The 56505-nt window shown below is 35.1% G+C and overlaps 3 protein-coding genes across 5 annotated transcripts in view; 2 read left to right on the forward strand and 1 right to left on the reverse strand.

Moving 5' to 3' along the window:
• Positions 1-35037: 35037 nt before the first annotated feature.
• Positions 35038-41212, reverse strand: LOC117321383. The gene is made up of 5 exons (XM_033875823.1): positions 40862-41212; positions 39163-40371; positions 38440-38642; positions 37554-37776; positions 35038-37080 (listed from the first exon to the last, which is right to left on the reverse strand). Exons 1-5 carry the CDS (start codon positions 41064-41066, stop codon positions 36959-36961), a joined length of 1962 nt encoding a protein of 653 aa, XP_033731714.1. The 5' UTR covers positions 41067-41212; the 3' UTR covers positions 35038-36958.
• A 54-nt stretch (positions 41213-41266) lies between these two features.
• On the forward strand, positions 41267-45258 carry LOC117321382. Its single transcript, XM_033875822.1, has 2 exons — positions 41267-41519; positions 42222-45258. Exons 1-2 carry the CDS (start codon positions 41457-41459, stop codon positions 45039-45041), a joined length of 2883 nt encoding a protein of 960 aa, XP_033731713.1. The 5' UTR covers positions 41267-41456; the 3' UTR covers positions 45042-45258.
• Positions 45259-53492: 8234 nt separating this feature from the next.
• Positions 53493-56505, forward strand: part of LOC117321384 — a 37624-nt gene continuing 34611 nt past the window's right edge. For 2 of the 3 annotated variants that reach the window (XM_033875825.1, XM_033875826.1), the window contains exons 1-2: positions 53493-53600; positions 54797-54940. In XM_033875825.1, coding sequence (XP_033731716.1) covers positions 53498-53600; positions 54797-54940 — 247 coding nt within the window. In that variant the 5' untranslated portion in view covers positions 53493-53497. Of the gene's footprint in view, positions 53601-54796; positions 54941-56505 lie in introns of those variants that run through there. The other variant, XM_033875827.1, reaches the window with a different exon arrangement.

A 56505-nucleotide genomic window follows, 5' to 3' on the forward strand; every position in this document is an offset into this window, starting at 1 on the left:
CATTCTGTAACTATGAACAGTTATGTCTGGTGAATCTGATGTATGGAGGCTGACTGGGGTATTCTGTAATCATGAACAGATAATCCCGTTAAATGTGATGTATGGAGGAGGATTGGGATATTGTTTTATTATGAACAGTTATGTCTGGTGAATCTGATGTATGGAGGATGATTGGGGTATTTTTTTTTATTATGAACAGATAATACCGTTAAATGTGATGTATGGAGGAGGATTGGGGTATTTTTTTTTATTGTGAACAGTTATGTCTGGTGAATCTGATGTATGGAGGCTGACTGGTACATTCTGCAATTATGAACAGATAATACCGTTAAATGTGATGTATGGGAGGAGGATTGGGATATTGTTTTATTATGAACAGTTATGTCTGGTGAATCTGATGTATGGAGGATGATTGGGGTATTTTTTTTATTATGAACAGATAATACCGTTAAATGTGATGTATGGAGGAGGATTGGGGTATTTTTTTTTATTGTGAACAGTTATGTCTGGTGAATCTGATGTATGGAGGAGGATTGGGATATCTTTTTTTATTATGAACAGTTATGTCTGGTGAATCTGATGTATGGAGGCTGACTGGGGTATTCTGCAATTATGAACAGATAATACCGTTAAATGTGATGTATGAAGGAGGATTGGGATATTGTTTTATTATGAACAGTTATGTCTGGTGAATCTGATGTATGGAGGATGATTGGGGTATTTTTTTTACTGTGAACAGTTATGTCTGGTGAATCTGATGTATGGAGGCTGACTGGGACATTCTGTAACTATGAACAGGTTAGCCCGATAAGGCTGACGTATGCAGCTGATTGGGACATTCTGTAATTATGCACTGTTAAGCCAGTAAATATGTGATGTATTGCCAGTAAGGTTATAGAGGTATTCTGTAAAGATAAATAATACGAAGATTTTTGGATGGGAATACATAAAATAACACTGGAAACAGTAGCTGTTACTAACTAACAATAACAATGGAAACAGTAGCTGTTACTAACTAACAATAACCCTGTAAACAGTAGCTGTTTCTCATTAACAATAACCCTGTAAACAGTAGCTGTTACCAACTAACAATAACCCAGTAAACAGTACATGTTACTAACTAACAATAACCCAGTAAACAGCAGGTGTAACTAACTAACAATAACCCAGTAAACAGAAGCTGTAACTCACTAACAATAACCCAGTAAACAGAAGCTGTAACTCACTAACAATAACCCAGTAAACAGTAGCTGTTACTAACTAACATATCCCTGTAAACAGTAGCTGTTACTAACTAACATATCCCTGTAAACAGTAGCTGTTACTAACTAACAATAACCCAGTAAACAGTAGCTGTTACAAACTAACAATAACCCAGTAAACAGTAGCTGTTACTAACTAACAATAACCCAGTAAACAGTAGCTGTTACCAACTAACAATAACCCAGTAAACAGTAGCTGTTACCAACTAACAATAACCCAGTAAACAGTAGCTGTTACCAACTAACAATAACCCAGTAAACAGTAGCTGTTACCAACTAACAAGAACCCAGTAAACAGTAGCCGTTACTCACTAACAATAACCCAGTAAACAGTAGCTGTTACCAACTAACAATAACCCAGTAAACAGTAGCTGTTACCAACTAACAATACCCCAGTAAACAGTAGCCGTTACTCATTAACAATAACCCTGTAAACAGTAGCTGTTACCAACTAACAATAACCCAGTAAACAGAAGCTGTAACTAACTAACAATAACCCAGTAAACAGTAGCTGTAACTCACTAACAATAACCCAGTCAACATTACATGTTACTAACTAACAATAACCCAGTAAACAGCAGGTGTAACTAACTAACAATAACCCAGTAAACAGAAGCTGTAACTCACTAACAATAACCCAGTAAACAGATGCTGTTACTCACTAACATTAACCCAGTAAACAGTAGATGTTACTAACTAACAATAACCCAGTAAACAGTAGCTGTAACTCACTAACAATAACCCTGTAAACAGAAGCCGTTACTCACTAACATTAACCCAGTAAACAGTAGCTGTTACTAACTAACAATAACCCAGTTAACAGTAGCTGTAACTCACTAACAATAACCCTGTAAACAGTAGCTGTTCCTCACTAACAATAACCCCGTAAACAGTTGCTGTAACGCACTAACAATAACCCTGTAAATAGTAGCTGCAACTAACTAACAATAACCCTGTAAACTGTAGCTGTTCCTCACGAACAATAACCCAGTAAACAGTAGCTGCTTCTCACTAACAATAACCCAGTAAACAGTAGCTGTACCTCACTAACAATAACCCAGTAAACAGTAGCTGCTTCTTACTAACAATAACCCTGTAAACAGTAGCTGTTACTCACTAACAATAACCCCGTAAACAGTAGCTGTTCCTCACTAACAATAACCCTGTAAACAGTAGCTGTAATTCACTAACAATAACCCAGTAAACAGTAGCTGTAACTCAGTTACAATAACCCAGTAAACAGTAGCTGTAACTCACTAACAATAACCCCGTAAACAGTTGTTGTAACGCACTAACAATAACCCTGTAAATAGTAGCTGTAACTCACTAACAATAACCCTGTAAACAGTAGCTGTTACTAACTAACAATAACCCTGTAAACAGTAGCTGTTACTAACTAACAATAACCCTGTAAACAATAGCTGTTACTCACTAACAATAACCCAATACACAGTAGCTGCTACTCACTAACAATAACCCTGTAAACATTAGCTGTTCCTCACTAACAATAACCCTGTAAACAGTAGCTGTAACTCACTAACAATAACCCTGTAAACAGTAGCTGTTCCTCAGGAACAATAACCCAGTAAACAGTAGCTGCTTCTCACTAACAATAACCCAGTAAACAGTAGCTGTTACTCACTAACAATAACCCTGTAAACAGTAGCTATTCCTCACTAACAATAACCCAGTAACCAGTAGCTGTAACTCAATAACAATAACCCTGTAAACAGTAGCTGTAACTCACTAACAATAAACCTGTAAACAGTAGCTGTAACTCACTAACAATAACCCTGTAAACAGTAGCTGTTACTCACTAACAATAACCCTGTAAATAGTAGCTGTAACTCAATAACAATAACCCTGTAAACAGTAGCTGTAACTCACTCACAATAACTCTGTAAACAGTAGCTGTTACTAACTAACAATAACCCTGTAAACAGTAGCTGTAACTAACAATATCCCTGTAAACAGTAGCCGTTCCTCACTAACAATAACCCAGTAAACAGTAGCTGTTACTCACTAACAATAACCTAGTAAACAGTAGCTGTAACTCACTAACAATAACCCAGTAAACAGTAGCTGTTACTGACTAACAATAACCCTGTAAACAGTAGCTGTAACTCACTAACAATAACCCAGTAAACAGTAGCTGTAACTCACTAACAATAACCCAGTAAACAGTAGCTGTAACTCAATAACAATAACCCAGTAAACAGCAGCTGTTACTCACTAACAATAACCCAGTAAATAGTAGCTGTAACTCACTAACAATAACCCAGTAAACAGTAGCTGTAACTCAATAACAATAACCCAGTAAACAGTAGCTGTTACTAACTAACAATAACCCAGTAAATAGTAGCTGTAACTCACTAACTATAACCCAGTAAACAGTAGCTGTAACTCACTAACAATAACCCAGTAAATAGTAGCTGTAACTCACTAACAATAACCCAGTAAACAGTAGCCGTTACTAACTAACAATAACCCAGTAAATAGTAGCTGTAACTCACTAACTATAACCCAGTAAATAGTAGCTGTAACTCACTAACTATAACCCAGTAAATAGTAGCTGTAACTCACTAACTATAACCCAGTAAATAGTAGCTGTTTCTCAATAACAACAACCCTGGAGACAGTTGCTGTTTTTCACTAACAATATTCCTGTAAATAGTATGCGTTACTCACTAACAATAACCATGGAAACAGTTTACAATTGTTTCATGCCTCATCAGTCAACAGTCAAAGCTGTTTTCACGAGGCATTGGTACTGTTTCCCGAGGCCGAAGGCTGAAAAAAAAAAAAAAAAACAGAAAAAAAAAGTTTAATGATTTTTCAGAGTTGTATTAAAATTGCAAAAGTTGTATAGATTATAAGTAAATATACTAAGAGGCTACGTATACATATCTAAAACACGCACCGTATTTTTTTCAGAATTTGGCATATGTATTGTACACTGCAACATGTACCTCGAAATTATTCTTTAAAAAATGAACTTAATCATGATTGATTTAGCTTCATGTTCATTCATATTGCTCAAACTTGATAAACACCTTAATTGTTATAGTTGATGTAACAGGGGAGGTAACTCGCTAATCAGCTCATTTTAAGGGTTGTTGATTAAGCATGATGTTAATGAATCAGTGTTAATTAATAAAATATTTTATGTTTCATAACAAACCCAAAATAAATTTGTTGGTATATTACAATCCATATGAATGAATTCCGGTTTATATAAACCTGATTTATAACTCCGTATCCATGGAACCTATTACTGTAAGTGTTATTTTTGCCAGTTTTGGTGAAACCATTATTTTCATTTTTTTGATTGTAATAACACGCAATTTTTAGTCCTTTCTTACAAGGAACAAGTATTGGAAGACCGTTGACATTATGCTTACATTTTGCGATGTCTCCATATATCGTTACGACGTCATCATTCAGGATATTGGTGTAGAACCATCATGTTTCATCACTTCGTTGGGAAGTTTGTCATATCTTCTTTGGCAGTCATGGTTGTTGAGTAGAAAGATCCAGCTCACGTGACCGAGCCAAAAATAGCGAAGTCACGTACGACTGATTCGTTTACCTTGTGTATACGGAAAAGCCATATGCTATATATCCCTGCCTTATATACATGGTTTGACGGCTTCATGTTAGGGTACGTACTACGAAATCGATTAACAGGTTGTACATAAAATATATACACCGAGCTATTACCACTCGTATACAACACGAAATGTTTAAAACCCTGTTCATAAGAGTGGGGAAATTCATAAACACCTGAACGGGACAATGGGTGCTTTGGGATTGATGTCGGTCTTAACTTTTCTTCTTGGAGGTAAAATGACTGTATATCAATTTGTCGTAAGCGTTTAATGTATCGATGCTATTTTTTGTGTAATATATCACAATTGACTATCTTGATATCAAATCGAGTCTCCATCAATCGTGACACTTTAATTAATTGATGGCATGTCATCACTTTAAGCGTCGTGATGACTTCTGGTAGCAACTTGGTTCACCGACATCATCGTTACTTCAATGATATAAAAAATAAATGTAAATTTAACAAACAAGTGAAATCTATATAGTTCGTTCTCAGAAGCAACAAACATATGTAACATTTTCAGATTTTTTTTTATTTTAAGAGAAACAGTTAAATGTTAATTGAATTGTATTCATTAGAAGGTTGTATTACAGTGAAAACTAATTAAACTGAGTTGAATTATAAGAATGATAAGATGGCAAACGCATGACACCATACCACTAGCTGATTCGATCTGCCTGGATAGGGGTTGTATTGCATTTGTTTATTACAGATATTTTTGTTTATTTCACGTAGTCGCTTCTCTCTGAGAAAGCGTCAAGTGTTCTGCTAACGGAGTGTTCAGATCTGTTACACATAGCGTCTTCTCTGTCTCAAATTATGTTGCATTGCGACTAAATGTGTTTTTTTTTTAAAGTCGGGATGGTTTCTCCTCTGACCTCTACTCGGAGGACATTAGGGGACCAAGGAATACAGTCCGCTATATCATATTATATGTTGACCGTAGAAGAAAACTAAATATAGCGACTGCTGCAGAATCGTGGACGTTCTTTTTGGAAACAAAAAAATACCAATATAGAGCGACTGTCGGATTGACAGAAACTTTGGATATTTTGCTGTCGTTCTGTCTGTTTTTTCTTTATCACTTCAAAGTCATTGTTGGGGCCGGGGAGGCCGAGTGGCTGATGTGTCCCGATCATTCCTTCACCTGTTGGTTTAGAGTTCGAAATTGAGGTGGGGCAGTTGCTTTGTACTGACTGTAGGTCGTTTGTTTTTTCTCCTGGTTCTCCGGTTTTCCTCCACCTCCAAAACCAGGCACGTCTTTTAATGACCCAGGGTGTTAATGGGACGTTAAACCAAAACAAATTCAAAATGATTGTGCATCAGGTTATATTATGACGGCTGCAGAGAAGACAACAGAAGATGAAAATAAATAAAACAACAGGAAGAAGATAGTTATTGTTCATGCATAAAATGCAGTATTTGGGAGTGGGCGGCTGATTTGCCCATTGCCATATTAAAAGACCAAGTGCGTTATCCTGCTGGAGGTCTACGGCAGTATACTCCAGTGAGATAGCGCTGTAATGTAAGCGAGCCATATCATGACGAACATGAGAATGTCACGGCCTTCTGAAATAGGCATATACTCTCCACAGTCATACAGCTCAGAAACTCAGAAAAACGACCTTCATTGAACATAGCAGTTGATGGGATAATGAACAATACACGCAAAACCACCTGGAATAATGCAGGCCGCTGTTCTTACAATCAACCGAAATTTTAATGATATTGAAGTTCAATGTTGAGGGAGAGAAACCACCTATCCAACAATAAGCAAACATTTAGTACTCGCAGTTTCTGTAGATCATATCAAGAGATGGTATTGCATCTATGTAGGCTCAAGAGTTGTCGGTTGTTGTGCCCATATTGCTAATGTCTTCAGGGATTTTAGGGTTTCAGAGAGAGCAAGGAAGTATACTAAAATCTCCTAATATACCTGGTAGTTGTTCAAAAGCAGATTAGCTTCACACGTAATTAGTGAAAAAAGTCACTTCTCCTTTACTTCAAATCCCATGTGTGTTAATTCTTCACAATAGGCAGACATGAAGATACTGATGAGTGTTATAGCTTCAGAATTTTTTTGTCAAATAAGTTTTAGCCTAAAATACTTAAACTTTAGTTTAATTATCACAATCAGAGGATTACAAACGTCTGACGCAAAACCATGTTTTTCGATCTGTCTGAAGAATCGAGAAATGGCGATGGACATGGGAAATATAACCACTTTTTACATGAGCTAAAAAGATCACAAAGTGATTTGTAAAAACTGTTAATTTCACTTTTACCGATTCCCAACTACGGAATGAGTATAGAAGGGATATAACTATTAAGAGTACATTTTTTGGAAAATTTTAAGTGGGATATATTTCACAATGTTATGAGACATTTGATTACGTTTGATGGGATATTTTCTCAAAACACAACCAAATCGTTACCTATTGACGGGGGAAGAGTGGCATGAGATGCCTATGTCTTCATATTTCATCTTTTTTAAGCGAGATTAGGAATATACAAAATATATTAAACTAGAGATATTGTTTTATTTTAATTACCAGAATGTCAGAAGGCGTCATGTGATTGAGTAACATTTTGTACAGAACTGATACCCGTGCAGGACGGGGAAAATGTGCCTCCTGTATCTCACTATATGTATACGTTTCCAGTGCCCATTAAAATATAAACCTATACCAATATTTTATCTTTGTTTAATCGATTTGATGTTTTAATCATGTTTTCGTTTTCAAATCGGCATCATTCAGGGTTTAATAGGGAGATAACACTTTAAGATAAGCAATATAAACTTGATGTATTGCACCTGTCGCTATGCCAAATTATCATGGCACCATTTTGCACGATGTTTTGAGAACACAAATGTTAATATCTCTCTGTGCGCCCCCGATAACATCCCACACTCGTCACGTACATGTGACTTTAATATTAAAGACTTTACTGCCAACCGAATCCAGAGGAGAGTTGTATTCACAAGTGTCACTATGTATAACATTTAAATTTACACTCGAGTATATTGCGTTTGTTTATTACCGATTAATTAATTATCGGCGTCACTTGTCGGAGAAAGCGCCATGTGTTAAATTTACGGTCTGCCCAGGTCTATTGCACATCCAGGAGAGTCTGCTATGTCTCAAATAGTACCGAAAGGCCACTAATTGTGGATCTTCTGTAGTGTCGGGATGATATTTCCTTTTACATCTACTCAGACGACATCTGGGAAACCTGGAATAAAGCCCACTATATCCAGCTTCCTATTACTTGTAAATGGCGACTCAATTTTGGACAGCAGCAACACATGGATTTTCTTATATCTTCTATTAGGGTACATTAAAGACCCACATTGATCAGCTGTCGGGATTGTAACACTTGTGAGATTTCTTATTTATTTATTGTGTCTCTCAAGGATAGGGTTAGGGATAGGGTTTGTTATTCATTCAAGGTACAAAATAAGAGAAATTATTTAAAGTTGAATGTATGGTAACAAAGAACATTAGTTCCTAATAGCTTGTAATTCAATAAACAAAATAGTAATACCCCCCCCCCCCCACCACCATCGTTTAGTGATGAAAAAGACAAAAAAAATTATCAACGGTAACCCCACTTGCAAAACAATACCAGATACTTATACTTATTACTTATGTGAAAATATTGAAAATAAATAAATAAATAAATAGAGAAATAAATCAATCAATAAGTAAACAAAATCATAATTAATAGTTATCGAAATATTATTTCATGGTATGACTATACAATTATACGTAATTACTTCAACCAATTATTTTTTTCATCACCGGACCCGATAATAATTACCAATCACTTGATTGTATTGGTCTTTCATTATGGCGGTTATGGATACTTCACGCAATCCGGGCTAGGTAGAACATCGACCACGTAAACAGACATCATTTAACATTGACTTATGTTTGCAAATCGGGCAGCTCGTTGTAGTTCCAAAATTATTGATTCGCTTAAAGATAATTGTTTGGAAGTTATGTTGAAGTTAGTAGCTTTTGGTATTTACTAAGAAAGCATTGTTTTCAATCGATGATAAAATTGATTATTGTATATGTGTTGCATCTTTAATTGACAGGTACGTGTCAGTTACTTTTAATGGCGGTTCGTATGTGGTTATTTTTTTTAGCGGGACAGTCTCTGTTCATAGACCTGGTTTTGAGTCCGGAAAAAATTATATGGGACAAAGCAGAAGACTACTGCAAGAATAATAACGGCCGCCTTATCGTACTCGACAGTCAGGAAAAGTGGAACAACTTCACGGCACACGATCATTATCGGCAAAAAAACTTGTAAGTATTGTATATGATTTGTTATGGTTTTATATTTATATATCTCCCTTCTTCAGCTTAGTAAACTCTGACTGCGTTAAAATTAGCGTAAAGCAGTCAAAAAAAGGCTCAGCGAACTAATAAGCGCGGGAATCGGTAACATAATCATGACGTCCTTTAAACATAGATGAGTTAGCAGAGTTTGAAATAATGAAGCTTGAATATATCAAACACAATCTCTTTAACAGGATCGAGCGAACCAACCACAAATATACAAAGTACAACATCCTCTGATCCGTATACCACGACAACAGAAAATAAGGCAGCCATTTCCTCTGCAACACACACTACGTCATTGCCTGCTAGTCCGGCAGACCCTGCTGAAAAGCCAACTACAGTTCCTTTTACTACAACTAATGCACCGCAAACTGACGTGTCACCTTCTGTTCCAAACTCGACAACGACGGAACAAGAAGTTATCGAGGAGACGACCCCAGTCACTTCCAAAGAAATTAAAGGGTGTGATCGATGCTGTCGATCAACACACGCTAGATGACCTCTGAGCCAACAGTTGACCGTGAACAAATCTAGCTTGTCTGTTTATACCCGTAAACGAATCAGCGTGTACGATTCCCGTTCCAGTAGTGTAGCCATGGGAAGTGTGGCTAGTGCCATCCTTGCGACAGTTGTCGGAGTTATCATTATCCCTGACATTATCACTCTGTTGAGATCCGTGAACAAACTACTTCAGAACCAACACAAAATTAGGCCAGGATAGTGAACACATCAGAACATTACGAATATAATAACAAGACTATCAACAGCCGTGCATCAGAAATACTTATACAGCGTATGGAGAGAAAACTGTAATAACAATGTAGTTTTCTATATTTCTTATCAGTCCCCACAGTATAGAGCATAACATTTTTTAGTGACTGTCGTTGAAAATAACAGTTGCCTTTAAAGAGAAGTTTCCAAAGCTAGAAAGTGTTTGCATGATTTTTCAATCAGAGACATTTTGCCTGTTAATGTTAATGCACTGTCCGTTGAGTTTCTTCTGTCGACGTGCCAACCTCGTTATTCTGCCTGCATCCCGGATTACTATGTCCGAGTTGATCACCCACTGACAACAATTGAAGTCTTTCAGAAACTCAATAGTGTTCTTCTTTATGATTCACATGCATATCCCTTTTTTCACAGAGAAACAAATTGGACTGTTTTATTACAGTCTACATATTACTCACATCATGATTAGTGCGTGTACTATTTCAATAGATTTTCATCATTCTGGAAAATTGAAATAATTGAGATGATGCTGCTGCTAACACCGTGATGCTCATACCCGTCTTATTAAGGGGTTGTAACTAGCTCAATACTTGTGAAATGTTTTCAGTTGTCGTGTCATATGCACTGATGACGAACCTGAGCTGGAACAATTGACACAGTGCGAATTTTCTTTCAACTGACTTTGTGATGTGGAAGGGTACATCTTACCAACAACGTTACATTTTTTCTCCATTCAGTTTAGTTGTGTATATGTTAAACTATAGCAGAAGTGGGTCTGAACTAATAATTAAAACTATGTTGTTTTCCTGTTTGAGACAAGAGTAAAGAGCGAGGTAGTTTTTATGGTTATTGCTATGTATACAGCAGAGAATAATCAAGCCTTCAATACATACATTATTTACAAAAATCAAACACAATTAAACATTCTTTTCGCCTTGAAATGACGTTATATTTGTCACCTTGTCTGTGCCATGCTTTTATTTGATATTGATTTTAATACAAACCTTTACATAGCTAGGTTATATAGTGACAGTGGCATGCATGACAAAGTATCAATCTCAATCAATATTGGTAACTAATAAAAAGGTCATAACTCTAGAAATATTTAATTGATTCTGTTTAATTAGTACAGTGCAAGATACATGTATATATCTATGAAAGATCATACAGTGATATATCACGCGCTGCCATGTGCTATTTTTGTTTGCCTTATAGATTTATCTAGGCACTTTTCATTTGAAACAACACCAGCAAAGTAGGTTAAACGACTGAATTGAAGAATAAGGACATTATGATAGTTTTGATGCAAATTTGAACATTTCATATATATATATATACAAAAAGCTGATGTTCCCCCGGCAGCATTTGGTTCATATTAGGTTAATAAAATTGCACTTTCAAGATGTACACCGAATATTTTTCAAGGTCAAAAGTAACATTAGATTAAATTACAAATTGTGCATTTTTATACATATTATGTACTATGTCATCATTTCACCTAAGCATTTCAATCAAAATACCATTAAAATGGGGAGCTTTGTTTTGGTACTCTCCCTTACAACACTTGCTAATTGGCTGAGCTGATTGGGTGATTTGCTTGCGTGAGACACTGAATGTGTTATACTGTATAAATGCATTTTATATGTCTGCCAAGGAACATAACTCTGTGTATTCTTTTTTTCTGCCCAGTGAAGGAGTTTAACGGGATGTATACATGTTAGATTTTATTCAGTAAACGTGTTATACTCAATGTATGTACATTATATTTCTGTCTCAGTAAACGTGTTATACTTCATGTATGTATATTATATTTCTGTCAGTGAACGTGTTATACTTCATGTATGTATATTATATTTCTGTCAGTGAACGTGTTATACTCCATGTATGTATATTAGATTTCTGTCAGTGAACGTGGTATACTCCATGTATGTATATTAGATTTCTGTCAGTAAACCTGTTATACTCCATGTATGTACATTATATTTCTGTCAGTAAACGTGTTATACTCCATGTATGTATATTATATTTCTGTCTGTGAACGTGTTATACTCCATGTATGTATATTATATTTCTGTCAGTGAACGTGGTATACTCCATGTATGTATATTATATTTCTGTCAATGAACGTGGTATACTCCATGTGCGTATATTATATATCTGTCAGTGAACGTGTTATACTTCATGTATGTATATTAGATTTCTGTCAGTAAACGTGTTATACTCCATGTATGTATATTATATTTCTGTCTGTGAACGTGTTTGCTCCATGTATGTATATTATATTTCTGTTAGTGGACGTGTTATACTCCATGTATGTATATTATATTTCTGTCTGTGGACGTGTTATACTCCATGTATGTATATTATATTTCTGTCTCAGTGAACTTGTTATACTCCATGTATGTATATTATATTTCTGTCTCAGTGAACGTGTTATACTCCATGTATGTATATTAGACTTCTGTCAGTAAACGTGTTATACTTCATGTATGTACTGTATATTAGATTTCTGTCAGTGAACGTGTTATACTCCATGTATGTATATTATATTTCTGTCTGTGAACGTGTTATACTCCATGTATGTACATTATATTTCTGTCAGTAAACGGGTTATACTCCATGTATGTATATTATATTTCTGTCTGTGAACGTGTTATACTCCATGTATGTATATTATATTTCTGTCAGTGAACGTGGTATACTCCATGTATGTATATTATATTTCTGTCAATGAACGTGGTATACTCCATGTACGTATATTATATATCTGTCAGTGAACGTGTTATACTTCATGTATGTATATTAGATTTCTGTCAGTAAACGTGTTATACTCCATGTATGTATATTATATTTCTGTCTGTGAACGTGTTTGCTCCATGTATGTATATTATATTTCTGTTAGTGGACGTGTTATACTCCATGTATGTATATTATATTTCTGTCTGTGGACGTGTTATACTCCATGTATGTATATTATATTTCTGTCTCAGTGAACTTGTTATACTCCATGTATGTATATTATATTTCTGTCTCAGTGAACGTGTTATACTCCATGTATGTATATTAGACTTCTGTCAGTAAACGTGTTATACTTCATGTATGTATATTATATTTTTGTCTGTGAACGTGTTATACTCCATGTATGTATATTATATTTCTGTCTCAGTAAACGTGTTATACTCCATGTATGTATATTAGACTTCTGTCAGTAAACGTGTTATACTTCATGTATGTATATTAGATTTCTGTCAGTAAACGTGTTATATCATCATGTAAATGATACTTCAGGGACTACCTGCACTTTCACTCTGTTCAACCATGGATATGTCGTTGCAAAACAGAAGGCTCTGTCATCTCTAACATCTTCACATGTCATGTTATGCTGTATTATTCATAATATATTTCAAGCATTTAATCTTAAAGATATATAACTACAATCACTCCATAATAATCATATTTTGTTTTAATTATTCAATTAACTGAAATGATTGTGAGTTACAAATGTAAACATATCATGATTTATGTTGTATCATTAATTTTTTGTCTGTGTCATATTAATTAATATTTTGATTTCAGATTTGTCTGCCTGTGTATATATCGTTTAGTCATATAAATGTCCAATTACTTTTGAAAGTTTAATTCCTTTTAATGTTTTGTGGACTACTTTATTGTATATAAAGATATATATCTGCTATTGATAATAATATATATCACAATAAATCATAATTAATTTTTATAGTTGCAGTATATGTATAAATATCTTTGTTTTTTTTTATCAATAAAAAGTGTTTAATAATGTCCGATCTGGTGTTGTTAACAGTGTCCGATCTGGTGTTGCTAACAGTGTCCGATCTGGTGTTGTTAACAGTGTCCGATCTGGTGTTGTTAACAGTGTCCGATCTGGTGTTGTTTAACAGTGTCCGATCTGGTGTTGTTAACAGTGTCCGATCTGGTGTTGTTAACAGTGTCCGATCTGGTGTTGTTAACAGTGTCCGATCTGGTGTTGTTAACAGTGTCCGATCTGGTGTTGTTAACAGTGTCCGATCTGGTGTTGTTAACAGTGTCCGATCTGGTGGTGTTAACAGTGTCCGATCTGGTGTTGTTAACAGTGTCCGATCTGGTGGTGTTAACAGTGTCCGATCTGGTGTTGTTAACAGTGTCCGATCTGGTGTTGTTAACAGTGTCCGATCTGGTGTTGTTAACAGTGTCCGATCTGGTGTTGTTAACAGTGTCCGATCTGGTGTTGTTAACAGTGTCCGATCTGGTGTTGTTAACAGTGTCCGATCTGGTGTTGTTAACAGTGTCCGATCTGGTGTTGTTAACAGTGTCCGATCTGGTGGTGTTAACAGTGTCCGATCTGGTGTTGTTAACAGTGTCCGATCTGGTGTTGTTTAACAGTGTCCGATCTGGTGTTGTTAACAGTGTCCGATCTGGTGTTGTTAACAGTGTCCGATCTGGTGTTGTTAACAGTGTCCGATCTGGTGTTGTTAACAGTGTCCGATCTGGTGTTGTTAACAGTGTCCGATCTGGTGTTGTTTAACAGTGTCCGATCTGGTGTTGTTTAACAGTGTCCGATCTGGTGTTGTTAACAGTGTCCGATCTGGTGTTGTTAACAGTGTCCGATCTGGTGTTGTTAACAGTGTCCGATCTGGTGTTGTTAACAGTGTCCGATCTGGTGTTGTTAACAGTGTCCGATCTGGTGTTGTTAACAGTGTCCGATCTGGTGTTGTTAACAGTGTCCGATCTGGTGTTGTTTAACAGTGTCCGATCTGGTGTTGTTAACAGTGTCCGATCTGGTGTTGTTAACAGTGTCCGATCTGGTGTTGTTAACAGTGTCCGATCTGGTGTTGTTAACAGTGTCCGATCTGGTGTTGTTAACAGTGTCCGATCTGGTGTTGTTAACAGTGTCCGATCTGGTGTTGTTTAACAGTGTCCGATCTGGTGTTGTTAACAGTGTCCGATCTGGTGTTGTTAACAGTGTCCGATCTGGTGTTGTTAACAGTGTCCGATCTGGTGTTGTTAACAATGTCCGATCTGGTTTTGATAACAGTGTCCGATCTGGTGTTGTTAACAGTGTCCGATCTGGTGTTGTTTAACAGTGTCCGATCTGGTGGTGTTAACAGTGTCCGATCTGGTGTTGTTAACAGTGTCCGATCTGGTGTTGTTAACAGTGTCCGATCTGGTGTTGTTTAACAGTGTCCGATCTGGTGTTGTTAACAGTGTCCGATCTGGTGTTGTTAACAGTGTCCGATCTGGTGTTGTTAACAGTGTCCGATCTGGTGTTGTTAACAGTGTCCGATCTGGTGTTGTTTAACAGTGTCCGATCTGGTGTTGTTAACAGTGTCCGATCTGGTGTTGTTTAACAGTGTCCGATCTGGTGTTGTTAACAGTGTCCGATCTGGTGTTGTTAACAGTGTCCGATCTGGTTTTGTTAACAGTGTCCGATCTGGTGTTGTTAACAGTGTCCGATCTGGTGTTGTTAACAGTGTCCGATCTGGTGTTGTTAACAGTGTCCGATCTGGTGGTGTTAACAGTGTCCGATCTGGTGTTGTTAACAGTGTCCGATCTGGTGTTGTTTAACAGTGTCCGATCTGGTGTTGTTAACAGTGTCCGATCTGGTGTTGTTAACAGTGTCCGATCTGGTGTTGTTAACAGTGTCCGATCTGGTGTTGTTAACAGTGTCCGATCTGGTGTTGTTAACAGTGTCCGATCTGGTGTTGTTAACAGTGTGCAATCTGGTGTTGTTAACAGTGTCCGATCTGGTGTTGTTAACAGTGTCCGATCTGGTGTTGTTAACAGTGTCCGATCTGGTGTTGTTAACACTGTTCGATCTGGTTTTGTTAACAGTGTCCGATCTGGTGTTGTTAACAGTGTCCGATCTGGTGTTGTTAACAGTGTCCGATCTGGTGTTGTTTAACAGTGTCCGATCTGGTGTTGTTAACAGTGACCGATCTGGTGTTGTTAACAGTGTCCGATCTGGTGTTGTTAATAGTGTCCGATCTGGTGTTGTTTAACAGTGTCCGATCTGGTGTTGTTAACAGTGTCCGATCTGGTGTTGTTTAACAGTGTCCGACCTGGTGTTGTTAACAGTGTCCGATCTGGTGTTGTTTAACAGTGTCCGATCTGGTGTTGTTAACAGTGTCCGATCTGGTGTTGTTAACAGTGTCCGATCTGGTGTTGTTAACAGTGTCCGATCTGGTGTTGTTAACAGTGTCCGATCTGGTGTTGTTAACAGTGTCCGATCTGGTGTTGTTAACAGTGTCCGATCTGGTGTTGTTAACAGTGTCCGATCTGGTGTTGTTTAACAGTGTCCGACCTGGTGTTGTTAACAGTGTCCGATCTGGTGTTGTTTAACAGTGTCCGATCTGGTGTTGTTAACAGTGTCCGATCTGGTGTTGTTAACAGTGTCCGATCTGGTGTTGTAAACAGTGTCCGATCTGGTGTTGTTAACAGTGTCCGATCTGGTGTTGTTTAACAGTGTCCGATCTGGTGTTGTTAACAGTGTCCGATCTGGTGTTGTTTAACAGTGTCCGATCTGGTGTTGTTAACAGTGTCCGATCTGGTGTTGTTAACAATGTCCGATCTGGTTTTGATAACAGTGTCCGATCTGGTGTTGTTAACAGTGACCGATCTGGTGTTGTTAACAGTGTCCGATCTGGTGTTGTTAACAGTGTCCGATCTGGTGTTGTTAACAGTGTCCCCTCTGGTGTTGTTAGCAGTGTCCGATCTGGTGTTGTTAACAGTGTCCGATCTGGTGTTGTTAACAGTGTCCGATCTGGTGTTGTTAACAGTGTCCGATCTGGTGTTGTTAACAGTGTCCGATCTGGTGTTGTTAACAGTGTCCGATCTGGTGTTGTTAACAGTGTCCGATCTGGTGTTGTTAACAGTGTCCGATCTGGTGTTGTTTAACAGTGTCCGATCTGGTGTTGTTAACAGTGTCCGATCTGGTGTTGTTAACAGTGTCCGATCTGGTGTTGTTAACAGTGTCCGATCTGGTGTTGTTTAACAGTGTCCGATCTGGTGTTGTTAACAGTGTCCGATCTGGTGTTGTTAACAGTGTCCGATCTGGTGTTGTTAACACTGTTCGATCTGGTTTTGTTAACAGTGTCCGATCTGGTGTTGTTAACAGTGTCCGATCTGGTGTTGTTTAACAGTGTCCGATCTGGTGTTGTTAACAGTGTCCGATCTGGTGTTGTTAACAGTGTCCGATCTTTGTTCATTTTGTAAATGTAAGGGCGATGCCCTTTAGAATACATAATTCACGTTTTGGTAAAAAAATAGTATTTTGATATGAAAAAGAAACAAAACACTGCGAAATAACACATTTATAAGCGATAAACACGTTTAATACCCATTCTAGTCATGTTTCATGTCTCTATGAGGACTCTGTAAGAGTTACTTCCCTTGAAATTGACCTGAAATCGCGATAGACAAAGATTGTCGATTTTCTTACCAAATACACATTTTTATTTATTGAAACTTTACCAGATCTATATCATGTATAATACACATACAATTTGGAAAATCCTTTGATTTTGCAGAAATATATATAACTCTTGCATTTTGCTATGGCGTGCATAAACACGATTGACGTATAGGGTGTGGTGTAAAGTGCTTCAAACTAGCTAGACAAATATGACCGATTTTCAAGTACACATTTTTTCGGCATAGCCGTATAATTTTCTTTTGGCCCCGGATATGACGCGGAAGGTGGCATTACTGGTCAATATGAAGAATGCAAAATACAGATATGCAGTTAAAGACGAAACAAAATTAAGATTGAATGCAAACTGAATAAGTGGATGTATCTATTCAAATGACACATTAATGAAATTATATTCCTGATTCAAATGCAGTCTTACTATCACCAAAAATGATTCAAACTGACATAATTTTGTTATCCGGGCTGAAACGCATTTATTAATTTAATTAGTTCGTTAATTTATTTCACTGTAAAAGATTTGGGTTTTGAACACTTACCCGTTGTACATAATACCATATTTACATCCTGTAAATCAGAGTGCGTGTTGTTTATACGGGGTATTCCGTTAACGTTGGGGAATCCCTTCCGGTTGTATTTGTCGACGTTTCTGATTGGCTAATGTTCGGGGTATGTGTTTATTTATAATCACCTTACATGTACAATACTCTACGCTCAGGTATCGGTCTATCTGAAGTCTTTGGACAAACTGCACGTGTATTTTGAGGCATACAATTAAATTTAGCTATATACCTGGGAATTTTATTATTATACGACAGTCTGGCAGAGGCTTACACTGGTCTCAGGAGTCGGAACTTTTACAGTAGTGCCGTAACTCATCAGAACTTTTACATCACAAACAGTTTTACATTATAACCACCAGCATTAAAACTATGCCGTTTATCTTTTTAAAAGATATTTCTTGTTTTAAATATAGCTTCATCAGAACCTGTAAAAGAGGCATAACAAGGAAAGAAAACAAGTTATTTTATGTACATATATCGATTACATTTTGCTATGACGTGCGAAAATCCCTATGGACTAAGACCACAATTAAGTAGTTCCGGGTTCAGGATGAGTCCTGATTTGACCTCTACCCCTGACCCGGATGTATATAATCCACGTTGGTGACACATTTTGACAGCTATTTCCAGAAAATGACCAACATGCTGGGTTGAAACCTTTATATTTTGCTTCTCAGATGTTGGTCTTGGCCAGGTGAGATGGAAAGTTGCATATGAGATGTTGGGAATTTATTATGAATTTTAATGTTACAATGAAACATATAGCGAAGCTAATTGTGGTCTTACTCCTATTATGATACAATGTAGGCCCTGAAATACATGTTTTTATTTGACAAATCCACATCCAAAATTTGAAATGCTTCTTGACAGTTTTATTTGTAATTAGTTAGTAAAGCTATTTTTCAAATTTAACATGAATTTATCTTCAAATTAAATTTTAAAATTATTTTTGACAAAAATAGTGTCCTATAACATTATGATAGGCCCTGAAATACATGTTTTTATTTGACAAATCCACATTTTTTGGCCGATTCTCTTAAAATTTGACATGCTTGTTGACAGTTATATTTGTGATTAGTTAGTAAAGCTATTTTTCAAATTTAACATGAATTTAACTTCAAATTAAATTTTAAAATTATTTTTTATGTTATTTTTTTAGAATTTTTTAATTATTTTTGTATTGTTTTTTATTTAAATATTTGACATGGTCATGTATTCTATAGGGACTGATTGTTAGATTTGAAAATTTAAAACATATTTATTTTATTTTTTTCAATTGATTTGAGGGTATTAGCTATTGTATCCAGAGACACAACATTCCCGACCACCGCCACGGGGAGGCTCCCTCTTTAGGTAGTCATATATATTTGTATATGTAACTTTTTTGTTTTTGTTACACATTTGTTTTTGAATTTTGAATTCAATGTCTTATTTTCAGATTTCCCACTGTATCTTAAACAGTTTGTTTTGGCTTCTCAACATAGATGATCCTGAAGCTGATTGTCTCCCCTGCATTTGCTGGATCTAGCTGTCCTCTCCTGTAGTTAGACTTCCGAGCAGACTTGGACCTCTCGCATGATCTTTGTGCTGTTCTACTAGTAGCGATAGAGTTCTCTTTTTCATTTCAGGTTTATACTTTGCTGTATAGTTCTTCTGAGCTCAGTTGAACCAGCTTATGCTTCACTTCCCTCCACCCCTCTTCTCTGCCTATGGCTGGACAGCATAACAGTAATTGTAAACAAGTGCTGGCTAGTGTGTCTATTGGTGGTAACTCACTGTGGTTGGTCACTGCAAGTCTTTATTGTTGCATTTAGATTATTTCATGTCCTTATGAGACCTGATTAATGCTTTGAAACAGTTATGATATCAGTCTGATAACAAAATTAGAATATTTTAAAGCAAAATTTCAAATTCTTTAAAAATTTAAGTTAAAATTTGAAATTGGGAGCAAACTATATATAGTTATATGCAAGGAATATTAAAGTTTCTAAAACAGTTTACAGAATTGAAATATCTCAATTATTGAAAAAACTGTTTCATTTTATCTATCACATGATATCAGAAATATACATAGTAGCTGTGTGTAGAATTGTGTCTTGATTTTCAGTGTCAATAAGGTGTTTTTAGATCTCTGTAATTCCTGTTTTATGTGTCATAGAGTAATTCTGTTTTCACAGCATGATTTCAAATAGCTCAAAGTTTATGAAAATAATTATCTTAAGTTTTTGACAAAAATAGTGTCCTATAACATTATGATAGGCCCTGAAATACATGTTTTTATTTGACAAATCCACATTTTTTGGCCGATTCTCTTAAAATTTGACATGCTTGTTGACATTTATATTTGTGATTAGTTAGTAAGCTATTTTTCAAATTTAACATGAATTTAACTTCAAATTAAATTTTAAAATTATTTTTTTATGTTATTTTTTTTAGAATTTTTTAATTATTTTTGTATTGTTTTTTATTAAAATATTTGACATGGTCATGTATTCTATAGGGACTGATTGTTAGATTTGAAAATTTAAAACATATTTATTTTATTTTTTTTAATTGATTTGAGGGTATTAGCTATTGTATCCAGAGACACAACATTCCCGACCACCGCCACGGGGAGGCTCCCTCTTTAGGTAGTCATATATATTTGTATATGTAACTTTTTTTGTTTTTGTTACACATTTGTTTTTGAATTTTGAATTCAATGTCTTATTTTCAGGTTTCCCACTGTATCTTAAACAGTTTGTTTTGGCTTCTCAACATAGATGATCCTGAAGCTGATTGTCTCCCCTGCATTTGCTGGATCTAGCTGTCCTCTCCTGTAGTTAGACTTCCGAGCAGACTTGGACCTCTCGCATGATCTTTGTGCTGTTCTACTAGTAGCGATAGAGTTCTCTTTTTCATTTCAGGTTTATACTTTGCTGTATAGTTCTTCTGAGCTCAGTTGAACCAGCTTATGCTTCACTTCCCTCCACCCCTCTTCTCTGCCTATGGCTGGACAGCATAACAGTAATTGTAAACAAGTGCTGGCTAGTGTGTCTATTGGTGGTAACTCACTGTGGTTGGTCACTGCAAGTCTTTATTGTTGCATTTAGATTATTTCATGTCCTTATGAGACCTGATTAATGCTTTGAAACAGTTATGATATCAGTCTGATAACAAAATTAGAATATTTTAAAGCAAAATTTCAAATTCTTTAAAAATTTAAGTTAAAATTTGAAATTGGGAGCAAACTATATATAGTTATATGCAGGGAATATCAAAGTTTCTAAAACAGTTTACAGAATTGAAATATCTCAATTATTGAAAAAACTGTTTCATTTTATCTATCACATGATATCAGAAATATACAAAGTAGCTGTATGTAGAATTGTGTCTTGATTTTCAGTGTCAATAAGGTGTTTTTAGATCTCTGTAATTCCTGTTTTATGTGTCATAGAGTAATTCTGTTTTCACAGCATGATTTCAAATAGCTCAAAGTTTATGAAAATAATTATTTTAAGTTTTTGACAAAAATAGTGTCCTATAATAGGACTAAGACCACAATTAAGTACGAATGAAGTCCCCTCAAAAATGTATGTATTTCAGGAAAACCAATCAAATGCCTCTTTGAACTTGATTTCTGTTGATGAATTTAATGTGGATTTATAGCAGAGATGTCAATCTGTGTTTTGTGATGTAAAATAATAATATTGATCATAATTTTTATGTGCTCCAGGACCCTGTGTGATGAGTCCTGATTTGACCTCTACCCCTGACCCGCAGCGCATGTATATAATCCACGTTGGTGACACATTTTGACAGCTATTTCCAGAAAATGATCAACATGCTGGGTTGAAACTTTTATATTTTGCTTCTCAGATGTTGGTCTTGGCCAGGTGAGATGGAAAGTTGCATATGAGATTTTGGGAATTTATTATGAATTTTAATGTTACAATGAAACATATAGCGAAGCTAATTGTGGTCTTAGTCCTATGGCGTACCGATGTATGGCATATTTTAGGGTCACCAATTTCTACACGTGGTCAGTCGTGGACGGGCCATCTCAAAACCATTCATACTCAGTTGTTGACGGGCCATCTCAAAAACTCTTAGCAAGCTGCTGGGGGCCATCTCAAAACTAATCTTACTCACACACAGTATAGATATTGAGTTGAGTAAGGAACATGAAGGGCATTTTGGAACTAGAGCACACTGGGGTATTATCGACCATTTGTCTTATTAAAGCTTGATCAAAGTCATAAGAAATGTTGTCTTGTCATTCAATCACTTCTATCACACATAATACTCCCTTCGGAATAACTAGAGGTTTTCCTTAGATTTCTTAGAGCCTTTAAATTCCTAATGGATGACCTTGTTGAAACTGGCTAGCGCGGGTCTTTCAAAACAGCGTAACGTTACGGGATAATTTAACTGGAAAGGGAAAATGAAAGTGTTTTTTTTTGTTTTAACTATGCACAAGCAGATAGTCTGTCAGTTTTTATTTTATGAATTGTATATGAATCGTTATTTTTAAGGTTTTTATGAAAAATGGGATAGTCGTGTCAGCTACAAGAAAAATGGGATGGTCGATAATACCCTGACGAAATTATAATCGCAGGGTATTATCGACCGCTGGCTAAATCGAAAAATAAAGGTGAGTTCCGCACGTATGATTTGACATTATACAGACTATATACATATTTGACTCATTAGTAAACTATTTGTACGGTAGTGTTACTGTTAAAAAAGAGAAAAATAAAGCGATGGTTCCACAAATTTGTTTTGCAATTGAATTTACGTGTTCAAATTCACTCACCGGCATGTATTTCTTTTTTTTCTGTTGTAATAACCAAAATAAACCGTACATATGAAAATAATTAGCACCTGGATACGTTTCGGATTGATGATAAATATCCGTTTATGGTAGTAGATTCCGTGCAGCAACGATCGATGCAACTCTCATAAACCTGAATCGGGATGCAGATATTCAGGCATACTGCAGGTTCCGGTGCGACTTCTGTTTGTAGGACCATATACATGTACAGTTGAGTGTAGACTAAAGGTTACACCCAAGTGCACTCCGAGTGCACTCCATTTGGACTTGGACTCCAGGTAAACTTGGAGTGCACACTTTACAAATTACTTTTGTTCTGTTAATATTACATTTAACATTTGTTTAGTCTACACGGAATATTTATTTTAATGTTAATACATGGTAATAATGCCTACATGTTCAATTTATATTTATTAAGATCCATAAAAGACAGTTATACAATTTATGCCATAATCAGGTTTCTATGAAAGTTGATTGCCTATCATTTCATATTTTATTAAGATGTAAGTAAATCGTATTTCATTTTATTAAGGAATTGGAAATTATTTCAATTAGAATATTTATAACAGTAACTGTACATATATCATGACTGTAAAGAAAGTTTAGATAATGTATCTATATTATGTTATTAAGACATTCTCTACATATATGTACAATTTACTCAGTTCAGGCAAGTAATCATAAAATAAACATAATCATTTCAGTTTATATAGGATTATATTTAAATGTATCATTAGAAATATATACATTTACAACTGTACATATTAACGAACATTACCTGGTTAAAATAATGTTCAGACATAATGTACACACATGTACAGGCATGTAGTTCTGGACTACCTGTAATGAATGATATTATCTGTTTAATTGCTATTGTTATTGGTCATGCACGACTGACTCTGGCCTGACACACCTGAGAACTGTGCCAGGTGAGTTTTAGGAGCCAGCCCCTTGGTTCACAAAAATACCTGTGTCAAATTTGTCACTCCATGGCTTCAAATGATGAAGCTGTGCAAAGCAGGGTGTGTTATAACCTCAGGCCAATTAACAGAACAGTAAGATTATCTCCTGACTTGAAGGAAAGGGTTAACGTTGTAGATCTCCATCTGAGAGGCCTTAATCAGACCAAAATGACATGTATAAACGAAATACCAGTGTAATTAAGGCGGAAAATAGGCTGTAAAACCATTAACAAATTGGTTAACAGGTTTAAGAAGACCAACTATTGAAATGAAGTCATTCTATACTGAAATTAGAAAGTAAAAATAAGCTGTTTCTTATTACATTGTAACCTGTATAAACCGTAAGTCATTGAGACCAAACGTATTGGCCGGTTTATGGAGGTGTCCGGTATGTAGAGGACCAGAGGTACAATGTTGAAGGATATAAAGTTCAGAAAAAAATAATACAAATCAAATTAAGAAATGATGCAGTTCTTATCTTGTAATATTCCAAAATATAAAGACATTGCTTTAAAAAATAATTGTAAAGAAAGAGATTAAAGTAAAAAAAAATATCAGTGTAATTCCGAATGGTCTAATAAGTGTAAATTCACCATTTCCCAGAACCAACCTACAGCCTTATACCCGTAATAAGTACACATTGTTCTCGTCCAGGAAATAAGATTATAGAGCCTGAGGTACAATTTGCCTCAGGGCAGTTGGACACAGCAACGTATGTACCATTTACCTGTAAAACTGACCTGTTGGAACTACATCGTTTTCGATTCCCTTTCAGTCAATATCTATCATAATATGTGTCACTCATGCTTTTTGTCATTACTTTGCACCTATAATTGTTTGTATTCTTATTTGTTCATGTAACTCTTCATTTATGGAGGAAATAAAGATATGAATGTACATAGCAGATACAAGTCATGAATGTACAATATCGGTTGTTCAAGTTAAATGTGCAAACTTAAAAAAAATGACATAAGGCCAGCTGCAGTTACATTATACAAGTCTCTGGTGTACAGAATGTTTGATAAGTATTTACTTAACTCAAACATGAAAATTATATTAATCTATGTTGATTTAATTCTTGACTTCTAATACTCTATACATACTTCAATTATGATATCAAAGACATAAAGTAATAGTACCAGTTTGAAATAAAATATCTTTTTTTTTTTTGTATCTTATTTAACTGTTAAAATAACTCCATGTATACGTATGACCTGGATTTAATGAGGCAGGTATAAGAAAAAAAAGGTTTACCAAATAGAAATATAAGTCGGTCTCATGTTAAACTGTAAATCAAAATTAGACATTAGATCCGGAATATGCTATCAAGGTGATAAAATAACCCTTTTTAATTGTATGTTAAGATAAATATAAACTGTTGGAAGAAAACAATTTGAAATATTAAAACCAGTAGCACTTCGAGTACAAGATATTTCCAGTACTCAATCAAACTCTACATTTTGAGAGACCACAAACAACTTGCCAAATACATTTTTGTTTATTACCAATTTCTATTCATCTAAGTTCGTAGCTTGTTAAAACTCTTCAAAACAAAGCAATGCTATCATACATTTTTCAACGAAGTGCCAGATCTCTTCTTTTTATATAGGGACAGGGTTTACTAATATTAGATGCTGTTAGTTAACCAACTAAAAATGAACCAACAAAATAATAAGATGATATATTATATACAAAGATAAAACAGTAACACATATCTTATTGTTACATGTTTAAGGAGTTTGAATGTATAAGAGTATACATCTTATACATGTACTTGTAGGTTACAGGTACATGTAATACATGTGGAACCAGGTAGGATTGGAGCCTGATAGTACTCCAGGTAAACTTGGAGTGCACTCGGAGTGCCCTTTGTGTAACCTTTAGTCTACACTCAACTGTAGCTTGAAACAACTTACATTTTGTATTTTGTTTCCATAGTTTGTTTTCTGCACCCTATACCTTATACATTTCTGTAGTTACACTTATGATTTTGAAAGAAGATTCGTTTATGACCGAGAAGTGTGTTATAGCTTGTTTGGATGAAAATATTGTCGATAATAAAAAAAAAAATTATACTACCAATTCTTTAAAAAGTTTTCTTACGGTCGGTAATACCCGGAAGTGGTCGATAATACCCAGCATATATTGTTGAATAACACTGAAGGTTATCTCAAGGTCATAAAACGTCTGTTCATCCAGTTGGTTAATAAATATGGCTCTTCAATGAGGCTATCGGATCATCGTTGTTTGAGCAGTATGTGACATAGAACGAATATCCATACCCTGCCTACACTGCTCTCAGACAGGGTATGAAGTCCCTCCCATTGTCAGCCCCGATGTGATTCACATCGGGCAGTATTAGCAGTGGTAAATTTTTTCTCGGATAAAAAAACACATGTAAATTGATGATTCTGGTATCTATTATGAATATTGAAGCAACAAACCTGCACATTACGTCAAATGTTTGACAATAAATAGTAAAATCCAAAACGAGCAAGACACACGGAGATATCAGTTCAAACATACCGTCATCTTTGATACAAGTGTAAAGGTCAATTTCCTTATAAGGAAATCAAAATAAATTGATGCTAATGAGGTTTTCCAGCGAGATTTCAACAGAAAAACAGATTCGGAGTAATATATCTCGGTTAGGAAGGTCAATTCCTTCTGAAATTATTTAATTACGCAAAGTAAGATTCGCTTTCTTCACAAGAGTTACAAAAGAGTGGTTAAATATCTCTGATTATGTATTTATTTATCGTAGTAGCTTCATCCATATATGGACCACGGGTTCCATATATTTAGAAAATATTAAGGTTTTAAGGAAAAAAATAAACCTTTAAAAGATTTTAATTTGTAAATATCTCCACAGAGCTTATGCAATTATACACTCTATATTAGTGATTGGGGAACTCCAATGTTTATTTATAAATATTATGAGTTGTGACGTAAGCAGGAGGAAGTTCACTACAAGACAAGACATGGCTTCAGGTACTCCTTTTATATATATTAGAATATCTATGGTGTCTTATTTGATCTGATTACAAAGTTTCCTGTCGTGTAAAGAAATGATACAATTTGTAATTATTGTAAAAGTTCTGACACCCGTGTATCGATCTTCGTATGGTGATTTAAGTTCGTCAACTCTGTGGTTCTGTTTTTATTTTTATGGCTGGCGACAGATCAATTAGCCCGAGTTTCCTATGACCACAGGGACACGGTACAATAGTAATGTATGTATAAAGTATATTGGGTGTCGATAGTGTTATGTTTATATCGACCCCCCATATCCCAGCAGGCATATGCGACGTCAGATTTACGTCAGATTTACGTCAAATTCAGGTCAGGACGTCAATGACCAGTATTTGACGTAAATACGACGTAAATATACAGACGTCACATTGACGTAAGACATTTACGGCTAATTAACGTAATAATTTGACAAAAAAATGACAAATATTGAAAATACAAATATTGTGTTCCAGTCATGATTTAAGGGAAATGAAATGATATGAAAGCGAGTTATAATTAATTTGTGAGACGATGGACCATGTCTATAGTGATATCTTCTTGTAGTGGGAAAAAAATTCCTCCTGCAGTGGACATGCATTCACAGAATTTTTTTTAATCAGAACCGATATTGGTATTATTGAATATTCAGACAGATTAAATTTACCAACAGCAGCATTCATTGATCTAAACCAAGACTAAATTGCCATATTCTATTGGAAGTATTTTCCAATTCGTCTGAATTATACTTGTTGTAACCTCCCTTGAATCGTACACCGTTAGAGGGCGCTTAAATGATACAAAATATTTAAACCTCTAAGTGTTTCATATGTTTTATCCACATAAATGATGTTATTTTAACTATATTTTCCTGTTCTTATCGCACTGGTCCAAAAAATGTAACGAATAATGCCTTCATAAAAAAATATTATAAAAAATGCTTCCGGCCGCGGCTATTTGAAAAGAAGCGAAGGCTGCAGAAGCATGTCACCATTTCAAGTAGACTTCTGTCTGTGTAGAGTACAAGATACCTGTAAGGTGAGTTTTGTTACTTTGTTTTGATTACCGATTATATCACGGACGTTTTCTGTGTTCATATTACAGTTCGATTCGGACTTGTGCACGTACGGTACGGACTAGCCCGAGTTTTCTCTGGCCCTGTTACCATGTCTGGTGTAGGGCCAGAGCGCACTACTATATATGAAAACGTGGAATTATCCGACACCGTTTGGTGTCGCTAAGAATTTGGTGGATATACAATAAAATCGGGTGTGACATAACACCTACCTTACATATATGGATAAATGAGATATTTATTTACCCTGGAACACCCATTTAGTACAATCTAGGTGGTTTATTCCGCCCGTATAGACCCTCGCTTTACGCTAGTCAAAATTTCGTACTGCTGACCCGCCATTTTGTAAGTGACAGTACGACTAACCACCCGAATCGGAACGCAATGGACCGAAAAGACCACGTATCATTTATTGTATTTTTCGTCTTACATTGTTTAAAATAAGAAAACTAAGCTTATTATTTCCCAAAACCTGTTATATCCAATTTAAAAATTCATTATTTATGAATTATAAGCGGTAAAATATATAAAAATAAATGTTGTATTTTTTTTCTTTTCGCTCCATCGCGCACTGATTAGGGTAATTAGGCCGACCGCGACCTACATGGTTAGCAATATGGCGCCGAGTCAAGTATGAAATTTTGGCTAGTGTACAACGAGGGTCTATACAGACGAAATAAAACACCTAAGTGGGACTAAAGGGGTGTTTTGGGGTAAATAGATATCTCATTTATCCATATATGTAAGGTAGGTGTTATGTCACACCCGATTTTATTGTATTTCACCAAATTCTTAGCGACACCAAACGGTGTCGGCTAATTCCATGTTTTCATATAGTAGTGCGCTCTGGCCCTACACCAGACATGGTAACAGGGCCAGAGAAAACTCGGGCTAGGTACGGACAGACTGAACACAAAGGCAATGGTTGAATGGTCACGATTCAAAATATACCAGTACACCTACAGTATATCTGGAACGTAACCATCTGATTATTTAACCCCATCCCTTCACTTTCGCGTCTATTTTATATTTCAGTTCATTATTTATTTTCCAACTGACATGGGTGTACAGTGATACACACGTAATCTAATTATCCAATTACGACTATTACGTTATGTTTATACGAGACGAACCTATATATAGCTGATAAGTTGTCTTGTTTACAGTACAATAGTTCATTACGGAGGTGAGTTACTCATCCATCTGTGATTCTATGATTCCTGACAATATCTTTTCTTATTAGTTATATAACATTTTTACATTTAAAAGAGTGCATGATTAATTAAATTTATATCACTGCCTCCACCAGGAATCCAGCCCAGGACCTTTGACTTACTAGTCTTACGCCAAACAGATCGAGCTAAAGAAAAGATCTCTCTAGCTAGCCGAGCGGTATATTGCGGCTAGTATTTACTAAGGTTACATACTCCCCCCTCCAGAAAAAAATTTGTCCTCGAGTTTCCAGGGGTAACAGCAATGTTTATTTTTCCCGAATCCCTACTTTTGTATACATGGGCGCCAATGTAACAGATCGGTGAGATCGCATGATTAATTAAATTTAAATTACTGCAGGGATTTCTGGGGCCATATTTGAAAACCAAATCTCCAAAATTTGCAGTTTACTCCTTTACAAATCTTTCCCAATTCACTAATTTTCTCTCCAAAATGAGAGAAAAAGGACCCTTCCCAAACCAGTGAGAAAAGACCCTGCACTGCCTCCGCTAGGGAGGGATCGGACCCGGGACCTCTGGCTTACATTGTACTAGCTATTGTCTTTCGCTTAACCAATCAAGCTAAAGAGGATATCTCTAGCCGAGCGGTATATTGGGAAAGTGTTTACCAGGGTTACATACATTAGCGTGTGCATTTCTGTATTGTATTTTTATCGTAATCTAGATATGGGATTATTGGAATTGTGATCATGACACCCCTCATAAATCTGTCAACTGTAGATTTCACCTACAGTTAGCACATAAAACCCTGTAGAATTTGTAATTTTCCAATTTAATGACTGATAATCATTGCACGTAATGTCTGTCCAAAATTCTCTCACAAAATACTGATATTGATTATATAATTTAGATCTATGAACATAAGTTTGAAAAATAAGTAACGAAAAGGATACTTAATTAAAATTTGTATTTTTGTTGTTGTAGGTACTGCATGGGATACAAATGTTGTACATAAAACATTGGGAGAAAAGTAAGCAACGAAAATGATAGAAACGAAGATGAAAATACACAACACACCAGTTGGTTTTCAGTTGAGTCGGGAAATAATGAAACAGAAAGTGAGATATGAGGAAAGTGACTCTGAAGATTCTAGTTTTAAACGGAAGTAAACAGGTGGGTCATTGTGAGAAAACATCTGTGATCTGATTTGAAATCAGTGAAAAAATATCAACAAAATGCATATGCAAGTTTACAGAAAAAAATGTTCTGAATTCAATTGTGATAATTTTTTAATCGTTAATTATATAATCATTTGAATTTGAAGGTGAAGAACTCTATTCTCTTTGTCTGAAAAACAAATGTTTGATTTAATATGCAATACATGTATACATAAATATTTCATTTTCAATGCAGAAACTGAGGATAGGACTGAAAAGGAGTATCTCCTGTTCGGAAACCTTCAGTGGCAGTAGATCTTCTACTAGCAATGGTATGTACGACTCACTTCTGAATGTTTCATATACCGTATATATACTGAACCATGTAAACTAGCATTAGATTCTATTGATTCTGCTTTTATCTTTTTCAATTCATTTTACAAAATTATCTTGTTTATCATGTCTTTTATATGGAATTATATTTCTTATATTCTTTTTTCTTTTTAATTTCAGAAGGAAGATCTGTTTACTGTCCAGTACCACAACCAAATTTCACCAACAGAAAGCCAAATCAAGGTCTAGAGAAAGATTAAGATCTCTTGATAGGTCAAAGTCTATGGAGAGATCACAGTCTAGACAAAGGTCAGGATCAAGGTCATGGTTTTGTCAAGACGAGACAGGTACTGATCAAGAGAAGAATTCTTTTCCCAAAGACCACTAAGGAGGCTGCTATTACCCACTGGCTGGAGTATAAGAATAGAGGCTACCAAAAAGATCAAGAGGGTCGCAGTTTTAGTGTTTAGTGATGGCTATTTTTAACAACACTAAACTTTTAATGGACACAAATTCAAAAAAAAAACTAAGAGTTGATTGTTGCAATTTGGCATGGCAAAATGTGTATGGATGAAGTGAGCACTGATAAAATATAGTGATCAGAAGTTTATTCATTTTATATAGATATTGATAATTGATTCAGCTGTTGTTATAGATCAAACTTTGTATCTTATTTTTAGCCAATGAACCAGTAATATTGTGGTACAATATCTTAAAAACTAGAAAGATTTAATTGTTATTTGGTATGGTGAATTATGATACAATTTGATGATCAGAAGTTAAATCTCTTGGAAGATATCGATAAATGAATCCACTATGATATCACAATATAACTTAGTTTCTTGGGAGTTCAGTTACAATGTTGTCATCTGCTAGGCTAATTGAGACGGTCTGATTCCCAGTTTGGTGATAAATATAGAGTTCATGTGTATTAATTACTGTTGATCTTAGATTATAGCACATGTACCTTTAAAGCATGTGTAATTGTTTATAAACCTCAAGTCTAATAAAAATGTGTTTGTATGTATAATTGTATGATAAAGAGTGTGATTGTCAAATAAATGAATGATTGATTTGAATATTGTAACTCTACCTTTAAGAAAAGTGTATTTATTGTGTTTGAAAAATGAATGATTGATTTGAATATTGTAGCTCTACCTTTAAGAAAAGTGTATACATTGTGCTTGAATGATCATATTGTATAAAGCGTAAAATAAACTATTTATTGAATTTTTCATTTAATTGATTTGACTAAATGAATGTACATTCAATTTGTTATAGTGCAGTAGAATATAATACATTTGAGTGATGTGTCACATGGAATTAAAATTTATCCTTTATCTGTGATGCTATTTGAACAAGTTGCCAGAGTCCAGGGCAAGTAGAAATTACATAGGGTTAGCGGAAACGGGTATTTTTATAATGTGTTTGAATTTGATAACGTTTATAAAATTAAGAAACATGTTTCTACATGAGTTTACCATTCTGTCCTATGCTGATAGATGATTATCAATTCTCATTATAAGTTCATATCCATTACTAATTTGTGAGAATGCAGATATTTTGAAAGAATGTTTCTTTTTAAAATCTTTCATGTGTAAAAATGTTATGTGTGATATTTGAATTAAATTTAATGAAACCTGTACTTTCTTTTTTCATCATTTGCAATCCAACAGCAATGACTAGATCCTGACGTCAATTTCTGACGTAAATCAGATGTCAATTTCTGACGTAAATCGGACGTCGGAAAATGACGTCAATGTGATTTTCACTTTTGACCATTATTTGACGTAATCCTGACGTCCATTTTTGACGTAAATCTGACGTAAAAATGACGTAAAATGCCTGCTGGGATATATATATTTTATACATACATTACTAGTGTAACGTGTCCCTGTGCTCTGGCCCTGACACCATGTCTGGCCTACACAAATCAATGAAATGACAACACAGTGTCAGTTTATAAAGTTAGATATTTTATATGTATAATAAAATGATGTAAAAATGAAATATGATGATAGATATATACAAATTCAGGAAATAATGCTAACACAATCTAATTATACAATGTATATCTGTGCGTCCAGTCTATATCTCATAATATGAAAACTATATCCACCCCATGGGTACCCCTGTCCCTCTCGACTATAACATATGCCTACATTGGGAAAAGACCACCCGAAATAACCGCATTCACTGACTAAGGCTTAAGAGTGACTAGATCATGCCTAAAACTTAGAGAAATAAAACCACCCAACCCTAGGTAATTTAGAGGTCTATATATATATAATGCCGATGTGGCGCAGTGGTATAGACTGCGGATATTTCTGGCTAGGCGATTGGGTGCCGTAGATCGTGAGTTCGAGGCCCGGTCAGGGCATGAGTCAAAAAGTTGTCTTCCTTCGTCATTTGTGTTGCTAAGTTATATATATATATATATACATACAATGTACGTGTATTGGGTCTAGTAAATAATAACGACTGTATACTGTACTGGATCCTAAGAAACAAATGGTGGATGCATATTATTTGATGTCTGTACTATCGTTATTATTACTTGACATATATATATATATACTGTATATACCTGACTCTATGAAAGGTCTAAAGATGATCCAGCCAGTTACATGTAAGCCTCTGCGCATGCTAGAATGTCTTATAAATTGAGGGATTTACTGGACGCAAGTTCCTGCGTATATTACTCCCAAAAAGGTTATAGGACTCTTATATAAAATACCTCTGTGTCCGATGAGAAGCATTTATTCATATTGGTTTCTTCCCCGATACATTAATGTCTTTGTTGGATTCGTACATACTATATTTGCATTAATTTAACATTGAAAAATTAGAGTGATAAATAGAATATCATACTTGCCAACTTTCCCGATTTAGTCGGGAATTTCCCGATTCCAGACTCCCTGCCCCGTCTCCCGATCGTATAGACAAAACATAGTGTATTCTCCCGATTTTGGAGAATATGTCTTGATAACCCCGTATGGAGCCCCTATTCATCTTGTTAGTTTGATTTAGGCCTATGACAGGTAACGCTTGCTGGCTAGTGAAAGACGTGTGGGGCATTGGTCAGTGAACTGACCTGCTTACAGACCGTAACGAAATTCTGACACTTCACTGACTGCAAGGGTGACAATACCCCGATAAATAAACAATTAATTAAAACCAATTAAGCTGAGGACGCGTGGTGATGGTTTTGTAGCAGGTCAGTCGTGGTTGATTAAACGCTTGTAAATGGCTTCGTATAATGCCTTTGATGTCAAGCGCATAAACGACCTCTACTTGACAGTATATCTCGGACAGAAAAAGTGAAAACAACATTGGCAATGTTATCAACGGAGTATCAAATTTGACAGATTACTTATTGAAATGTTAACTACATTTAAACATTGGCTGATCTTTAGATAATTAGCACAAGGAAATAAATTCACAATAACGACCATATAGACCGAAGGCCTGGTTGCCGGTAGGTAACGTCGTTTCAATCACGGTAGCATCAGCATACTTATAGTGTCAATTAGCAGAGACTTATTTTGGCTGAAACTTTCCCAATTCACATTTTGAAAGACAAAAACATGTCCACAAATACTCACTTTCTTAAACTAAATACTGTCATGTTAAAACTTTGAATTTAAGTATCAGTCCCCACCTACAAAGTACTGAGTTGTAAGCATATAGTGAATACAACTGCTGGTACAGCCCTTTTTTTTTTTTTTTTTTTTTTGTGTATTATTGTCTTTGTTGTAATCCAAAGGAAACATTTGAAATTTCATTCAGATATTATATTGTACTCTAGATATTTATCGTGACATTTTAGGTATTTTTTTTGAAGTTTACTGCTGGAGAGAAAGCTTGATAGAAAGTGATATCATTGTGATAATTTGCATTTAATTGACTGACATCTATCTTACAACATAATTTTCATAACACATCTAAGTAAATACTTTTATTTAGAGTGAACAGTGAGTTAAATCATATCCAGAAATAATTAAAAATGATGTACTCCCTTAGCAAAATGCAATGGCATTAAAATACCATTGAAATAGCATTACTTCAAAACCATTGATAAGCCATTGAAATACCATTTATTTAGGTTGATCAATGCTTCTCATGAAGAACCATTGAAACACCATTTGAACACCATTGAAACGCCATTGAAATGAGCCGAAATATTTAAATTAGTTTGCTAAATAAGGTATCATGAAACAATGGTATTTCAATGGTTTTTCAATGGTATTTAAATGGTATTTTAATGGTATTTTAATGGCATTTCAATGGTCTTGGAAATAAATTTCAATGGTATATCAATGGTTTTAAGAAAAAAACAATGGTAATTCAATGGCATTCCAAGACTCCGTCTATCTACATGTATCTGAACCCAGGAACCTAGAATAATCAAATCACTTCTATATTCATGGTGTGGTTTTCTAGTGTTCAATTTACGGTGTTCATCAAAATTATTAATAAAACTCGAAGGGTGGTAACTCTAAATATGACCTGGGTGTCCTAGGGTGGTGGTAGATTTTTTTACTGGACTATCCCTCAGACATTGTTTGATCTCCATCAGTCACTCCATTCATTAAGCAGTCAAGCAGATCTTTTCCCTTGAATCTTCTTGGTTTTGTTACATTATGCTGTATTGTGACTAACATTGATAGGTGAATTGAATAATAGCCCACAATGAATCTGATGATGGGCTAATAATTGAGAAAACATATCCAACTTTAAATAAAGATAACCTCAGAATATTGCTTCTTTTTCATTTGCATGTGTTTATTTTATTAATTTCTGGTATCCAAAAAGAAGTACATAGAGAAACATCACTGGTGACAATATGTGTTTCTTTCAAAATAGCTTTCACCTTTTTGGGCATACTCAAGTATTTGAGATACTCTACAGAAATGCCTAGCTTAAATTTCAGTTTAAAAAAAAAAGAGAAATCAATACGAAAGCATGGCACATATTTTTTAGATTTTCATATTTGGTAATTATCTTAGACCAATATCATAAGTCAGGACAACTGAAAAAAAAGTCACATTTTTGTTACCATTGCAACAGTTTCTGGCCATGGTACAACATGCATGTCCGTCCTAGGCCTGTTACAGACATTCTATTTTGTCAAAAATTTAATTTTACATGATATGAAACATTTCTGCATGGATAAATATCATAATGTTTTGTATTTTAATCTTTGAATAAATTTTTAAAATTTGGATTTCCGGAGTTGCGTTTTTCTTCTTATATGAATTTGAACAAAGAAACAATTTATACAAAGGAATATGCCATTTCTACAGGTAAGAACAATCCAAAGACATAATGTTTATAACAGAAAAAAAGGTTTCCTTAAATGCATAGTGGTCCTAAACCAGTATTAAATGTTAATTACAAGAGTGACAATTACATAACAGGAACCGATTTAACAAGATGGACATTTTTGCAACATGGTTTAACAGTGTTGTTCCGATGATCGATCATATTTGATATCTAATCGAAAGGCAACCAATTCTTATTAATTGATTATGAGGTTCACTTTCACTTCATGTACTACCTAGAAGAGAACGACAGTTCTGTATTAGATTAAATTACTACCAATCATGTTATTTAATATAACAAGTACTAATTGTAAGGACAACCGTTAAATTAATGTCCCCCAAACTACCCCAACGGTCGTAAATAATGATAATGGAAGAGTTTTCACCGAAATCAAACAATATCTAAATTTGGGGGAAAAAAAACCCAGAAACCTCAGACAATTTTGTAAGTAGTACCATTCTGATCAGCTTCCCTCAATCCCATATACCAATCTGTACCAAAATCAAACAATATCTAAATTTCGACCAATCAGAGGCCACGAAATGGCAGCCATTTTTGAGTTTTGTTCCAAGACATGCACGTTGCACACCTTCTGCCCCCCAAGCAATACTCATGTGAAGTTTCATAAGGATCTGTCCAATAGTTTAGGAGGAAACTGCCGGACAAGTTCACCATGAAAAGATAGAAGAAAGCTAAAGAAGAATTTAATAAGAAATGAAACAAACACAATATGGCCCCCCAACTTTGTTAGGGGGACATAATTAATTATAAAATATTAATGATAACTGTTCATCGGTGAAGACTGTAACTCTGAAATGGTATGAATGAAAGATAAGAAACTGCGAGTGAGCGGCAGCTAGACATAAGACAAAATGTCCAAAGAAAAATCCCATTTGTTAAGCATTATGTACGTACTAGTATGCCAACCGATTAATCCTTAAATTCATTGTAGAAACTGCTAGAAGGAATGAAATAAATGCAAATTATCAAAATATTTATAAATGTTTGTCCATCAATGTTGAAATATCAACTGATTCCCAACACTACTTCTTCAACATCTGGGGACACAAAGCGATACATTTCTGTCGAATTTCTCAAATACTTATAGTTTGTCGTCACCCTCAGACTTCTTTCTTCCTTTCTGCTCTGCTCCCCTTACTTGCAACTCTTTCGTTTTGATAACCTATGGTTCCCAATCTTGTTCTGGATAGCAGTGATGTACTTCTTCTGGGATAGTTCTTGAAAGTTTAATGCACTGCATCTTGTATGGAGATATTCTGAAAGAATAGTACAATTATTAAGGCATTAATGTCCATTCTTTTAAAGTCGGTATCAAACTACAAAGTATTAAAGCTGTAATTCACATCCCTCGCTTTCGCCTCAAATTGCGTTAATCAATGGACCATGAGTCACTGCGGCAAAAAATGTCTCTTTTCGTTAATCAAGGGGTCATAACTCCTGCAAATAATGTCCCAACAAAACCTGCGACCTAGCCCTTTAGGCATTTGACCATGTCACCAACTTCCTTTTAAGCAAAAGCGGGGGATAAAAATTGAATGCCTTCCTGTTGAACATAACATATATTTCACTCGTATGACAGAACTTTGCGATATTCTGTCATACTCGTGAAATTACTGAATTACGTAGCTGCTTCTTGCAATTAACAAAAAAGATCTGTCATATTTTAAGTTAATTTCTTTTATAAAAAGCTATATACTGTTTTTTCTTTTACTCCTGACATTACTCATACCTTGTATAGCCTCTCTCTTGTTGATAGGGAGGGAACTAACACCTTTGCTGGCGGCCATTTCTTCAAATGAAAATACTAAGTCCAGAACTTTATTCAACAGGTACAATGCTGGATTTTTCATGGATCCAGCCTTGTTCTCTATGCCCCTTAACTGTGATGGATTCACAAGAATTTCAGCAAAGTGATCTTTGTCATCTGGATCTATGATCAAGGGAACGAGTCTCTGGGAAATATAATAAAGTAAATAGGTTAGGGTACACATTAAAACTTAATACACAATGTATTTATATAGCTATATTTTGGATACTTTGCAACAAAAAGATTTTTTTTTGTATTTCAAGTTTCTTGAAACAAAGTCATTTTATCAGTTGTGTTGATAATTTGCAAGCAAATAAAAACATTTGTTATAATAATTACATAGAATATGAAAGCCATTAATACAGAAATTTAATGTGTACATTTTACTTAACCTGGGATTGATACTAGTGGTGGTCAATAATTCTTACTAATTTAAGTTGTTCTAAAGCATGGCAAAGTTGTAAATTAAACAATAACATATTTTTCTAAGAAAGAAATTCTCTTTCATTTTTAAATCTTTTTCTTTCAAACTGAGAAAATATGTACATGCAAGTAAAAAGACTTGACTTTTAATTGGCAAATTATTCAAATCCACACGTCTTTGTTGTTACCACTTTAACAAAATTGTCTGATGTCTTGGAAGGACTACTAGAAATTGTTAAGGATCGACTGAAAACTGTATCTGGTATATGTGGTCTTGCTGGCCACCTGATAAAACAAGTTGTAGTATTTAACACTGTTAACGAAGATTTTATGTGAAAGATAAATATTTCTAGGTACTGCATGAGTATGAGGCATATGTACATACCATTTCACTTTTCTGTGCAGATTTGACAGATGATCTTGGATTCCTGTCAAAAACCTGAGTATTTGGCGAGTTCATGGAGTGCTGGTTGTTCCCAAATATTTCTCTTCCATTAGATTCCCCCTGTTGACGTAATTGCAATGTCAGTAGCTCCAGAAACCCAAGCAAGGTCACTCTTTGGTTGTTGTCCAACTCTCTAAAGTAATCTATTAAAGGATGAAGAGAAAAAAAAGGAAATTTTCAACAAGAATTAATATGTTAAATCCCTATTTACAAGTATCGATCACTGTGTGATCTAAATAGTATTCTCAAATTGAATAGTATCATGATCAAGAATATAAGACAATGTCAAGAAGGATTTGTATACAATATGTATAATATACAACCCCTTTTAAGTTATCAGACAGAGTTTAGAGTTATTATCAAATAGCTGAAAATCCAACTAGTAATTATATGAACAAAGAAAAAATACCAGGCCTCACCGGACAAGCAAAATCAAATTTCAAATATTTACCTTAATTTGAATTTTAAAATGATATCCAATATATATGACTAGGGCAACAATCCACCAAGGTTACATATTGTAAAATTGGATGAATTTATTCAGTCTTCCAAGCCATTGTACTGTACAGACAGATGGATAAAAAAAACATACAATAAAAAGCATGAATTAGATTTTAAGATATATATCGAAACACTTTTTATAAATATTTTTTTAACACATACCTGTGATCGGATTACAATGCTGGGACATGGGCATGTGCACTGGATACACTGGGGTACTTGATATTTCATGCTGTACATCCTCTTGTGATTCCTTCGGGTTATCCCATGAATAATTGGCGTTGTAGCCATAGTACTGGTTTTCACTTCCAGAAGCCGATTGAACTGATGGCATTTCTGAATAAGAGAAACCATTGTGGTCCTGGTCATTCAAAACACTAAGGCCAGAAAACACAGCTTGTGATGTTTCCTGTTGACTATCCAAAACCAATTCTATCTTTTTTGTTGAGTACGCTTTCTTGGAGGGAGTCTTGGAATTTGTAATTGTTACAGAAGTAACTTCTGATGTGCATGTTTCTGATCTTGGCCTAATGCAAGTGTCAAATAGTCTAGTTTTTGTATGGCTTGTTTTTATGGATGGTGTCTTTTGGGTATCGCGGATAGGTGTGGCTTTGGAAGGAGTCTTTTTGGTCCCGCGGACAGGTGTGGCTTTGGAAGGAGTCTTTTCAGTCCTGCCGACAGGTGTAGCTTTGGGAGGTGTAAATGTCTTTTTGGTCCCACCTACAGGAGTGACTTTGGACGGTGTCTTTTTGGTCCCACCTACAGGAGTGGCTTTGGACGGTGTCTTTTTGGTCCCACCTACAGGAGTGGCTTTGGACGGTGTCTTTTTGGTCCCACCTACAGGAGTGGCTTTGGACGGTGTCTTTTTGGTCCCACCTACAGGAGTGGCTTTGGACGGTGTCTTTTTCGTCCCGCCGACAGGTGTTGCTTTTGAAGGTGTCCTTTCCGTCCTGCTGACAGTTGTGGCTTTGGGTGGTGTCTTTGATTTTTCAGATTCTGACTCGGGCTCACTAGCTACATTGGCAAATGCAGACATTTCATTAAGTTTTATGATGTCTAGTAATTTTGGTTCTTTCGATTTAACAGGTAGGGGTGTACACGTTTTCCTCTTTTTTTTAGCACTTTTCTTTTCATATTCATGGTCACCTGCTATAGAATCACTTCTGTCCTTTTTTTGTTCTGGCTGTGATGTATGGTGCTGTATTTCATCACTTGCCTGCAGTAGTCTTTTAAGCTTGGTCGCGGCTCCTCTTTTTCCTGATTGCTTTCTCTCCTTTGCCAGGGACAAAAGTGTCTCAACAACTCCTTCATCTGTCAGGTTTATGCCTTCGCTCTTGGTGAAATTCATAAATGCCCGAGCAGATGTTGCACCTGATGAAAAGAAATCAAAACATTTATAAATAATTCGAAGTCTTAAAAAAAGGAAATGGATACGAATACATTAAATGGTTTAAACATTCACAATAACTCGCACAGTATATAAAAAATATGGCTCGAGCTCGATATATATAACAGCAGTCGTGCATCCATAGGCAATTAGTTTATATACTCTACATATACAAATTTACATGAAGCCAAAAATTCAAGGGAAAAAATATGAAAATGCGTGAAATACAGAAAGTCAAAAGTTGCATCAATTTTGGCTCGTCAATCATCAATGTAGATTATCTCGATCGCGACCTATACAGGTGCCCGATCGCGATCGTACATGTATCAATACACGGCGCCTAATATTAATGTTCAGTATTGAAACCAAAAAATATTGATTAACGTAATAACATTGTCTAAAATAAAATTTAAACAAAGAGAAATGAACCTTACTTAATCGTAAAATACTGCATGGATTTTATTTTAAACTTACTTCCAGAGAAAACAGTTGAGCCTTCATACGGTTCGTCCCTTATCGATACTGTTCCGTCTTCATTAATTTCCTCCGTTGGATAATCTACGGAGACTGTACTTGTTGCTTCGTCTATGCATCTTACAGTTTGTTTTTTGCGGTTGACAATTTGCAGAGCTCTATCTGCCGTAAAGTATACAACAAGGTAATCTTCTTGTGTCGCCATCTTGCTCAAATTTGGTTTTGGCGCAATCGCAGCATCAGTGCAGCAGATATGCTTGAGTACAGTACCGGACACGATCGTGGTCAATTTTGTGAAATTATTTTTTTCCTTAATGCTTTAATAGCACCGCAATTTATATTTCTTTATCATTTTTTAAATAGGTTTAATTTATTTTGAAAGAAAATTTATACATTGTAATATTTCCCTCCCAAAAGAAACTACAGAGTCACGGAAACCTGTTTTTATGCTATGCACATCAAGCGCTGAGGCGATCAAGATTGAGTCAGGATACATGTGGTTGCATTGTCAACTAAGTAATTCCCATTGCCAATATAATGGAATGGTAAAACCAAGCCAAACTACGACGGTAGGAAGAGTGTATGCAGGGAGAAAATGGATCAACCGTACGCGTCAACTAGTAAGAAACGCAAGAGAGGACCTTATGGTTCTAAAAAGGTAAGATCGCCCCCATGTTCACTGCGCTAGAATCTAACTCAGAACATCAAATGTTTTTGAGATTGTCATATTTTCCTATCCGTCATTTAACTTACCCCTGATCAAGCATTTTCTTCATGTAGTTTGATTTTCTAACCAATTTTTTCGTCGTATGTTAGACGTAATGCGTACATACTCGCTCGTGCCGAAATGCATCGTTAGGCGTAGGAATTCTTAGACTTTTTTATAGTATGAAAAGCATAAGCTTACACACGCGGTTAATTAATTAATTATTAGCGGTACATAGTGCCATGCTGAGTCTTTAACGTTTTAGGGGTTTGTTTTTTGCTATATTTCTTTGTATTTCCTACTTTATTTTCAAAATTGTTTCCTGAATTCGGTACTAGATTTTAGAAGGATTTTGACAATCGTAGACAATTTGGTACATAAATATCCCAAGTTATATTCTTTTCATAATAGGCCTATTAATTAAATTATTATGCACCTGGTCAAACTGGAAAAGCTGTAAGAAACTGTCCATAAAAAAGTTGGGGAAATTCATAAAGTTTGAAACACAAAGAAAATAAAGCAAAATAAGAAAGAATTATGTGTGACAAAAAATTGGCAATTAAATCACTGTATTGGTAAAATTAATAACAAGAAAGGGAATGGAACAACTTTGTATTAGACAGTCTTATCATTTTTGTTTCATAATCATTTCAGGGGTCTGATGAGGACAAGGATTTTCAGTGCATGAACTTGGTTGTAAAAGAGGACCACAGACTTCAGTCAACTATCAACATTGTTTCCCCAATTGCATCACATCTGTCAGCTGAACAAACAGTACAGGATGATAATCAGGGATGTGTTACAACCGTTGATGACAAACAATTAACACAAACAGATGATGATGATGATGATGATGATGAAATATCATCAGCTGATGATCATGATGAACGATGTCGTGTTACGGATGAGAATATATTTGTTGAACATGAAAATGTCCTCAAGAACACACCTCAGAAACCAGCAGGAGCTAACAGTGATGTACAAGACTCTCTGACACATGAGGCTATGGATACTTTTTTCTCCAAGATGGAGGACAAAGATTTGGATGATGATATTGATGATTTGATAGACCAAATGTTACATGATAATCAGCTGCGAAACCAAGAAAATCTTGTGAATGATGAACAGACGGCTGTAATTCTTGAGGAAAGGGTTGAGGTCCTGCGGCAAATTACAGAAATATTTACAGACAGTGAAGAATCTAAAAACCCTGCAAATGATGAATCAACTGGATCAAGCAAGTTATTTCCAGACTCCCCGTACAGTCTCGGGCTATTGGTACTTCTAATATGTTGTTTCTTGATTCGTTTCCGGTTACCTGATGAAGCAGCAGCATACATGTTGAAAATATTCGCTGCTGTGCTTCCACAAGGACACAGTTTATTCCGTAGCTTGTATCACTTGAGAAAATTCATAAAGAAATTCACAGAAGACATGTTTCCCACCTTGCATTATTATTGTAGTAGCTGTTACTCAAAGGTTGAGAAAAATGACAAAGTGTGTATATCGTGCAGAAAGGATCTCACAAAGTCCGGAGGAGTTGCATATTTTGTACATTTAAAGCTTATATCACAACTGAGGGCTCTATGGAAAACTCAAGACTTTGTGAATGACGTTAGAAATCACAGATTCCAACACATTAAGAACAATAAAAATGGTAATCTTAAAGATGTGTATGATGGACAATTATACAAAAATCTTTTCGAAAACGGCATTCTGCAAGAAGAAAATAATTTGTCATTTTCACTAAATACGGATGGTGCCCCTCTGTTCAAATCTTCAAATGTAAGCATGTGGCCTGTGTACATGCTTATTAATGAACTTCCCATCGCAAAACGGAAACATCGACAGAATTCAGTGTTCTATGGTGTTTGGATTTCATCCAAAAAGCCTCAGATGTGGTCTTTTCTTCAACCCCTTTATTCAGAATTGAAACATTTGGAAACTGAAGGGGAAACATTTGAAGACTGTGATGGAAATTCATTCTTGTGTAAATGCTTCTTGCTTACGTGTACATGTGACTTGCCTGCCCGAGCTATGGTATACAATGTAAATCAGTACAATGGGGATTTCAGTTGCTGGTTTTGTTTACATAAAGGTGAAACACTTAAACTTGATACTGGTGGAATAGTTCATATTTTTCCATACAATAGTAGCAATCCAAAAGGAATTCCAAGAACAAAGGAAAGTATTCTTGAAGATTTGACAAAGGTTCAAACCAATGTGGAAAATGGTGTGAAAAAGTTCACAGTTCACGGACATAAAGGACCTTTCTGGTTTCTGTATCTGACATATTTCAATGCAGTATATAGTTGTGTGATTGACTACATGCATGGTATTTGCCTTGGAACTACCAAGCAACTCATGAACTTGTGGTTTGGTGCCTCGAATAAGAGTAAACCGTACTCTGTATATCATGCGAAACAAACTGTTAACAAATTCTTGTCAGAAATTCGTCCGACACTATTTGTAACCAGGGTCCCACGGCTGATAGATGACATCGCTCACTGGAAATCATCAGAATTTCGTAACTTTTTACTTTATTGGGGTATACCAGTGATGAGCAAAATCTTGAGAAAGGAATACTTTGTACACTTTTGTTTACTTGCTCGGGCAATCTTTTTGTTGTCCATGGAAAACATATCCCCGGTAGACATTGCAACTGCTGAGGGAGCTCTTCTTCTTTTTGTAGAGAATTTTGAAAGGTTGTATGAAGCAAGGTATACGACTCTGAATCTTCATCAATTGATTCATTTGGTTGATTGTGTTAGGCACACAGGACCTCTGTTTGTGAACAATTGTTTTATTTTTGAGGACCTTAATGGGTACATAATCAAACATGTACACGGTACACAAGGTGTTGAAAACCAGCTCGTAAATATTATTGGACTTGTAAAGGCCATTCCTATAATGTATGACAGATACTTTAAGGGAATAGATGATTGTGATTATGTTTTTGAGCTGTATCATGAGTTATCTGACAGTATAGCTTCAAGAAGAATTCATAAACATGAAATTGAAGATGGTATAGTCAGAGTAGGGAATTTATTCAATGGGGAACTAAGTGATGATGAATTTGCTGCCATTTCTAATTATGGAGTACAGTGTACTAGGAATGTTTCAAAGTATTATAATATCAATATGTATAAGAAGGGGTTTTATGTATATGGGAAATTGTACAAAAACCTTGTAAAAAGACAGCAGCATGTTATAACATTTTTTCATGAGAATGACTACAAATTTGGATCTGTGGTGTATTTCATGGAGTCAAATGATAAGACCGGTAATAAAATCAACCTCGCACTTGTTGAACCGATGAAAAAAGTCAAGTCTGTTGGCAGTGTTTGGAAAATAGAATTTAGGAAAAGTTGCATTGCCATCCCATTGAAGTGCATAACTAATATCAACAATTTTGTGGGAATAACTGGTGATTTCTTTGTATGTCCTCCTCCAAATAGGTATGACCGTGACTAGAATCAAGTTCATATAATTCCAGTTTACATGTAATGTTGTATAGGGGTATAACTTCTACAGAATTTGAAGTTGAAACTTCAAAAATATAGTACTTTACTTCTATACATTTATTTTATTGTGTAAAGACAATTGACATGCATGTATTTGCATTGCATATTGTTTACATTAATTATGCAAATGTACTTTTATACTATAATAATAAAAGGTAGTATCATTCTGTAGAACTCAGAATTTATATATCCAAAATATATACTGGTAGTAATTCTCCAGTGCAGGTGAATATGAAAGTCTAGATCTGTGGCCATTATTTTTCATTTCTCAAAAAAATGGTCAGAAATGGTTGAGCCAAAGCTTTTCTTTCTAGAGCATGGATGAAAATAATGGTCAAACAAAGTCAATGGTATTTCAATGGCATTTAAATGGTTCACCTGTGAGTAAACCATTTTTTTGTACCATTGAAAGACCATTGATCTGAAAAATGGTATTTTAATGGTCATATAACCATTGAAATCTAATGAATTAAATGGCGTTTCAATGGATTTCTGAACAAAAATGGTCTTTCAATGGCATTATAATGGTGTTTCAATGATTTTTGGACCATTTCTTTTTGCTAAGGGCTTTTGCAGCTATTTTTTGTAACTTGTTGCTTATATAATTATCTTTCCAAACTTGAATAAAAAAGATCATTGACCAAGCTTGAAATAAGTTTTTTCCCACCTTTTTTTCTGTGAGGGAAGGAAGCTTAAGTGTTCATGCAAGGAATTTATTTTCCAATAGCAAATTATCTCCCCTTAGTTTTTGTTTGCTAAATGTGTCGCGCGTGAAATGTGTTTTCCGGTCAAAAAAGTTGCTCACGCACTTTCTCCCCCATGAGAATTTTAAAAAGTTGGCAAGTATGAGAATATCAATCGACAGTGTTTGGAAATGCCTGTTTCTACTTATAGCAACAAGTGCATTTAAGTTTCAATATATATTTCATGGCCCCTCATGACCAAATGATATTGTATGTATTAATGCATGTTAGTGATATTAATTGAAGATTTTTCTTTCAGATATTCATCAGAAAAACAATGGAATGAATGTTTGGAGCCTGGTGACTAACTTGTTTACCAGTCTCAGAAATTATCTTTTACTGTCTCATGAAGGTATTTGTCTATAACTCTTAGCCTTTTTTCAAGAGCTTCTCTACTAAACTTCAAATAAACGTCTTACATAATTTTGGATACATTATGTACATTTGTAGATGTATTGATGTAAAACGACAATAATGTATATCTTTCAGATGATAGTAATGCAAGTGGCTTGAAGATGTGCTTTCCCTTTCAAAAAGTTGTGGAAATATATCAAGTTAGCAGTCTTGATAAAGGTATGTAATGATGATAAATAAATATACATTCTACCATGTTTGCTATGCAACGCCAGTTTTGATTGGTTTAAAATCATGTATTATTTTCCAATAATACACGCTCGTGCCAATAATACATGCTCGTGAGTCACGGCTGTTACAATTTTATATACCGGTATCTAAAATTCACCTGTTTCATAAATGATTTATATAGCCGAGTGGGCTAATGGGTTAGTCATTCAATACATTTTTATCACGACGCGAGTTCGAATCCTACTGAGGCCCCCTCTTTTTTTTTTTTTTCTTTTTTAATTTTCAAAATCAATGCCATATGATATATGCTTTTGATCGTAGTACTGTATTGCCTGTATATTTTCATCAACAAATAATGCAATACTCAAGAAATAAATTACAAGGTTTCCACAGGGTTTCTTTGCTGTTTTTCTATTAGAAAGAGGTCGATCTCAGAACTAAACAGTACATGGTAGAATAGAAATAATTAACGATGATTCGTGTATTGTTGCAGGATATACAACGAGGACGAGGATATTTTGCAATTTTAATTAATAACGAAGGCCGCAACGTGTATTGTTGCAGGATATACAACGAGGACGAGGATATTGTTGCAGGATATACAACGAGGACGAGGATATTTTGCAATTTTAATTAATAACGAAGGCCTGTGGCCTTCGTTATTAATTAAAATTGCAAAATATCCTCGTCCTCGTTGTATATCCTGCAACAATACACGAATCATCGTTAATTATCTCTTAAGTAAACCGCCAGTCAAATTGAACAAGTAGATAGTTCAAGCACATATTTTTTTTTCAATAACGTGGAAATTTTCGAGATTTACAGCCAACTTCAACAATTAACAAATTTACAATATCACTGGTAAATTAAAATAAAAATGCTTTAAAACCATATTTTAAAACAAAGCTATATGCCTTAAAACATATCCAAAGGTAATTCATTGTTTATAGATTTGCCTAATGTTTATCTTAATGGAGGTACATCTCTGATATCATTATGTCTTAATTAAATTGTAGTCTTCTGGTAAAAAGGGTTCGGCTATACAGCATTGAAGGAATATGATGAAAACTGCTGTGGGTATCCGTTTCAAATTGCTCGAGAGATCCCTGGTCCATCATGGTCTTATTGACTTTTTCATTTACATAAAATATCATTGTTACAGGCATACACTGAATATAATATTACTTCTGTTGATAAGAGAGAGAGAAATAGACATAAAAATTTATTAGTCTAGGCATGGCCATTGTTGCCATTGTAATGTTTCCAGTTCCCTATATATTGGAAATTTGATAATATGATTTTGTACGTATTCATGTATTTTATTGATATTAATTTTTTTTTTTTTTTAAATTCATGACAGTACAGGTGACATAGATGGTGGGACGCAGTCACCTTCAAATCACTGCCACGGGGATGGTACAGTATCTCCTCTTACTCATCAAGGTTTTTGTTTAATTCTTAGCCTTTTTTCCAAGAGCTTTGCCACTTAACTTCAAACAAATTTCTTACAGAATTTTAGAAACCTAATTTATACACATGTAGCTAAAAAGTCATAAAGATATATATATATATCTATATGAACCTGCCAATATATCAAACTCTTAAGTATGCCTTTTTAAAGAGCTCTGATTGCAAATAAACTCTCTTATGGAATTGGGAACAGTTATGTATTGAATATGTTTTGATGGCCATGGGTATAAACAGACATTAATGTATATCTTTCAGATGATGATACCATAAAGGACAGGAGGTTGTGCTCTACCAGTCAAAAGGATGATAAAGACGTCACCCAGACTAAAGACGTCACCCAGCGAAATAGTCTGAAAGGTATGTAACTGACCACATGGGTGACTCCTCAGTATGCTTAGAATTGTTCTCTGAGTTTGAGAGGTTTCAAGTAATCTTTTTAAAAATATGGATATATGTATATAGTTTTATATAAGTGTAAAAGAACATTTAATTTATTATGTTCATGCAATCTGAAAAAGTGTGGAGATTTTTCAGAGCATTTAATAAAATATTCTTTATAATTTTGTGACAAATGTTTGCTCTTCATCAAACTTTTAGTTGTCTGAAAATTGATAATTTCATTCATTTGTTTCAGATGGGTTATCTAACATTCCACAACAACAATGTGAAGAGCAAAATAAGTATGTTGTTGTATTTGCTGTGTCCTTCAATGCTTGTTTGCTATAAGTGTCTATAACTTTCAAAATAATAATTTATTTTTGCCAAAACTGTTCCATAATGCATGGAAGTTGGGCCTGTACTATCATGACTGCCACAAGCTTAGTTTTAATTCCAGGCCTTAAGACAAACATCTTAAGTACATATAAGATTTTTTTATAATTTTTAGCTCGCCTGCCCGAAGGGCAAGTGAGCTTATGTTGTGGTGCGGCGTCCGTCCGTCAGGCGTCAGCTTTTTCATTTAAAAGACTTCTTCTCAATAACCCAAAAGCCCAAGGACTTGAAATAGAGCCTGTAGCATGCTGGGGTGTAGGGCTACCAAGTTTGTTCAAATAAATGACCTTGACCTTCATTCAAGGTCACATGGGTCAAATAGGCTATAATCTTCAAACAACTTCTTCTCAATAACCAAGAGGCCTGGGGACTTGATATTGGGCCTGTACACTGTAGCATGCTAGAGTGAAGGGCTACCAATTTTGTTCAAATAAACGACTTTATATTCATTCAAGGTCACAGGGGTCAAATAGGCAATAATCTTCAATTGACTTCTTCTCATGATCAAAAACAAAAAAGCCCAGGGACTTTATATTGGGCCTGTCTGTAGCATGCTGGGGTGTAGGGCTACAAAGTTTGTTCAAATGAATGACCTTGACCTACACTCAACGTCACAGGTGTAAAATATTTTTTAATCTTACGAAAGCCAAGAGTCACCAATACCCAATATTAGGCCAATAGTATGCTGGAATGCAGGACTAGAAAATGTATTGACATGAATAAACCTAGCTTACTCTGATATTTGAATAAATTTGTTATCAGCATAGTTTCTATAGAAATGTCCTCAATCAACTGCAAAATTTGCTGTTTAACCTAGGCGAGCGATACAGGTCCATTAGGCCTCTTGTTTTTTCTCAAAGACGTAAAATTGATTCATGAATGAATATGATCCAACACAGGTAAATAGTTGTTTACACAATACGATGTAAATATTATTTCCTTTGTAGACCTTCTGATGCTGTGTTCAAAACTGTAACACTTAAAGCTCAGGATAATCAACGCATCTCTGAGAATTTGGACATGATGGCATCCTCAAAGAATGAAAGAGACTATATCAGTGTCTATCTAGGTAGTCCAGAGGTAAACACTGATGGCAGAATGGCAACTATTTTATAGTATGCTGCCTCAGATAATTTGTCCTAGTTTAATGGCTAGATTAAAAATAAAACATTAAAAATGGTAATAATGATAACAATTAATGTGTTGAACTATTTAAATGTATTCTCAAAAACCAAGGAGCCAAGGGTTATGATATAAGTCAGTTAGCATGCTGAGATGAATGGCTACAAAGTTTGTTCATATGAACAAACCTTTAATTTATCTACTTTCGTAGTCACAGAGTTTAAGAGCAAAACATATATTAGAACTCATGTGACCAAGAAGGCCAAGGAGCATCTTTGTAACAGGCTCAGATAAAATTATACCACATTGATGAGAATCAAAGTTGAGTTTTTTTAGAGTATGAATTTCAAGCAAATATAAGCAGAGATGTGCATAGGAAGACCATAGTACGTTGTGTTTGCATTGTTAGATTGTAAACTTATCAAAATATGTCTTAATACTTAGTAAAACCAAATCTATAAGTATGGTGTCTTGTTATAGGTGTAGATCAATAATTACCTGATAAGGTGAGTATTTTTTTTCATTTCAGATTCGCCCTGGCATAGACAATATGTACAAGGAAGGCAGGGACTTCAAGATAGAAGGAGCTATTAAAAAAGGCTCAAACGCAGATGGAGTTTTTTGGGCGAGAGACAAAACGACACAGACGTTACATGTTCTTAAGAAGGCAAGTCAGAGTTACTTCCCTTTATTGTAAAACTTACTAGACTGTTTATCCCGTAAAACTTACTGTCTTTGATTTTTAGGTCACCTGAGACAAAGTCTCAAGTGACCTATTCTAATCCCCTTTTGTCCGTCATCGTGCGTCGTGCTTCCGTAAACAATTTACATTTTCGACTTCTTCTCCAAAACCCCTAAACCAAGTTCAATGAAATTTGGCAGGAGGCTTCTATGGCTAAAGGTCAACCAAAATTGTAAATTATATTGTCCCCACCCCCCAGGGGCCTGAGGGACGGGGCTTAAAAGGGTCAAATTGACTAAAACTTCAAAAATCTTCTTCTCTACTGTCAGATATGGTGGAGTCAAACACTCTTCATAGATGGAAGGGTCTTAAGGTGCTTTACCAAAATTGTAAATTTCATGACCTAGGGGTCTCACGTTTACCCAAATAGGGTAGAATCAAATACTCTTCATAGGTTGAAGGGTCTTATGGTGCTTTACTAAATTTATGAATTTATTGACCCTGGGGTCATAAGTTTGCCACTGGGGAGGGGTTAAATTTTACTATAGTTTATTTAGGGAAATCACATTTTTGACTATGATTTGTTTGATTTCTATTGGAATTCATTCTAACTTGATTAACATTTTCAGCATGGGATGAAAGTTTGATAATATGCATATGTTGGACCTGACTGACGCCTAGGGGCTGATGGGCAGGGCCAAAAAGGGTCAATTAAATTAACTGAAATATTTCAAATCTCAGGTGACCGTTAAGGCCCATGGGCCTCTTGTTACTGAAAATCATTATTAGGCACCCACACAGCCTCCTCATACTATTTATTGTGTCCATCTGTCTATCAGTCATACAGTACTGTATATACGACTAATTGAAAAGTTATTAAAAGACAATTAACCAAATTTTGACTTTTGGAGTTTGGCATCGCTATATTCTGAAAAGTACTGGAAGGATAATATATTTATCAAACTTCAATATGTAGTTTCCCCTTCATCCCTACTTGTGTCCATTTGATAATGAGTCTGTTCAGGGAAACAATATAGCAAAAGGGTGGCCATCTTAGATTTTGACAATTGCAGTTTGTTAATATTTTGTTGACATGATGAAGCAAAATTGGTAAGAACTAAACGAGGAGTCAATTGTCAAGGTCACCACGTCAAATATCAAGGTAAACTTTTGTGTCTTTTCATTGGATCACTTTTCAAGATCACTTAGTCATATATCAACATCAAAGTTTGTAGGTCAGCTGAGACAAAGTCGTCTCAGTTGGCCTATTGCGATCGCCTTTTTTCGTACTAGAATAAAGAGAGTATTCGGCTGGGTCTGACAACGTACTTCGAGTTAAGTTGGGTGATGGAGATTTCTGAATTTGAGTTTTAATAAAATTAACCCAAAAGAATCAATTCGATTTTGACAATTGTACTGTGTTATTGCTATATCTTGAAATGTACAGGAGGGATATTTCTCGAGCTTCACATGTAGGTTCCCCTTCACCCATACTTGTGCCCATTTGATAATGAGTCTTATCAGGAAAACAATATGGCCGATACAGGCTATCTTAGATTTTAACAATTGAGGTTTGTTAACAATATTTTGTTTTGACATGATGAAGCAAAATTGGTCAGAGCTACACATTAGGAGTCAATTGACAAGGGTATTGGGTCACAATGTCAAATGTTGAGGTCAATTTTCCAATGTGTACTTTTAACTGAAGAGCAATGTTTAGCTCACCTGGTCCGAACGTCAGAAAGATCCCCGGGGGAAGGGGAGCATATATTGCATAATATACGTTATTGAGCGGTTTATTCAGAGTACACCCCAGTTTTTTGTGTTATTGCTCAATAACGTAAAAAAAAAAATATTACAGTTAACCCTTATAATTTAATTTTTCAACGATAAGAAACATTTTCATTAAGTTTAACATGTTTATATTGCTCCAGATATTTAAAAACACATGGATAAATACAAAATTTCATGAACAACAATTACTCCGCTGACGTCACAGTCATTTTTTTTATGTTATGAGATGATAACATAATTTTTTGAGCCAATGAAAATGCTTCTTACAAGCAAAATTAAATTATATCATATTACCTTGATCAAGCTGCGGCAGTTTACTGATAACATATGCCTCCTTTGTTTACACTTGCTTGTGAACATTTATTTTGCTGATATTTGCACAAATGGAAGTTCAATTTACACCAAGTTAGCTTAATTTGTTGGCACTGAAATAATAACTATCAATCCTATAGAAACAACTGATTACTATTGAAAAATATAGTATACGTTCAGTTATACCTTTAATAAAGAGAATTCTATAAATACTTGTGTATAACAACTATGAATCAGTACTTTAAGTGGTATCATAAATTGGTTGGATCTTATTATTTAAAAAGATACTATTGTAATGAATACTATTGAAGATTTTGAACTTTAAAAACCTGAATTGCAATTAAAAAAAAAATGATTACTGAAATCATTATTTAATCATTTTGATTCAAAAAGAGGTGTTATTTATTCTGAAGAAACTAATGATCAGCTTTAGACAATCATATAAGAAATTAAGCTACATATTTTGAAAAGAAAACCCATGTTGCTGTGACTTAAAAGATTTCCATGTGTCACCAGCAATACCAAGAGTAGAAAGGTTGCAAAGTCGACAACATGTAGAACATTGTAAAGGACTGGAGGCTTGCAAGCTTTCAGAAAGATTTGCAAGCTTGCTGTTCATGTTTTTGCTTCATCAGAAGTATTTTGTTTCAACATATATTTATGCATGTAATACAGCCTCGGTTTGATATTCGAAAAAAAGAATACATTTAATTTTTCATTCATGGTACAGATTTACAGCACGCCACCCATGCACTTCTGCAGGTCATGAACTTAATTATTATCGGTATGTGAATATTGTTAAAAACTTTCAATATGATATGGTGACACATAAAAGTACATTATTTAATTGTATAGCATCACTTTGTCTATCTGTCTTGCTTATTTCAGATCAGTCTATCGGGTTTCAGAAAAAATGAAATCCAAGTAATGATAGATGCACAATATGTAAAGGACATATTTGTACCGGAGATCTACCTCTTCTGTGTCAGAGATAACTCCGTCCATATCCATATGGAGCTGATTGAAAATGGTAAGAAGCTTTTTTTTTTTTTTTGGTTTGTTTTTGTTTAATGTCCTATTAACAGCCAGGGTCATTTGAGGACGTGCCAGGTTTTGGAGGTGGAGGAAAGCCGGAGTAATCGGAGAAAAACCACCGGCCTACGGTCAGTACCTGGCAACTGCCCCACGTAGGTTTCGAACTCTCAACCCAGTGGTGGAGGGCTAGTGTTAAAGTGTCGGTACACCTTAACCACTCGGCCACCGTGGCCCCTGGTAAGAAGCAAATAATCCTTATAAATATGCTCTCCTGAATAAGGCCCGATGCCCCTGTGAAAAATTCCAGAACAATTAAAGAACTGTCCTAGAATCATTCTTGGGCAAGTGTTCTAGAACTGTCCTTCATGTTCTTGAACAGTTTCATGAACCTATTATACAGAAATATTAAATGAGACAAAATGGTTCCAACAGTTCTACAACTATTCTAGAATTGATGTTTGGAATAATTAGAGAACAATTATAGAACTTGATTTGTTATAGAATGTAAGTTCTGTAATTGTTCTTGGCTGGAACAATTTTAGAACAAAGTTCTTGCAACGATTAAAGTTCGGAAACTGTTCTAAAACTTGTGAGCTCCAGAACCGTACTAGAACTTCAAGAAATGTTCTTGAAAGGCATCTAACTTTTAAGAACAACTTTCAGTACATTTCTGGAAAAGTTCCTGACCAATAAAACACTAATAGAACCATATCATTCTTCAACATTCTTGGCTGTACATACCTTTCAGAGCTGTTAAAGTGTACCCGGAACAAAAAACGATATTCAAATGTATTATTCTATGTAAACACGAAGAAAGAATGTCGCAAACCGCATAAAATTGATCATTAAAACGTGGGCGTAAATATCCCTCTGGTTGTTAATCGAAACAGAGGCATTACCTATTACTTTTCAATACATAAATGTCTTTTGAAAATGTGATTTGATTCTAATTACATTTACATATTGAATTTGAATTAAACCTTTATCAAAATTCAATGATAATTAATTGATATTCAGTTTGACGCATTAATTGATATTTGAATTAAGTTGTAATAAAATTAGTATCTGCATATCAGATAACTTAGATAAGCTTCAAAATTCAATTAGAAGCAGGTACACAATACAGGCCCATTTGACCTTTTATTTCCATAACTATTTACATGGTAATTTGTTTTGCTGCCTTCTTTACAGTGATTTCACTGAGGGATGTGATGGATAAAATTTGTTCACTGTATCCTCTCTACATTTGGCCATTCTCAAGATTCATACTCCTTGAAGTGCTAGCTATTGTCAATGCTATGCATGAGCAGAACATCACACATGGGGATTTGCATGGTAAGTTGTTATAGATTAAAAGTATTGTCATTAACCAGTTGATATAAACATCAATTCTATAAATTTGACTATCACACCATCACCTGTTGTACAAGTTCATTATTCTAGCAGACTTTTGAATATCCTTGCTTTACTGACGTAACTTGTCAGAGATTCATTTGGTATATCATACATCAACCCAGCTAGCAGACATACGCTGCAGAAACGTCATAGACGTTTGCAAACATTGCAGTTGCATTTCAACGTTTCTATAACGTTCGTTTAATGCTAAATTTCTGTAATGCCAAAGTATTTTTTTATGTTGAAAGTGCAACATGCAATAAACTTTATTGAAACACCGGCGTTTTTTTTCAGTAAATGTTTCAATTATTCAGTTAAAAGTTAAACGTTTGTCCAACGTGTAATCTATTTCTTGAGTATTGCATTATTTGTTGATGAAATATACAGGCAATACAGTACTACGATCAAGAGCATCTATCACATGGCAATGATTTTGAAAATAAAAAAAAAAGGATATAAAAAAAAAGAAAAAAAAAGGGGGGCCTCCGTAGGATTCGAACTCGTGTCGTGATAAAAATTTATTGAAAGACTAACCTATTAGCCCACTCGGCTATAGTAACCTTTTATAAAACGGGTGAATATTATATATATAAAATTGTAACAGCCGTGACTCACGACCGTGTATTATTGGCACGAGCGTGGGTTATTGGAAAATACATGGTTTTAAACCAATCAAAACTTGCGTTGCATAGCAAACATGATAGAATACGTTTTTTAAACAATTTCCTCTTGATAACCGAAAGTCCTAGAGATCCAATATTAGGTCTGTGGCATACTGGGTTGAAAAGCTGCTAAGTTTGTTAAAATCGATGACTTTCACCTTCATTAATGGTCACAGGAGTATGGAATGAAGTGCAGTAAGGAGGCGATAACGGAGTTATCGTTCCTTACGGAACGTAATGTATACACGGCTACTTCTGCCTATTTAGCAGCATATATCAGCGATTTGAGGGCAAAGAAAACTGTCCGTAACTTCTTGATGACACTTTCCACACTTGTAAAACTCGGTGTGATCTACGTCCTGACATATTCGGTATATCTGGGAAAAATCTAGTTATGGAGATATTTTGGGTCAAACACGCCAAAATCGTCATTTTGACTAAGAGGTTCTGTTAAAACCGCCCTCAAAATTCGAAAAAAAAATCCAGAAATATATACAATGCACATATAAGTAGATAAATGTTTCCTGAAGAAAATCGTCTGTTTAGTTTTTCGATATCTTTATCAGAACGGTCACAATATTGTTTTGAATATGGCCTATTTTTTCGACCTTCTCAGTATTTTTCCACTCGACAGGGGTATTTTGATAGCAGACGAGCGCATGTTTTGATGACGTAACGCCCAACCTTAACTCGTCACGAAAGTTTGTTGTGCAAGCCGCTACTGATTGAACTGCTCGATGAGCTGGGTCCAGTTGTATTTTACTGTCACTGCCAGTATATATTGTTATTTTTCAACATCAGAGGCAATGCTCCAGGATATAGATGCTTTGTCACGATCATGTG

This window comes from Pecten maximus, unplaced genomic scaffold (genome assembly GCF_902652985.1).
Source record: "Pecten maximus unplaced genomic scaffold, xPecMax1.1, whole genome shotgun sequence".
NCBI classification, from domain to species: domain Eukaryota; kingdom Metazoa; phylum Mollusca; class Bivalvia; order Pectinida; family Pectinidae; genus Pecten; species Pecten maximus.

Coding starts and splice junctions, on each gene's coding strand:
- LOC117321383 (XM_033875823.1), bottom strand. CDS start 41,066: ATGGCGACACAAGAAGATTACCTTGTTGTATACTTTACGGCAGATAGA. Junction 38,643..39,162: donor GCATTGTAATCCGATCACAG/GTATGTGTTAAA, acceptor ATCCTTTAATAG/ATTACTTTAGAGAGTTGGAC. Junction 37,777..38,439: donor CTGCACAGAAAAGTGAAATG/GTATGTACATAT, acceptor TATATTTCCCAG/AGACTCGTTCCCTTGATCAT.
- LOC117321382 (XM_033875822.1), top strand. CDS start 41,457: ATGGATCAACCGTACGCGTCAACTAGTAAGAAACGCAAGAGAGGACCT. Junction 41,520..42,221: donor GACCTTATGGTTCTAAAAAG/GTAAGATCGCCC, acceptor TAATCATTTCAG/GGGTCTGATGAGGACAAGGA.